Here is a 72,089-nt window from a genome sequence, read left to right as displayed (position 1 = left end):
TTGCTGGGCTCAGGACTCTTAGGGACATTTTTGGGCAACACAACAACATCAGACTCCAACACTGGAAACTCGCCTAATCCTGGGACAGGCGTCTCAGTTGGTGGGGTTTTTGGACCAGCAATAAAGATTATCCGGTGGTGCAGAGCGCTCACACGGAAGGGGCCGCCTCCGAAACTCGCTGGATGATCACTACCGCAATTGGCGCAAGCCAAATCTGCCTTGCAGGTTTTAAAGTCGTGGTCGTTTCCGCACCGCTTACAGCGTCAATCCTTTGTGCAAACTTTGGCCACGTGTCCAAACCGCTGGCATCTAAAACACCGTGCAGGAGCTTCAGTGAAATCTGCAACTGCGTTTTTTGTGAATCTCAGATCAATTTTTTCGGGGCGCTCTGAGTTGGGAGCGAATGTCAACATGATAGAGTTGGTAGGTTTCGCAGCCCTTTCTTTTCCTGGAGACTCCACACGACGCACAAGTCGTTTCACGTGCAGTACACCTTGTGGTTTCAGATAATCAAGTAGGTCGCGTTCTGAATACCGTTTTGGTACACCCTTAATAACACAGGTGTTCTTCATGTAGGAATGGGGCAACCGCACGTCAACTTTGATGCCAAAAATCTGAGATCTCTGCAGGAGCTTGTCAACCTGCTCTTCTGTCGAGACATCCAGCTGAAGAGCCCCGTGCATGGTGAACCGACTTCGAATCGGAGCTGATCCTAGCAGCGAAAAATAAGATGGGATTCTTCTCTCTTATGTCAACCCCCTTTTCTGTGGGATCAACCACTACCGGGATCCCTACCGTTCATTGCTTGCGATGACTCACCAACTTTAAGCCCTCGTTGTCCACGTCAGCCATATCAGCAACTGACTCGTCACCGTCCATGATCGTTGACTCATCTCCACTAAGCGATGAGGTCTCGCTGGACGGGTGGTCGTGTCCATGTTCTGGTAGCTCTACAGCCTGGGAACCCATGGCCGCCTCTTCCGATCCGGCCTCCTTTGAGTGGCGTGGTCTCTTTAGGCTTGCCGGCGCCGGAGCAGCCGTACTCTTCCCATAGGGACAGTACCGCCTTGAAGATGCTGCCGTCCTAGAATATTCAAATAAAACTAGGTAAATTAGAGAAAATTAGGTAAATAAACAGATCTGAGGCGACAGGAGATCGAACAACGTCTTCGTCTTCTTCTTCGACTCAAATAGGCGTGCGTCACTCTGTCACATAATAGGGCGTTTGAAACAGAAGTCAGAATGAAAGGTTTGAGAAGACCGCGGGGATGGCGATAAGGTTGACGCGTATTAACCGAAGAATAAAGAAGATGAAGAAGTATTCGGGGAGGTGGGAAGGGATAATTGGTGGAGAAGAGAAGGAAAAGAGAAATATGGCAAGGATGACGTCGACCAACGCCAAGGTTATAAATGTGGGAGGGAGAGCGAGGAACGGGAGAAAAAACAGAGAAGTGGCGGTTCCGGCAGGTCAGGAACACCTCGGCTGGAAGAGAGCAACGCCTGCTACTGCTCCGGCGATCTCGAGTTCTACGGCGTCACACCGGGGATTTCCAGCCTTTCCTGAGCCAGTTCCGGAGAGTCAACGAATGACGCAACCTCTTGCTATGGCCAGGGGTGCCTCCAGCGCTGTTCCCACCCACACGGGTGGTGGGCAGAACGCCAACATCGCCAGCCTTACCTTCACGGGCAGTCGGGCCGGGAGCTCGTGCGACGCCGCCAACGATGCTGCCAGCGACGCCAGCCTGAGCGCTTTGAACGCCACCTCGACGACGGCTACTGGACCCATGCAACGCTGCATCAGCACCGAACTGTGAGCACTAATGCCGGAGGCTAGTAGTAAAACGCCAGTAGTAGACGCAGGTAGTATTGTTCCCGGGTCCTGTGTATTGGTAGTCTGAGTTTTGTGTTAGTTTTGCTACTTTTTTGTACTAGTGTTTTTGTCATGTAGGGTGTATTAAATGTGCGTCTGTATGGTTACATGTGTCGTCTACTCCATCCTTTCGGCAGGACCGTTCCCCGGTAGGATCCGTGGCAGGCTCGCCACTTTTCTCACGGATCTCACCGGACAACGCTCAGGCCGAAAGAGTGGACTAGGTGACATATGTAACCATACAGATGCACATTTAATACCCCCTGCATGACACAAACCCTAGCACACAAAACTAACTACAAAGCTAACACAAAACAGAAAGACTACCATTACACACGACCCGGGAACACTACTACCAGCGTCTACTACAAGCGTTCTACTACTATTGGTTTAGGGTAAGTGCTCGCGGTTCGGTGCTGATGCAGCGTTGCATGGGTCCAGTAGCTGGCATCGAGGTGGCGTTCGAAGTGCTCAGGCCTGCGTCGTACGAGCTCCCGGTCCAAGTGGTAGTGGAAATGACGCTGGGGATGTTCGCGTTGTGGGAACCACCCGGATGGGTGGCAACCGCGCTGGAGGCACCCCTGGCCGTGGCAGGTGGTTGCGTCATTCGTTGACTCCCCGCAACGGGCTCAGGAACGGCAGAAAATCCACGGTGCGACGCCTTATATCTCGAGGTCACCGGAGCAGTAGACGGAGTTGCTCTCTTCCAGCCGAGGTGTTCCTGACCCGCCCGAACCTCCGCTCCTCTGTTCTTCCCCACAGTTCCTCGCTCTCGCTCGCGATTTATAACATTGGGTTTGGCCCATGTCATCCTTGTCGTCTTTCTATTCTTATTCTTTTCTCCATTAATTATCTCTTCCCACCACAACGAATACTCCTTCATCCTCTTTATTATTCGGTTCATACAAGTCATCCTTATCGCCATCCTCGTTGTCTTCTTCAAACCTCTTTCGTCCATACTTCTATTTCAAACTGCCTATTATATGTGACAAGGACCCCCTCTCTCATGAGTTTTTTCATGAAAAACTGCTCACATCATCTTCACCTTCGAGCCTTCCAGCCAACCGACTATCTTCTGAGCGATTCTGGACCCCGCAAACAACACACCGCAGATGTCAAGCACACACCAAAAGCACATCATTGACACAGCATCCCAAATTGCACTTACGAAACATTAACGCATCACTGCCGTTGTCCGTACTGTGCCCATAATGCAAACGTTAATGCCCAAAACACATTTTCTTGTATAAGTACACAGGAACAAAAAAAAATGATACAACCCACAGATAGCTAAAGCTGTTCATTTGGCTCTACTCATGAAGTCCGCTCCCACGTTATCTCTGACTTTAATATATTCCGCCTGAAATGAGTATTCTTGCAAGGCCAAACTCCATCTCCTGACTTTACTCATTTTAACCTGGGTTAAGTATTAAAGCGGATGATGACGCGTTTGAATTCTGAAATGTCTCCCATAAAGATAAATGTAAAATTCCTTTACCGCCCACACCACCGCCAACAATTCCTTTTCAAAACAGGGGTGTAGTTGCGTTCACTAGCCGATAATCTATAGCTTGCAAAAAATACCGGATGTAGCATGCGATTCCCTTCTTGCAAAAGTACGGCTCCTTATGCTCTCTCTGTGATCTCCTGTCTTCATTAAAATTGGGAGTTATAGTACCTTACCTCATTCCTACTCTTTCGAAGCAGGCTTTCAGGCTCGGGGCTTCTGTTTGCCTAATTGCAATTTCGCCCAGTGTTACGCTCCGACACATTGTAACGGGAGTACACAGTGGACGCTGCGTCGCTCTAGCTGTCACTTGAGCTCTTGTCTCCACTGCCGACGAGAAATTGATTGCCCCGTCACACGCCTGAGCTGTCATTGGCCTTTCCTCTTTTGGGTGTTCTTCAACATGAAGCATCCACCACTCGGGATCGGGGTCCTCGACACTTCTTCCACCCGTAATGTTTCCCAAGAGAAGATCATAGATGAGTTGCTCTACGCTTTTTGCCACTACCTGTCCAGTATAATATGGCTTGGACACTAGAATCCTGGCTTCAGGAAGGTACCTTACTGTGCTTTCTACAAGAGTGACGGCCAACGCTTCGCCTGTACGAGCCTAGTCCTTCACCAGGCTTCTCCGAAACAAAACTCTGTTGGCCCCGCTGTCTCTAAGCACTAATAGAGGACGGTGCCCTATTTGCCCAACCACCACTGGCATTGCTGCTTTCGACTTGGGTGTTCCATTCACTGCCTCATTTTCCAGCGGCGTTTGCTCTCCTTTCAGCTGTGGAACTTCGGATGGCGTGACAAGTTCTACCCTAGAGTCGACAACCTGCGCATGACACCTTCTTCCTTAAAATTACTAGCTTATAAAACATTTGTGCGACCTAAACTTGAATACGCTAGCGCAATATTTGACCCCCATCAGTATAACCTTATCTCAGCCCTTGAATCTGTTCAGAATTTGGCCACTCGCTTTATCCTTTCAAACTACTCGCGATACTCTAGCATATCAGCCTTGATGTTCCAACTAAAACTTCCTTCTCTCGCTTCCTGTCGCGGAATTTCACGTATCTGCCTTTATCACAGGTTTTCTATTGTTCACCCCGTGACAGCAAGCTCATTCTACCAGTACGTGGAACACCCCGCACAGGCCATACAAACAGCGTCATCCCGCATCGTGCCCGCACTACTACTTCTCAGAAATCATTTTTTGTTCACACAGTTCGCGACTGGAATGACCTTCCCTCCGACTTAGCACTAATCCCTGATCCAGCCCATTTCAAGACTGCCATCGAGGAAGCCATGTCATCGTCTTGATTCCCATGTAACATTCATTGTTAACCGCTGTTCTTGCGCCCACTCCTCATGTAATGTCCCCTCAGGGACCCTTGAGTTTAAAAAAATAAATAAATAAATAAACGCATGCAGCTCGGTCCTGCATTCTATATCGGCACTCACCTAGAGTATGACCCCTCTCTTACGACCTTGACACACAACCTGCGTCTTTTGGACAACGCTAATAGTTCGATAGTCAACTGCACGGTGTCCCACCTTGCCACATAGGAAACACCTTACTGGCGCCTTAGACGCACCGCCATAGGCTCTTGGTTTTTTCGCATCTCTCTCTAGGACCTTTAGACTGCTCCTTTGCCTTACTCATATTTCTCAGCTCTTTAGGTTGGAGGAATTGGTCTGCAGTGTCGGCAAACTCTTCCAATCAACACAACTTTCTTTCAGGAATAGCGCCACCTTTGAGCTGCAACATGCTAAAAACTGCTTTGTCACCAATTAGTCACGCACCTCTTCAAAACTCTTTTCTTTGTTTGACATATCAAGCGCTCTATCGAAATAATTGGTCAGCCTGCAGGAAAACTGCTTACCGGTTTCAGAATCCGTTGCTTTCGCGGTGCGAAATTTCTCGCGATAACCTTCAGCCACAAGCTTGAATCTCTAGAGGAGTGCCTTCATGACTTTTTCGTAGTCCATAGAATCAGCAGCAGCCAACCTCCGAAACACATTCAGCGCCTCCCCGACTAAACACATGCTCAATACCGTGGCGTATTCACCACGCTCCCAGTCTTGCGTCAAAGCTATCCGCTCTAATCGTTGCAGATATGCGTCCAATTCATCTTTTTTGTCACCAAAAGGAGCCATCAGCTTTCTTGGGCAAACTCTGGCCGGTCTGTGAGATTTCGTAGCCGCTAAGGAACGCTGACCATCGTCCGTGATTTCCTCATATCCTCCCGCGACATGCGCCTGTTTCCACACAGCAAACTTCTCCTGTTCTATCGTTTTCTCCCGTTGTTCTGCCTCGCGAGCTCTTTTAGTCACCCGCTCTTCTGCCTCGCGACCATGCGCGTGCTTGCGCCCTTTTTTTTCTCTGCCTCTTTGCCTCATCTTCATGGAGACGCATCGCCTCTTCATTGCTTAACACTAGCTTGAGCGCCAGTTCTAATGTTTTTGCCAAATTCATACTTTCTGCCATCGAGAGATCGGAAAGATCCGAGACAAAGGAAAAGGAAACAAGGAAATGAATCCTGGCACAGGCTCGTCACTTAACCTTGTTACGTATCCCCGCGGAGAACGCCAGGGCCAAAAGAATGGACTAGGCGACAGATGTACCCATACAGACGCACATTTAATACATCTTACGTGACACAAACACTAGCACACAAAACTAACAAAACTAACACAAAGCACATACTACAAATACAAAGGACCCGGGAACACTACTACCTGCGTCTACTAATAGCGTTCGGCTTTAGTGCTCACGGATCTGTGCTGATGCAACGTTGCATGAGTCCAGTAGCCGGCGTCGAGGTGTCATTCTAAATGCTCATGCTGGCGTCGCTGGCAGTGTCGTTGGCGGCATTGTACGAGCTCCCGGTCCAAGCGCCCGTGGATGTGATGCCGGCGTTGTTGGCGTTGGGGGCACCACCCGAATGGGTGGCAACAGCGCTGGAGACACCCCTGGCCGTAGCAAGTGGTTGCGTGATTCGTTGACTCCCCGAAACGGGCTTAGGAACGGCAGGAAATCCGCAGTGCGACGCCGTAGAACTCGAGATAACCGGAGCATCTCTCTTGCTCTCTTCCAGCTGATTTGTTTCTGACCTGCCGGAACCTGCATTTCTCTGTTCTCTCCCACGTGCCTCGCACTCCCTCGCGCTTTTGTAACCTTGGCGTTGATCCACGTCATCCTTGTCGTCTTTCGCTTCGTGTTCGCTTTTCCACGAACTATTTCTTCACACCTTACCGTATACTTCTTCATCTTCTTTATTCTTCGGTTAATATACGTCATTCTTATCGACATCTTGTTCGTGTTCTCCAAACCTCTTTCGTTCATATTTCTATTTCAAAATTCATATATAAGTGACACACGTTAATGCTGCCAATTTCAGGACCGCCATTCAACACGTAACCATTCACTGAAGATGCCCATCCCTCATGTAGAACACCTACTTAGGGGCATTTGAGGAGTAATAAATAAAAATATAAATAGCGCCTCTCCCGGGATCTGTCTTCTACTCAACAAGAGCGTCATCTTGGTCACTGCCACCGTAGAGAAAATATTTACTTTTCTGTAGTCCGGAGGCAGACCCGCAGCAAGTAAGTAATGAAAACAATCTGCTTGTCGCTTACGCAGGGCTGGCAACATTTGGAGCGGGCGGCGGGCAGACGCATTTGGGAGAGATGCGTGACACCATGACGCTGGGCTCCAGCTATATGCACGCGCAGAATCACTCGAGGCGCATATTCCCTCTTGCATATTATGGTTCGCTTATTGACAAGTAGGTTGCGGTCACAGTTTACGTTAGTGTTTTTACTAAGCTGGAGTTCGCAGGCACCGAATGAAAGCACGCAACCTCCGTGAATCCGTCATGTCTACGTCACCGCAAGCACACCGGCTTGGTCGTCGCCGCTGCATCAACACCACCGCCGTAGAGAAAATCTTTCTTTTGTTCCTTGCTATTAGGCAAACCCGCAAAATTTTAAGAGGGCGAACAAGTTACAGTTGCATTTACTATGCCGAAGCGCGCAAACACATTACGGCTGTGCACGCCGCTTGCGCCTTCGCTTGCTTGAGGACTGCTCACTAAGCAACGGAGCGAACGACGGTGGTCGTCGCTGCGCGGTGTCGTCTCGTCCTTCTTTTTTTTTTTGCGGACATGGAGCTCACCCTTTAACGTTCAGGTTTCCCAGACCAATTTTCCAGCTTTGATAGAAAAGGAGAGTTGTGTATTAATTTCCGAACAACAGGAGGACAGAGTAAAGGTATACGCTAGAAATCGCTTCCAAACTACTGCACAACTGGCTTAGGACGATTTAACTGACCATCCAAGCATAAGTTACCGTGTGATATGACGCTTAGAATTTTGACCGGAAAAAATTTTTTTTATTAGTACTTCTGAGTACGAGGGTAAGGAGAAATTCGGGATGCCGGTTTTTGATAGGGATAAAACTGGTGCAGACTTAAAGGTATTTTTATTAGTAACACGGTTCTGCTCCGTATATACAATTTACGGAGTGTTTTGTCAATTCAGCTTGAGCTCCGCGATTGTTGCCGCAGCGTGTATTATGGACACGTCACCTTCGGAAATATTATATTTAGGGCCCTCATCTTGGCTAATTTTTATATTTTTATGTAGGAGCATATGCCATGTTTAGCGCCAACAACCTCGTTAGTGTAGAGATTAAACAATAGGATCCAAGTATGCTTCCCTGTATCACACGTGAATGAATAGATTTTAAATTAAGCAAGAAATTACTTCCTAATTCCTCCGGACAGTAATTTGAGTATCTTTTTGATGAATATTAGAAACAAACAGAAGCTACTCGTTTGATTACAAGAGTCAAACAATTTCGAAAAAGTCAGCAAATATATGTAGTCTAAAGCATTTATTTTCTAATAGGGTAGAAGGTTGGACCATTTGGAGTAGCGACATACTCAAAAACTTTGAGCAGAATAACACAGGACAGAAGGTAGCAACACACACACACACGAGCGCTTCCTAAGGCGGTGTATCGTTTCTTAAACACGGTTGCAAGTTTGCGCTCGTGTGTGTGAGCGTGTTTCTCCCTCCCGTCCTGTGTTATTCTGCGCAAGGTTTTTGAATATGTCGGTACACCAACTGGCCCAACGTTTTACCCTATTATGCTTCATTTGTTCTCCATTGGGCAATTTTCATTGTAATTCTCCGCTGTTGCAGTCTTATAATTGTTGCTACTTGCAGAGCAAGGTTCTATGCCTTTTCCCTGTGGAAGGGCTTGTGCCCTCCAGAGATTGCAATAATCTTTGCTGAGATTTGACCGTCCGTCGGACACTGGAAAAGAATTACTAAGATTATCAAATCAGAATGCTGGCGCCAAGTTCGGGAACTCAAAGACTGGCTTCGACTGAGATGCTGCAACGTTGGAGGGTTCGGCTCTTCTGGATTGAAGCTCTTGCAGGGCTGTCAAAGATCTGTGCAGGCTGGCACGGAGTTTTTGTGATGCCATTTTCTTCAAAACCTGCCCAAGACTGCAAAGAACAAGAAAGGTGTGGCTCCTCTTGTGCTTCTCGGAGGTGCCTCTCTTCCACCAAAAATAGCCAAGGTCTTTGAGTGCGGGCCGAAGTTTGCGGTTGAGATCCGACTTGAGAAACAAGACGTACTTGCTTCGGTGCGCAGAATGGCAGAGAAGGCTCCAGATGAAAAAGCACGGGTGCGTTGCCAAGCTGATGGTGTTCATGTTGTGTGCAGCAGCTATTCCGCAAAGCAAACCGGGAAAGCGATTCTGAGTGCCGTTGCTGAATTGTTCAGTGGGTCAGACTTGGCCTTGTTGCAAGCTGATTAAGAGGGTGGCTTTGCCGTTATGCCATGTCAGATGTTCGGTGAAATGGCCATGACGGCTGCGCTTCAGAGCTTCAGAGTGCGTAAGCAGAAACCGCAGACCGGGGCTGTGGCGTTGCTTCGTGAACTGAACATGGAGAATCTAATGAAAGCCTTAAAGGAATGCAAGCCAAGTACGTTGAATGTGTTTTTCGCAGTGAAAACACACAAACCCCAGAACCCTTTCAGGGCCATTATCAAGTAGAGAGACTGCTGACAGGCACTGGTCAGCAAATATCTTCAGAGTCACCTGAGCACGCTTGCGATTGATGATGCTTTCAAGCTTGACTGTTCCGATACCCTGGTAAAACAACTTCGAGAGGACGCTGGAATATATAACTGTGGGTTTTCGGTGGACATTGAGGATTTTTATTGTTCGGTGCCGCACGAGGAACTTTTCTTGGTCGTTCGTGATTGCAGAGAAGAAGCTGGAGCAGTGGATTTTCAAATCTCATGTGGTGTTTCATTGGCTGTCTTTTTATAGTTATTGTTCCTGTACTCGAATTCAATGGCAGTCAGGTTTGAGAATGGGTGCTATGTTTAAAAACGCGGGATATGTATTGGCTCTTGTGTCGCGCCAGTTTTATGCGAGATATTTTTAGCTAAATTTGACCGAGACTTGAAGGCTAACCTTGAAAACCAAAGCATTGTTGGTATTTTTAGATATTGGCGATTTTCTAGTCCTTCTACAATTAGATTTGAAAAATGACATTTGTACGGTTACTGACTCCGTCTTGGGGAGTTTTTTGCTTGCTCCAAGACTCTGAATTTTACCCTTGAACTACCACAGGCCAACTGTCTGCAATGTTTAGACCTAAAATTATTTTTCACTAATGACGAACACCTTTGTTGGGCTTATATTCCGCGTTCAAAGAAAGCATTGTTACTATATGACTCATCTCATTCTAAGCTCGTAAAACATGGCATTGTGTCTTCTTGCCTTAGATCAGCCCTTTCAAAGTCGGGCACGCACAGGGTCAAATCCAGTTTTGACCACCAGGTTGAACGTTTGGAGCGAGTCGGATTCCCGAGTTCGGTAATAGGTTCTGTGGCGGACTTGCTGCTTAAACAATTTAGTAGGCTTGAGAGGGCCGTCGATCTTCCTCACCTCACGCTGGCAAGAGAAAAAAGACCTTTTCAAGTCATTCCATATGTGCACAAGCTATCGCACAATGTCAAGAGGGTGGCTAATAAGTTCATAGTTGATGTCGTTTTTACAGCCCTCTTGAAATTGTCCCGCCTGTGCGCCATGACCAGCAGGTGCCAAGGCAAAAGGGCAAAGAAGAACAAATGTGTTACCAAACACCAAACTCAGTTTGTGCCTGGCATTGCTCGTGTGGTGTATAAGATCCTGCTCAGCTGTGGGTCTGTGTACATAGGCCGGACAGGGCGCTGTCTAAATAACAGGCTCAGAGAGCATGCCAATTCCATGGGCGCAAGTGCGGTTCGTACCTGTCTTTGCATTGCCTCAAATGCAGACACTATACTTACCGGAATAAGGAGAAGAAACAGCAGTGCCGTCCTCTCCTCGGTTCTACAGTTGTTATCGGGCGAGCTTCCGATAGGCTGGCCCGGGAAATTGTAGAGGCCCTTAAATTTAGTACTACGGAAGGCTGCGTGAGTAAGGCATCGGTGGCCCTTCTCAAAAAGAAACTTGTTTTTCAACGCAATAAATAGCCCGCTTTTGTTGTTCTATTCCGCTAAGTTCTGTTATGATTTTGCTTGTGCCTATCCTTGATGCAGTTTTTACTGTACCTATGTGCGTGCTCTTTTTTTTCCACACGTGATGCTCTGGAATTTGTACGCTTGCGTCCTTCCTGCTTTTTAAGGCGGTGTATCGTTTCTTAAAATACAGTTGCAAGTTTGCGCTCGTGTGTGTGTGCGTGTTTCTCCCTCCTGTCCTGTGTTATTCTGCGCAAAGTTTTTAAATATTTAGTTTCTAACAATTCCAAAGTGGTTTATTTGTCAGTTTAAATTGCGACGTGAGTTATAGTGGCCACATGTTATTATGGTATGTTTTTGAGAAAATGTACCGTACGTTCATCAAATAGATATGGTTCGCACTTGGACAAGATGGGAAGTATTGACGTAGCTCGATAATTCAATAAGGTGGTCTTATCTTCATCATTAATAAAAGATTCAGCTGACAAGGGAATGGAAAGAGGTACTCGTTAGAACAGAAATGACGGAAGCCAACGGTCACCGAAACCAAGGAGCATAGGGGAAGTATTTTCAAGATCGTTAGCTTTTACTCATCCCATTTTGATATTTCGTGGGGTCTGCTACGACCCTTGATCACCGCGCCATCTGTGGCAGCAAATACTCATCACGTTTAGAGATTTTCTGAGGTCTCCTGCCACCCTGAGATCAAAGCGCCATCTGCGACTGGGACTAGAAAACAGCGCATCTCGCATTCAGTCTCGCAGCGCCCTCTATAATTGCATTGCAGAAACAAATGGTGCGTGCGAATGATGACCTCAGGGTCCAATATGGTGGATAGAGATGGAACTATGTGGGTATGACGTTAGGGGACAAAATGGTGGCATTGTTTCCGTTTCTCGAATCCAGGATGGTGGTCATTTAAATTGGTTGAGGGCAAAACCATCCCCTTCGCCTCCCCCTCACAAAAAAAAAATATCCTAAAACGGGTAGCAAAACAGTCCCCTTAAGGGACCGCTATACATGTATGCATTCATTCCGCTCTATATACTCCGGCAACAACGGATACCCATCCGGGGACAGTTGTATACCAAATTTGATAGGCAAATAAAGCACTTTAGGTTGTGGAATAGAAAAAAACACAATTAAATAATAAGTAAACATTGTATACATGCAATTAATAATTGAAGCGTTACCATATCGTACCGCAAGCCGAATTCTAGGCCCACGTTCACCCCCTCCCCCCACTCCAACGAAGCCAATTCCGTTTGGGACGTATCTTGAGTGGGTGCAACTCGACATTGGGTAGAAGTGCATCGTAATTTCCCTGATAGATGGCGCTAGGCCTTCTGCTCGTTCTGATCGTTCTGCTAGGCCGCGTGCGTGCACGCGTTGCCGAGCATGGTGGCAATCCACCGCGTTTCAATGGGTATTTATTACATTCTGTTTCTCGAGACAAGCGGCGCGTTCTTCGCTTTGTTCATCTAGTAAACCAAACAGCTAACGCTCGTTACTTTACCGTCTTCCAGACGGCGGTGGCCTTTCAACCGCTAATCTTGACACATGAAGTTGCTGAGAAGAACATCATGAGATTTCTTCACCGTTGTATTAATTTTAATTGCTGGGTTTCGTAAATGTGAAATTAATTAAAGCAGAGAAAAAATAACCACATCCCGCAGGCGGTGATCCAAACCTACGGCCTCCGAATTTTGCGTCCGATGCTCTACCAACTGAGCTACTGCGATTGCTGCCAAATCTTCTACTTTGGGGGGTATTTATGTGTAGTGTAACCGAACCTTTGAGCCATGCCCGTCCAAAGAGGTGGACGTAGTACGTGCTGTATTAACGCGTGTGCCACGTGGGAACGTGATCGCACGATGAGGGCGGAAGCTGTGGAGACCCCTCTTATGCTGCTAGTGGCATCGAGACTGTCGCCGGTGGGTTCGAATTCCACCACCGTTATATGAATGGTTTCCTTCTGCGTTTATAAATTCCCATTGATTAAAAATAAAAATTAAAAGAAAAGCCATTCCCTATGCTCCCCTCTTTCGGTGGCTGCTGGTTTCCGTCATTTAAATAATATATTTACGTTGCCTATTTCTATTCTGCTTGGAAAGGTTCGACATGAAACCGTATGCTGGATTATACGTTCTAGAAGTTAGTCTATTAAATTTTAAACGTACTTTACTGGCTGGCATAGCAGCCCGTCGGCATCACAAATTTAGTATTTTTTAGTGAACGGTCAGTCCCATGAACGTCTTGAGCTGTAGTGGCCAGTACAAATGCACTTCCCGAAACTTTACGACCTACGTTCCATCAAGAAGCTTCGAATGCAATCGGGGGAAGAAATCTCAGCAACAGAGAAAGAGATGTCATTTAACTTGTTCTTGTAACTGAGCCGGTCAGTCGCCCTCCGTTTAACTCAGTTTATTCTCTCGAGCTTATGTTATTACACAAAGCTAAACTTTCTATGAGTTTTCAGAGTGTACTAGATTATTATTTGCTTTGTTCAACAATTAATTAGTGTATTGCCCTTTTGCTTTCTATTGAATGCTCCTAGTGTCATTTGTGCATTCTTTATATTTCTGAGGTCTCCCTTACTTTTAGTCTTGATGAAACACTTGTACAGCTGTTTTTTAGGCCAAGCAGCCTCTCGTAATTCATTTTTTCATGCTCTGCGAGTCTGCGTATTGGTTATGACCGGAAAACAGTTATTGCATATGAAAATAAAAAATGACAAAACATGCACCGCACTGATGACATTTTCTTCTTACGCTTAAAGATTTGGCCCTCTTTTGTGACCGCGACATGCCATCCATCTTTTTTCTTCTTGATGGTCATACCTCGAATCTTCTTTAACGTGGTACAAAGCTGCTTACTAAATTCAAGCACTGCTAAGTTTCTTTATGGCCTACAAAAGACCTGGACGTGCGCTGAGGAAAGCGGTGAACAGCGTGGAAATAATAATTGGTTTTTTGGGGAAAGGAAATGGCGCAGTATCTGTCTCATATATCGTTGGACACCTGAACCGCGCCGTAAGGGAAGGAATAAAGGAGGGACTGAAAGAAGAAAGGAATAGGTGCCGTAGTGGAAGGCTCCGGAATAATTTCGACCACCTGGGGATCTTTAACGTGCACTGACATCGCACAGCACAAGGGCGCGTTAGCGTTTTTCCTCCATAAAAACGCAGCCGCCGCGGTCGGGTTCGAACCCGGGAACTCCGGATCAGTAGTCGAGCGCTCTAACCACTGAGCCACCGCGGTGGGTCAGCGTGGAAATACTAGTACGAACATTGGACCCGTACAAAAACTCTGACCTTTTAGTGATGTCGCATGCAAGAAATACGCGTTGATAGGAAAAATTTCACAACGCTGTTCGGCAGAGAAACGCAATACCGCTGCTGCGAAGCTCTGGTGGTAAGACAGAAATGGTCAAAAATAATTGGGAATATGTCTTAAAAAGGCAGCGGGAGCGAAAAGAAAAAAATATTGTATTTTTCTCTTCAGGTCCGGGTGAATTCTAAGACTGTCAGAGCTATACTACGAGGATTCCAATAGACCTGAGACAACCGAGATCCGTTGCAGTGGCAGCATTGCGACCGCGCGCCATAGGCTTGTCGCTTCGCAAAACACCGTCCAAGCCTTCGCCGACGTCGCATTGCGAAGATAGTCGCCTACCTCTTAAATACCGCTTCCTTCCTCATGTTTCTGCCGCCCTCCCGACCCCCGCGCACAGCGACTGTGCTACAGTCTGAGTAAGCGAAGCACTGACCGCCTACGCAAACAGCAAATCTCGCTGGTGTTTTAACCCATGCACAGAGGGGAAAATTGCATCGCCGGTACTGAGTTTCCGAAACTCTTTCCTATTGTCCAAAGCCTGCGTCGGCAAGTTCTATTGTTCAACAGCGAAGAGGGGTCAGATATTTTTTTTCCAGGTTTACATGCAGTTTCTTCAGACACCACTGAACACTGAAACACAAATAGAAGCGGTGATCAATAAAGAAATGTGTCTGCGCTCAATGCGGTGCCTCTGCAGCTGTTCAACTTCGACGCCTACGCGGCAGCTGGGCCTAGAGTGTCGCGTTTCGCGCCGGGCAGGAGAGAGTACATTTTCAATGGCGTATTTTTGAGCACAGCAGGTCGTTACTTTTTTTTTTGTTCAATAGACATCACCGGGGGAAGAGATTTTAATGCAAAAAGTATCAGTAACATGAACGTGCTTGCAGTTCTTTCCCTGCTCACCCATTTCATCACGTTAGGTAAGTCTTCCGCCATAAGCTTTCGTATACATTTCATATATTTTTATTGGAAATTCAAATCCGGTCACGCAAATTTCATAGCCTTTGTGCGCAGTATGACGCAGAGGTTTCGAAAGCGCACAGGAAGACGTTATTTTTAGCATATTTTTCAACGATAGGAACGTCCGATATGTAATGTCAACAACAGCTCAGTTTGGTTTCCGCGAAGACAAAAATCTCTCTTTGATGTATCTGCACTGTTTTTGTCGCTAGTAATATTTGTCCAAGTAAAGAATGAGCACAAACGAAGGCGATTTGCTCTGAAATACTCTCGTGCATTGACGTGCTACGTGACGTGGTGCACTTCTTCAGCTTTCGCGCTCCGATTACCTCTAGAAATATTTGAGAAAAATAGAGAAGCGTGTTTCTCTTTTAGTTGCAACAGCCGATATTTTCGAAATCATATTGAACTGCTCCTTCGAGTTGTAGTTCTAAGCGGTCCTGTCAAGCGCATCCGGCCTCTCCAGGAACATTGAAGAACTTCTTCAGAAGGAAACTTCGCAAAGAGCGCGCGTTACATTTTCATGAACATAGGTTTTGACAGGTTATCTCTGCACACGAAGTGTAATCAAAGTGCACGCGAGGCTCTTGAGCTCCACAAGGTGGAATTGAGTGTAATTTTTGGATAACAAGCTGCAGGCACTTTGTTGGCACGCACTAAATAATTCAGCCTGCATAAGAAGCGAACCAGAAAAATCACTTTAGTGTATTAATGGAGCGTTAACAATATAAAATGATTTGCTTCTTGCTTTTCACTTGGTATCAGGAAGCCTGTATTTTGCTTCGAAAAAGCAGTCATAGCAAGTTAGCAGGCACCCGCTCGAGGATGCTCAGCTCAGGTCAGCGCGACGGACACATAAGCCACCACGTCGCACCCACAACAAAACCGCGTGATGTCGAATGTACTGCAGTCGGCAGCCATAAAACAGTGCTCATATTGCAATTCTAATCTGTTTCGCTGTTAGTCTCCAACTGAGGCATAACTACGCCCCCTAATCACCTTGATATGAAATTCAGCACGGAAGATGACTGAAGCAAACACTGGTTAGGTCTATTTCCTAGACAATACAGAATTCTGACAAGAAACAGGGCCGTGTGGAGAGGAACACTACCCCAACTCGTTTCTGGATGGTGTTGCTGCACTCGCGGCTAAGACAAAAACCAATTAAAGAAAAACTTGTTAGCGGACGGAAAATAAACATTGAAGTGCATTATATATATCGTTTGGTGCCTTCGAAATATCGGCCGGCGAGGCTAGGCAATCTGAAATAAGCTCCACCAGAATGCTTTCCATTGCTAGTGACAGCACACATACGTCGCTCAGGTTTGCCGGAGTACGCTTATAGCGAGTGATATTCCGCCTAGGCGTACCTAGTTTGTGCGCCTACTACGAGCAAAAGTTAACTAAGCTACACATCAGTGTACGAATTTAAAAGGCATTTTCTGAGGGATCGTACTCGACAATAGACAATAACCTTATCATCTGGAATAGAAACAAAAAGATAACTAAAATAAATAACACTTTCTAAAGGTTTTGTGATTTAAAGAAAACATTTGTTCTAATCTAAATGTCGACAGTAATTCAGGTACTCCTTAACACAGGCAGAGAGAAATACTTTTGTAAATAAGCAAGAAAACATTAACAGTTCGTGAGTAGCGAGCATAATTCTTCCAGAAGGACGGGGACGTCAGAGACAAGAAACGGTGATACCTCGTCTCACTTTTTCTCCGCTGTTATTCACTGCATTAAGAGGTCCAGATTGCTAAGTTAGGTGTCACCGAGTAATAGCGTCCTGAAAATATTCAATTTGATTAAGAAAGTGCTAGACAATAGAATAAATTAATGAACATACTTGTGAATGCCAACATTCCAGGGTGGTTGACAATCATATACATCTTTAGGAACGCAAAACGTTTGCACTGAATAAATAGAACAGCGGTGCACAATGTGCACTGAAACATTGCAAAGTTGTCTCTAGTTAAATCTATCAAGAGAAACCAGTGACGGCTGAGGCGAACCTCAGTGACTACTGAGGAATGCCTTGGGGCGCATTTCTCATGAAATTAAATATATAAATATCTACTATAGGTAATAGCGTTTCAAGAAAACACTTATAATAGATGGATCGTAACGACGTACGGACCTGAAGCATGGAAAGAAGAAATGCGTTCAGTAGAAAAAGCCAGCGCAGCCATCTACAGGAAAGGAAGTGGGTAAGATAATAATAACAGGCCTAAAGACTGGAGATTAATTTATAGAGAATTATTAAGTAATTATCTTATAAAACTGCCAACCTTCATTTTTGAGCGACAGAAGGGAGAGAAAAATAAAAAAAACACAAGAAGAAACATGGCACACTTGCAACACTTAATACAAGATAACAAATAAAATCTTACGGCAATTCACACCTCTGTTCAAATACCTATATTAAAAACGACATTTGTTAGATCCAAATGCATGCACATCCACAGGAATCCCATTTTGGTCTACAGTCATTAATTCCTTTCGCAACTGATGTTACACCTGAAGACTCAGTGCATGTGCGGGCAATTAGCTCGAGAGCTCTATAGAGTTAAAAATGAGCCGCAAAATACGTTACTTCCGGTCGGGTATCGTCGCGGTGCTTTAGGAGGATTCTAACGGGAGCTGAACCTGGAGGTTACAATCATCCATAATATTAAAGCAGCGCTAAGCAACAAGGACGAAGAAAGAAGGGAACACACACACAGGCGCTGATCTTACAATTAAATTTTATTTGAAGTAAGCAGGTCAATGTATACGTACACAAGAACTACGCACATGCGCATGGTCAAACACAGACCTACTCATTTAAAAATGCAAATAAAAACACACTGCATCAAAGGCTCGTGCAGTTATCGCCGATATGCTATACCCTGTGCAACAGGCTCATTTCCTTGGAGGTTAGGGTTACTGAAGGTGTGCTGACGCAACAGCTTGTCTTTCTTATGATATGGAAGGCCTCTGCTATCTCTCTTGTACGCCAATAATTAAGCACAAACAACACTTCCGTGTCGACAAAATACGGTGTGCATTTACACGTGAAGCAATGCTTGGCTAGGTTAGTCTCTTTTTTTCCCAAGGAATTGGCGTGTTCCATGAGGCGTACATTAATACATCGGCCGGACTGGCCTATGTACGTAGAACCACATGACAATGGGATCTGGTAGACAGTGCCAGTTCTGCACTGGACATATTGATTGACATGATTGATGTTACACACTTTCCTTTTTCTATGTCCTTCGATTTTTCTTTGTACTGCGGCCCCTACTTTACTTAGTTTATTAGGGGCTGAAAAAAGAGCATTAACTCCGTACTTAGCCCGCACTTTTTTAAACCGGTGCGACAGTTTGTGAACATATGGCATGACGGTCACCCTCTTTCTTTCATTTTGACAAGAGTGCACATCAGAGGTACAATCTGAGGACTTCACCGCTTTTAATAATTTATCAGCACTTGACACAGCAACCGAGTCCGGGTATCCTGCTTCCCTGCACTTGCGCACTTGGGCTAGGAGACTGCTGCTCATTTGATGAGGACCAGATTCGTTTACTGCCATGCTTAAACAACTAGTAACAATTCCAGCTTTTACCAGTTTTGAATGGAACGAATTATAGATCAGTAAGGGCTTCTCGGTTCGGGGGGAATATTGCCAACACACATGGTCTGGTTCAAAAGTCAGTTTTAAATCAAGAAATTGCAAGCCATTTTGCTGGGGGACTTCATGCGTAAACGTCAGTCCCGAGCCATTTTGTGTAAAAACATCAAGAACTCGTGACACATATTCAAGATCCAGGGGCCTTCCAAACCCCAGGAAATCATCCACGTAACGGAAAATAATAAACTAAGTAAAATTTTCTTTTTTCAGCCCCTAATAAACTAAGTAAAGTAGGGGCCGCAGTACAAAGAAAAATCGAAGGACATAGAAAAAGGAAAGTGTGTAACATCAATCATGTCAATCAATATGTCCAGTGCAGAACTGGCACTGTCTACCAGATCCCATTGTCATGTGGTTCTACGTACATAGGCCAGTCCGGCCGATGTATTAATGTACGCCTCATGGAACACGCCAATTCCTTGGGAAAAAAAGAGACTAACCTAGCCAAGCATTGCTTCACGTGTAAATGCACACCGTACTTTGTCGACACGGAAGTGTTGTTTGTGAATAATTATCGGCGTACAAGAGAGATAGCAGAGGCCTTCCATATCATAAGAAAGACAAGCTGTTGCGTCAGCACACCTTCAGTAACCCTAACCTCCAAGGAAATGAGCCTGTTGCACAGGGTATAGCATATCGGCGATAACTGCACGAGCCTTTGATGCAGTGTGTTTTTATTTGCATTTTTAAATGAGTAGATCTGTGTTTGACCATGCGCATGTGCTTAGTTTTTGTGTACGTATAAATTGACCTGCTTACTTCAAATAAAATTTAATTGTAAGATCAGCGCCTGTGTGTGTGTTTCCTTCTTTCTTCGTCCTTGTTGCTTAGCGCTGCTTTAATATTATGGAGCATTTCCAACTCGCCCAATCTGCCGTTCTTCTGCAGGTTACAATCATACCCAGGAAATTTGGACAAAAACATTTTTCAGCGGGAACCCGTTTATGAACGCCATTTTTTCTATAATATAAGATTTCACTGTACCAATCAATATATCCGCCGATCATCCGACGGCAGTCTAGCATTTTTTCTATGTGCGTTTTTGCTGTTGTCAGAAGCGTCCTTCATTGTTTTTCTAAGGCATGTCTTAAGAGTTCGATGCGATCGCTGAAACACATTAAAATAAAGATTTTCCTATATATCAGAATAATGCACCATTATCTTCAATATTTCCCTAAGAGTGTCATACAATTTTCTATTTTTTAAATTTTTAGCCCGAGAAAGCTGGGCTAGAATATATTCTAAATATTAGTCTCGAAATGTTATCATGTCACGGATTGTGCTTTCCGATGAAGAGCGGGTATACAAGGAAAAAAATAGCCGGTAGATAGTGCTTTGAAATTTTAGATTGCCTTTGATAAAAGGGAAACATTGAGTACTCAAACTGAGAGACCTTTGCTCTGTAGGGAGCTTTCTTTGGTTTATGCGGTTTATTTTCCCAAAGCGACTCAGTCTATGAGGGACGCCGTAGTGAACGCCTCCGGAATTTTCTACAAACTAGGATTCTTTAACGTGCACTGACATTGCACAGTATTCGGGCCTCTAGGCATTTGTCTCCATCGAAATTCGACCGCCGCGGCCGGGATCGAACACACGTATTTCGGGTCAGCAGCTGAGCGCCATAACTACTGAGCCACCGCGGCGACCCAGTAGGCAGTGTAACAGAAATGAGGATGATGACATTTTATGAAAGTTCATAGAAAAACCGCAGTAACCTTTATGTGCTCAAGTATGCATCCTAAATAACTTTATGCATGAGTTGATACGCAGAATTTCAGGCCAAACAAGCAGCTTACAAGAATAGGTATAAAAATGTAATGACAAATAACGTGTAACAGCGGCAAAATGAGTAGAGTTTGTGGCAAACATTGAATAATTAGAATTAGCGTAGAGGTATATATATGCAAGCCAAGGAATGGCATCACATTGGGAAGATAACCTGATATTAGCAGAATAATAAAAATGGGCACCATTCCATCTTGCAGGAAGTCTCAAGTTAAGAAAAGGGCTTACCGATTTGTCTAATAAAGTGTATAGGCTTTGTGTTCTATTTGTACTCACCTAGGAGGCAACAACCAAAGCAGCATTGATTTGTAGGCAAAAAATAATTAGTGTAAGTGTTAGGTAACAAAGAAGCCAACTAAAACGTTGAGCTTTTGTTAGGAATAAAATGCAAGCTCATGACGCCACAGGTTAAATGAAGAGGAAGAAAGGGACTTGGGCAAGAAATATACTGCGAACAAAGGGTAACCGACTGTCTCTGAAAAGAAAGGAGCACTGTATGTAGGCAAAGGTCAAGAGAGAGAACGAAAAGGAAAGGTAGGGAGGTTAACCAGATGTGAGTCTCCGGTTTGCTACCCTACACTGGGGATGGGGGATAGGGGTTAGAAAGATGACAGAGAAAAAGAAAAAAGGAACGTGCACACATGGAGACACACACACACAAGGCGTTCCAGTTAAAGTCTTTCACACAGGCCGGTAGATTGCAAGAAGCGCAAAAGCGCTTGCACGGCCTTCTTCTGCGACGGTAGGTCCTTTCGATGTTGTAGAATTCTTTTTTTCGGATAGCGGTTGGTCGCCCAGTTGGTCAAGTTCGTGGCTAAGGCATGCCGTCTGTGGACTGTACTGCGGGCAGGAGCACAATATATGGCCAATTGATTCTTCATGGCCGCAGTGGTCGCAGGTTGGGGTGTCGGTCATCCCTATGCGGAAGGCATAGGCTTTAGTAAAGGCAACACCCAACCAAAGTCGATATAAAAGCGTGGCGTCTCTACGGCGAAGCTGTGATGGCGCTCGAAGACTTAAAGTTGGATCAAGTGAGTACAGTCGCGTATTTCTTAAATGTGGCTCATTCCATTGCGACGCCGTGCACTGCCGAGCAACTAGGCGGAGCTTCCGTGCCGCGTCAGTTCTAGAAAAAGGAATTGGGACGTGGCGCTCCTCAGTATGGGATGAGCGGGCAGCGTGATCTGCCCGTTCATTGCCGATAATCCCGCAGTGACTTGGAAGCCACTGGAAAGTTATTTCATGGCCGGTATCACTTATAGGGTGTAACGTCTCTGTAATATGAAAGATTAGTTGTTCTTGCGGTCCGCGTCGTAGAGGTGACAGTAGAGACTGCAGTGCTGCCTTCGAATCGCAGAATATTGTCCATTTGTGTGGCGGTTCATCACCCATGTGATGAAGGGCACTTAAGAGCGCTGCGAGCTCTGCTGCCGTCGATGTTGTCGCGTGGGTCGTCTTAAATTTGATTGTTGTAGCTTTCGCTGGATTGACGATTGCAGCCGCGGAGCTCCTTGGAAGAACAGATCCATCAGTGTAAATATGCGTTGAGTCACGGTAGTTCTCGTACAAATATAGTAGCGTGAGCTGTCTAAGGGCTGGTGATGACAGATCAGGTTTTTTCGTGATACCAGGTATTGCGAGGTTGATTTTTGGCTGAGCGAGGCACCGTGGAGGGATCGAAGGTCTCGCAGCCGGACTGAAACAAGCTGGCAATGATTCATAATATGCAGTTATCGTTTGGCTGTAAGATGTGTGTGGCCTGTCCGCTGGTAGAGAGGCTAAATGGTGACGAGGATTCCTGGCTAGATGCCTTATATGGGTCCTGAGTACTTCAATTTCAATGTGGATCTTGACAAGGTGGTCTCTAGCGATTGCTATCGTAGTCACTGTTGAAGCACTCTGAGGCAGGCCTAGACAGATCCGGAGCACTTGACCCTGAAGACTGTATTGTGCGTAGATTCGTTTTGCCTGTGTTGTTTATTGCTGGCAAGCTGTATCGCAGAAATCCTAGAAAAAGCACCCTGTACAGTTGTAACATGGCACTAGGCGACATTCCCCAGGTCTTGCCAGCAAAAAACTTGAACAGGTGGCAGATGCCTGTCAACTGTTTTTTCACGTATGATATGTGTGGGCTCCATGACAAGTCCCTGTCGATTATGACACCTAGAAACTTGTACGATTGGACCCGTCGTACTATTTGGCCATTTATCATTACACTGTAGTTTGCCATGGGTTTGCGCGTAAATGGCACTAGTGCGCATTTCTCGGAGGAAATTTCCAGGCCTCGATTACGGAGGTAGATAACGGTTTGTGTGGCGGCTTTCTGAATTCTCGCTCGCAACTGTAGGCGTGTTACTGCAGATGTCCATATGCAGATGTCATCCGCGTACATTGATAGCCTGACTGTGGTTGGCACGTGCTCAAAGAGAGCAATTAGTGTTAGATTAAATAACACGGGGCTAAGTACACCGCCCTGGGGGACGCCGCGGTAGCTATAGTGAAGAGAAGTATGGCCTTCCTCGGTGCTTACAAAGAAGGATCGCATTGATAGATAGCTCCGTATCCATTGAAACATCCGACCACCCACTCCTACCTCTGCGAGAGCAGATAGGGCGGCTTCATGCGTAACGTTGTCATACGCCCCTTTAACGTCGAGGAATAAAGATGCGCAGAGACGCTTACGGCATTTCTCATGTTGAATGTAGGTCTCCAGGTCGACGACGTTATCGATCGATGATCGACCGCGTCGGAAGCCCGTCATGGCATCTGGGTAGGTGTTGGGGTACTCCAAGTACCACTCCAGGCGTCCTAGGACCATCCTCTTCATTACTTTGCCCACACAGCTCGCCAAAGCGATCGGGCGATATGATGAGGGCTCCAACAGCGACTTGCCAGGCTTCAGCAGTGGAACAAGGCGACTTGTCTTCCAGGTTGTGGGTAGCGTGCCATTTCTCCAAGATTCATTGTACACCTCAAGAAGAACTCCTCTCGCCCGCTCCCCCAGGTGACACAGAGCTCGGTAGGAAATTCCGTCAGGTCCTGGCGCTGATGTGCGGCTACACAAAGCTAATGCTGCCTTAAGTTCGTGGATCGAGAATGGTAGATACAACCGGAAATCACGTGGTGGCGGGTAGCTGCTCGAAGGCAAAGGTCAAAATGCACAAAGAAGTGGTAGGGGTTTGGCGCAGTTAAAGCGAGTAGACGTGCGAAAGCAGGCGTTCATTCTTCAATTGGAGGGATAAACCCTTCTTGAGGGTATGACACAATAACATTAGTTATTGTTCATATATAAAGAATTCATCAGTCTCTACTTAACATTCATAGGTCGCGGCAAGTCCTCACACCACTACCCCTGCAGTGGGGCAGCGGTTAAGCGATGCGCCGCTGCACTGGCAGGTAGCTGCTCCTATCAGAACCACCGGTAGGGATCCTGCGACCCGTGTTGCTCCTCCCAAGGAACCTCTCGCGACCAATCGTTAATTTACCTGCCACCGGCCTCTCATCGGCTACAGCACTCGCGACGGTGCTATCTTGCCCGAGCTTCCTGTCCCTATTGGTTGAAGCCGACGTGACGCTCTTCCAGACTTACACTAGCTAACTCAGGTATGCTCGGGTAATTAGTTCGGAGCACAAGACAATAAAAGATGACAAGATTATTGCTCGGTGTTGGTACATCTGGAGTGACTGCTTTCGCGGTGAACTAAAGAAGGGACCGCTCTCGTGGCAAGCAACTTCTATGGATGATTACATTAATGAATAGGATTAAACACCTTGGCGACGGCACGTGGAGAAGAGGGCACACCGGATGTCATTTCAAACGGGCTTTGGTCCCACAGTAGAATTTACGTGTCTAAAATTTACGAAGTTCACAATAATAATTGAATGGTGAGAATTTCCTTCGTTTATGCTTAATTTTGAAATGTGGGCATGCTAACTGCAGTCTTCATTTTCCTCAGGACACGCCGGACCATTCAGCCGACTGTTTTGTCCACCACGTTGCAACCCGCATCGGGTGAGCCATTCCGGACCCAAAATTTGCTGTCACTAGTTCCGTGCCGATTTTTGTGTCAGTGATATCGCTGGATATGCTAGTGTAGCAGCTTTTAATAAGCCACAAAGAGAATTATCCCCTTCAGGTGCCAATTGAATCTGCTGAAAAGAAAATGTTTGTTTCCACAAATGACGATCTGTAGACTAAGCAGAAGTGGTGTGCAAAAATTGTGCAAGAATATTCATATTTAACCATATTTTATTAGCGTCCACATTTGTGGACATAGCGCCTTAAAGCGGATACACTAACGTAAAAACTGCTCTATTTGCTTGCCTTTCCAAACTTATCGTTAGACATGAATAAACGTTTAGCTGTGAGAATATACGCTTCAGAGAATTATTCTGCAGTCCATGACTAATAAAACACATAAAAGCAGTCATTTTGTGATGACAGGCAAGTGAAAACTCTGTATTTTGAGCACCGAACGTGGCTTTAGATGTGCAGCCTTCACGTCGGAACCGTAGCGTAATTAACGTATTCAGAAGTTGGGGACATTGGTTCCTTCCATCAGAACTAATGCTTAAAGTCCCACTGCATTGAAGGGGTCTCAAGTGATCTGAGCACAGGTGGAAAGGGAGAGAGAGAGAGATAGCATCTTGCGGCCTGTTTTACACATGGTTTTTGCGAAAATTAAGACAATGCTTTTTATAGGTGACTGTTTGCTCAATTTATGTCAGTGACCTGAAACACTGTCCCCTCGCTGTACCAATGTGCTGACTGTTGTTTTATAGCCTTCGATCTTGCCGGCCAGCTCTGAACTTACCCTGGTGTGAGGGCACGGGTTCCCCTTTTTCATCCCCACTTATGTTGTGGTGCCACTTTGTATTTTTCTCCGTCTCGGGTTTCATACAAAATATATTGATTCTTGCTAAAAACTCCAGCGAAATTTTCAGAACGATAGAGAAAAAATGTTCTGATCGTCGCTGGAAATGCTTGCTTCCTTCGGATTCATGCGTTCTAAATTCTTGAACTGGGGGCCCGGACCCTCTTTGAATATTGGCAGGGGACCTAAGAACCTCGTGTACCTCCCTGAGTTTAAGCACTGGTAATAGCGCACTGTGTTTGTCGGCAGAGACTCAGCTAAGCGGCGGTTCTTTGCGATCATTGCTCGGTCGGCCGAACTTCTGTGGAAGTGCTTCTGCATCGGTTTTTTTCATCAAAAACGCTGCAGCGTTGGAGTCGTACAACGTTCTTTTTGTACAAGCATAGTTTTCAACGCCCGTAAGCAGTAAGTCCATTTCCTATCATACGTGCAAAAAAAAAAAAACGCTGCGTTGCGGTGAGTAAACGCCACTTTGATATTTTCGGCATTCAGGTGCCACGTCCACATTTGTGGACGCGTCACTCTGACCGTCCACCGCAGCACAGTTTCTTCGTCTATGACGATGCAAATTGGTGCACCGTTTCTACATTAACCTATCCACGCATTCCGAGCCCTAAATTGCATCATTCGCGATTATTTCTAAAGGTAGAACGCAAAAAAAATATATTTACTCGTGCCTTCAAAAAACGACGTGATGCACACATTTTCTTTTTTTTTACGAACGCATTCCACTGTAGCTGCGTGAGATGGCCCCACAAACTTGACAGTGAGGGTCAATATGTTAACAGCGCTGTATTCAAAGGTGGAAAATCGCTTTGCGTGCGATAATATGAGGAGGCTTAAGTCGCGTCCACATGTGGTCAAAGCGCCTGAAGGGGTTATGAGCGCCTCAATGCCGCCAAATAAAGACATCGCTTTTTCTGCGCTCCCTAATTTAATGACTCTCCATCTTAGAATGGTCTAGCATGAAGACTTCGGGCGCAATGTGTCGGATTCCACAAGTGAATGCTGGGTTCTGTAGCGCGTTAAAACAGTATACTTGCCAAAGAGGAGTTCTCAAGCTAATTGCCTTCATTGCGTTGCCAGAATTTTATGAAGCAGTGTGTAGTGAAATGAAGATTGCGCACAGTGATTGCATAAATATGCTATAAGATTTCTTCTGTAAAGAAATCTGGCAACTACACTTGCTCTCTAACGTGCTTCTGTAGTATTAGAGAAACGTCATAGCGCTGAGGCTGAACCTCTCAGGGTTACAAAACAAACGTGCACCCGCCCATGACACGTACAAGAAAATTAGAAAGGGCGAGAGTGACTTTAAACTGTCGTTTATAGAGAACCAAGTTTTCTTCTTGCCAGTAACGCCAGACATTCGCCAGTACACAATGAGCAATGAAAATGTGCGAACAAATAAGTAGTCATGCCAAACCAAGCAATTATTTTTAGAGGGAGAGCGTGGCTTCAAACGAAAGATTTAAAGTTAGATTCCAAATATCAAAACGAACTTCAGAACTTCTTCAATGACTGCTAAACAAGAAGCACGCAGCAAACAGCCCACCTCGCTTCTTTCCTAAGACAACGTGGCGGAAGCCATTCACATAGCCGGAGGCCAGAGGCCCCGGGGACCTATTCAGCTTCATTTTTGTGGGCTTGATGGGCACCCTTGAAGACGGCGCCTCTTGAACGGACTATGCTCTACGTCCAGCACTCTTTCTCACTCGGAGTACATTCTTTTGTCAAAATGTTCGCATTGTAAGCTGACAGCCCTCCGCTAGGTGCCCACATACAAAACTGAAATTCTAATCAGAGACCCGGATTGAGGCCTTGCTAACGCCCGTGTCAAAGCCGTATTATGCTAGTTGCTGTGCTTCAAGAATTCGTTCGCGGTTCTTCTTCACCGCCCGATTGCCTTCGTAATTGCGAGAAGCGCATCGAGCTGAGAAAAATCGAACAAGCAGGACTGCCTATCTTTTTCTTGCAAAATTTCTCTCACAGCTCGTTCTTTTCCGGTGCACCAGTGCGTCGGATACGATACTGCTGTAATGTACACCTACCCTCGTTGAGGCTGTCACTGAGTCACTGCGCAAATATTTCTGTATGAAATTAAGCGCCTTGGTAGGGATTAACATAACAATAAAAAAATTACGCCGGCTAGTGTGTTTGTTAAAGCGCACAATTCAGAGTGTGACGGAATGCCGTCCGCTCAGGTGGTGGCCTAGTAAAATGAATCTTGAATTCCAGATTCCTGTAGTCATGCCCAGCATCCAACTGGTGGCGAAAAAAAAAAGAAAGCGGAGGAACGACGCATCCCAGGAAAGAAAATTAGACTCCTTAATCACGGTGAAAGAACAGAAGCAACCGGCATGCCACTTCGAGATTCCGAACTTATCTTCACATGACATGTCCGCAGCGGAGACCGGGGTGTTAATTTGTGGCATGAACTTTAACCGAGGGAATTCCCCGGATCCAGGAAACGTGATTTGCTATGTCGAGGGAGCAAACCGCCTTCTCTATTCAGACGTCCAAGACAAACTCCGAACTACCGAAGCAGGCATTCTATCCGTAATAAGGAACAGGAAATGCCAGGCTGCACTGTTGAAAGCCGAACGCTTGGCCCTGTATTCTTTCAGAAGTAACACTGACATTATCATTCTGTTCACGGATAAGGGCAACGTGACAGTGGCACTTGACCGTACAGCCCGCTTCGAAAAAATGCAGAACACGCTGGATGACACAAAAATTTGCAGAAAGCTTGGCAAGGATCTAACCTCAGAAATACAGACCGGGTTGCAGAAACTACTCTCAGATATATTTCAGAGCCTTCCGCCGTCGAAAAAGAGCTTTTGTCCTCACCTGCTTTGCAAGATAAAGTCCGCGCCAGCAATATATCATCTCCCAAAGATTGACAAGAAAGGAGCCCTACAACGACCCATAGTCGATTCTACAAGATCACCTCTCCAAAAGGCCTCAGGGACCTACACAAGGTCATTGCGCCGTTGGTCGGCAAGACCAACATTCACGTCTGCAACACAGCTTATTTTATTAACAAGGTTGCCAGCGTCGCTTTGGAATGCAATGATGTACTGGTGTCGTGCGACGTGTGCTCGCCACTCACAAGCATTTCAGTCGACCACGCTGTTCACACATGCAGAGAACTTCTGACCAAAGAATTATCTCTTCAAAACCACACTCTATTTGAAGCCACTGAGCGGTGTTACCTTCTGAGCTTCTGGTTCAGCAACGCGTACTTCACCTGCAATGAATCGTTATATAAGCAAACATTCAGAACCGCTATGGGTGCATCGATCTCCTTTACAACAGTGAACTTGGCGTTTGAAGAAATAGAAGAAAAAGCTATGCACACATTCCAACCGTGACCGAAAGTGTTTTTGGGGTAAATCAACGATTGCTTTTGTATCCTCGACAAGAGGAAAGTAGTGCGCTTCCGGGATCACCCGAAAAGTGGACAGGCCTCCATTAGATTCACTGTCGAATAAGAAGGCAACAAAAACATCCCATTTCTCGATGTCCCAGGGCATCCAGAAATAGTAAAGACCATCGAGACTTCATCTTTCTTTACGGTACCCCAAAAAAGTTGTTGTCATGTGCAATAACGCACCGGGTAGACAACAGATGGAATGTAGCGTCAAGCACGTTAACAGGTTCGTCCCGTGCATAAGTGGGGTCGCCTACTGAATGCCCCTGTCCTGTGGCAAATGCTACATAGGGCAATGCTTACGTTGCAAAAACGTTAGACTTCAAGATATCCTAGCAGGAGTAGGAGCATTGGCGCATGGGGGCCACTGACGTAATTTCACGCCTCTGTTTTTTGAAACGAGAATCTTGAAAAAGTTCCCGTCCCAGATAAGCAGAGAAATCTGCGATTCTGACTGTATAAGAAAGTATCTGGCTCGTGCGTCAGCAGCACATCGGTCTCACTAACCAAAAAAGAGTTTGCATATCTTGATGGAAATCTCTGCCACACATGCTAGCATGACAATGTTTTGTGATGGTGTTTCTTTCTTCAGGAGTGATTAAGACGGATGTATGTGATGTGTCTTTAAAGAAAAATTCAATGCAGGTGCCATGCTTCGTCCTATCTATTTCATTCTTCGTCCCTTATCGTTCGCGCAGTTACAAGATGCATTCAGGAATGAACACCCCGGGCGCCTTTCCTTGTTATTTATTTATTTATTTATTTATTTATTTATTTATTTATTTATTTATTTATTTGTTTATTTGTTTGTTTATTTATTTATTTATTTATTTAACAACACTGTTAACCCTCAAGCGAGGGTCCTTACAGAGTGGGTATGAAAACTTCGTAGAAAACAGAATTATTCACAATCACTAAATACATCAGCAGAAGACAGTACATTCGTTCAAGAATCAAATAGCACTTTCAAGCAGATGGTCATCCAGAGATCGCTCAAATTCATGCAGATCATTCTGTTCTACAACACTCATTGGCAAGTCATTCCACCTTTCAATTACATGGGGGAAGAAGGAATTTCTGAAAGCTTCACTATGGGCGTAGTACGGCTGAATTATCCGACTATGATTTGTTCTAGAACTCCGTTTGCCTGGCGCTTGTATGTATGTTTCCTTTTGAATGTTTACCTGTCCTTGGAGCATCTGGAATAGTAGCTTTAGGCGATTTTTTTCTCTACGTATTTCTAATGAATCCAGGTTACAGGAAGAAAGCATATCTGTAACTGAGTCTGTCCTTCGATATCGGCAACAAATAAAGCGTACTGAGTACCTCTGAATTCTTTCTAATTGTTTCTTTAAATAATTCTGTTTAGGACTCCATACTACTGACGCATACTCAAGGGTTGGGCTCACAAAAGCTTTATATGCGATTAGTCTTACATCTCGTGTAGCATTCTCTAATTTTTTTCTAAAAAAACATAACCTCTGGTGTGCTTTTATATTTGCTAAAGCGGTGGGTTTTAATAAGGTAGAAAGAGATAATCATGCTGGTATTTCAGCTTGTTCACCCCACATAAGCGCGTTTTTTTTCCGCACTAGTAGGAGCTAATTTTGCGTAGACCGTTATGTTAGAAAATGGTTTACCTGTTACCGAGAGACTGCTGCTCCACTTAACGCAATTTTCTCTCTATATTCCTTGCTTTTTCAGGATCGCCCACTCAATCAATGCGCCTTCAGCTGCGGTTTCCTCAAATACGGAAAATATTATGATGGCAGCGTTTGCTGGGTGAGGTCTGCTTCATTGTTTTTCATTTTGCATTTATTTCAAACCTAGCACTTGAAAACAGCCACTTTTTCTAGCGACAAACATGACACTTACAAAAAACACTAGTGAGCCGGTAACTGGTATAATAGTGCCTAAACGCTTGTTTATTAGCTCTTCTGACGAAGTGTTTCTTGATTTGCGTGTTCGTAGCAGCGATGAGTTCGGATTCCTCCGCTGGCATATGCCTGAGCACCTCTTTCCATTCCGTTGTATGCTTAATAGTTCCCAGGTCCCTGCACACTCCTGACGTTCTTGCTGCACTGCTTCGACCGGTAGGTGCCATGTGACTTTAAGAAAAATGCCGAGAAAATCCGCATTCAACGAATTCGGAGTGATCACACTGACATCGCGAATCAACTAGAGGACAAACCATTGCAATCTCTCTGCAACCATAACGACTCCCTCTACGGACACAGCCGAACGTAAATCATATTTTCACGAACCAGAAGTAGGACAGGCGCAGGCGCGGAGGCATACCTCCGAGTAGCCCAGTTTCATCCCAAAAACTTAGCCCAGCCCGAGCGCTCCTCACGCGACTGTGTGCCCTTTGTCGTCCTCACGACTCAGCGACAAAGCTCCCGTGAGCTTTCGTCTCCCGTGAAAGAAAAGCTTCGTCTCGATGCACAAAAGGTGTATAAAAGAATGGAAAAAAAAAGAAAAGAAGACAGTAATAATACAAGGAAAAACTAAGTCATGCAGATCATTAGGACAGGAAACCGAGAGCAAAATAGCGCAGTTAAGGCGCTTGGCAATATACCAATTGTTTCAAGGCAGGTGATCACTAATAATTAAAACAAGGGTTTTTATCACGTTGTGACTGGTGTTAGGAGACGTCAGAAAGCTGATGAATTGAGCTAACTAGCAATGTGATCTATTAAATTGTAACAGTAATCTTTTTAGCTATTACCAATAGACACCATATTTCAGTTAGATATTAGTAGCCGGCCGTTACAGAGAGCCGCATCAGTTTTTAAAATATAGAAAAACGCGATTACCCTCGGCACTGCGGCTCAACAAAAATTCACTAATACGACTAGTTATGGGCAATAGAGGGATTGTTTTGGCTGCATGTTTTTAGAAAGCGTATGTATTTTGTCACAATGTAGCCAATCTTTGTGACCCACGGCGCCGAGGGTAATCGCATTTCCAAATTCTAAACACTCATTCATCCCCATCAGCTTGATTATGTCCACTGCAGGGAAGAAGCCTCCTCCAATGTTTCTCCAGTTAACCTTGTACTTTGCCAGCGGCGGCCACCCTATCCCCGCAAACTTCTTGATCTCATCAACTCATATAACTTTCTGCCGCCCCCTGCTACGCTTCCGTTCTCTTGGAACCTACTCCGTTACCCTTAAGGACCAGCGGTTGTCGTGCCTTCGCATCACATGCCCTGCCCAAGCACATTTCTTCCTTTTCATATCGACTAGGATGTCACTGACGAGCGTTTGTTCCCTCAACCACTCTGCCCGCTTCCGGTCTCTTAAGGTTGCACATATTTTTCTTTATGTATCTAGCTGCGTTTTCCTTAAATTCTGATGAACCCTTTTCGTCAGCCTGCACGTTTCGGCCCCATAGGTGAGGAAGATACAGCCGCTGTATATTTTCATATTGAAGGATATTATGTGCAGTCAGCCATGATCTCAGCAAGCCTGTTATATTCGCTTACCCCATTCTTATCCTTCTAGTTATTTCACTCTCATAATACGTATCAGCGATCACTACGTGTCCTAAGTGCACGAATTCCCTTATTACTGACAGCACCTGACTACCAACTGTGAACTGCTGTTCCCTTGCGAGACTGTTGAACATTACTTTGGTTTTCTTCATGTTATTTTAGACCCACCATTCCGCTCTTGTTGTCTAACTCATTCATCATGCTTTGCAGTTACCCTCATGTATGACTTAGCAAGGCAATGTCATCAGTGAATCGCAAACTACTTAAGCATTCTTCATTAACTCTTATCCCCAATTGTTCTCAATCCAGGTCTCGGAACACTTCCTGAAAGAGGCAGTGAACAACAATGGCGAGATCGGGTCTCCCTGCAAGACACCCTTCCTTATTAGTATTTTATTGGTGAATTTGTGGTATACAATGGCAGCTGGGCGTTATATATATATCTTCCAGTATTTTCTCAGAGTATTCTACACCCTGATTCTCGTAATCAATTACGGCTACGTAGAGGGGTTCGTTTATATTCTGCGCATTTCTTCATCAGCTTTCTGGTAGCGTGAATAGCCGCGGTAGCCACAATTTTCGATTTTTATTCTTTCTCAATTGAGGTGGCTGGGTTGAGGGAACAGGGTAAAAATAGGACGCTGTATTATAAGCTCTATTTAGGGCAAAAGTGGGATTATCCAACATGTTATATAATTCGAGTTTGCGTGTTTTATTTTTCCTGCATCAAAAATTAGCCATGACCGCTCGGTTCAGCCCGGAGTATTGAAACGCTACTGGAAGCACTTATTGCTTCGAGGAACTTAATTTTAAACAAAAAAAAATACTTTTTTTCGTTGCAAATGTCTTTTCGCGGCGTAACTCAGTCTTCCTATTTGCAGCAACTTCCCGTCTCTGCTAGACTTGCCTGCTTTTGTTTTGTACACTTCTAAAACTCTAATTGAAGATCAAAGCAACAAACTTAAATTCATGAGTCTTGAAGAACCCCGTCGCCCTCCATAAACTCTGTCTCGCTCGTTTCTCGCTTCCGTATAGAGTGACAATGTTAGCGGCTCTAGGACTCCTTGAAAGTTTCCCAGGATGGTACCGGACGGTACCCCTATTTGGTTTTCTTGTTTCAATACGTAGATTTCGAAATTCGTCTTTATTGTAGGTTAAGCCATGAATAACAAGGGGTATTAGGTTACAAAACAACAAAGAACTATTTGAGAACACCTTTCTAGAGTCGTTCAAGGCATCCATTAGTTCCTGCGCGGTTTCTCTAGAATAGTGATTTGCACGATTAGGTTTTCCTCAATAACCCTTTTCAGTTAAAATTTGGGGATAGCCTAATTTTGGTTTGGTTTATGTAGTGTTAAGGTCACCGAAGCGACTCAGGCTATCAGAGACGCTGAAGAGAAGGGCTGGCAAATTTAGACCCCTGAGGTTCTTTAACTTGCATTGACATCGCACAGTACACGGCCTCTAGTATTTCGCATCCATCGAAAAAAATCCTCGTCTTTCGAGCCAGCAACCGAGCGCCATAAATACTGAGCCATCGCGGCGGCTTGATAACCTGATTTTCGAAAAATTTGAGAATGGAAACTTTGATTTAACCGTTTTATACTAAAGTGAACGGTCGCCCACAGGAAGTGGATTCCGCCTTTTTTATTTTATTAAAATTTCAAGGCACTAGTTCTCTTACGTCGAGAAAGCTTGCATATTAATGCGCTTCTTTCTTGCTTTTGTTAGTACTTCTCCATAATCGGACAAGCGTTTGCTACGACGGGGTTCTGCAGCCAAGGAATATGCCTGAAGATCTTTACTGGTGGCTACAATGGCTCCGAAGCACAAAGAAACTGCGGTGATATTCCGCGAGATGCGCCGTGGCTTCGCAACATGACACAGTCTACTCAAAGTAGGTTTCCAATGCAACAACTTTTTTTCATTTCTGGCATGTGCTCAGCGGTAGTCCAGTTAGCTTCGCCTTTCGTCTTCACCGTTGACATTTCATTCCAGAGTTACTGCCATCTTGTGGCAAAAAAATTTGATTACTTAAGTGCAGTGCGTCACTTGGGTTTTTTTTTTCCAAACTCACAGTTACTTCAGAGAAGCTTCCTACAGTTGCCCACAGCTTTGTTTGCTGTTGACAGTAATTCATTGCGTGCATTGAGATTATTGAGAATTGCCTGCCTGTCCAAAATTAGAAAAAGCTTTCTTGAACTCCAGTACATATAGCTTCTCGTTTCGACTAAATCGAGTCGATGCATGGCTTACAATTCAAATCGCAAAAAAAAAAAATTGTATGCTATCCAAAGAAAAGGAATGTCTTTGTTTTTTAGTTGAGATGATTATTTTGCTTTAGAAAAATGCGGTGACCACGTATCTATATAAGTTAGGAACATTAGAACATCCGGCAGGTATCGTTTTCTTCTCTTCAAAAAAAGTGAACCATGGAGAGCTGGCTGCTCGAAAATGGCCAGCTGAATAATTTTACCGTTCGCAAGTACATAAAAAAGACGCTTCTATTATCCTGTTTTTTAATAACAGTTGAAACTAGCCATGAGTGTAATGCAGGATATTGGCAGACAAAGCTATCGAGTTATCCAGAACACGCCAGTATGCAGAGTGCCTAATAAAAAAAAATGTAAATACCGTGATTCTAAAGATGCTTGTGATTAAAATTAGTTTAAAGGAAGAAAAGTAGAGAACTACTACGCTGCACAGCACGAGTGACGTCAACTCTCAAAACCTACTCTACTACATCGAATTCGCACGGCCTCTGCTCGCACCCCTGCTCTGATGCATAAGACGGACATGGCATCGTCTCCGCTATGTTCTTTATGTGGTGTGTGTGGGGATATTGAACATTATATTATGTACTGCCCAGAGTACAACCCGGAAATGTATGTGATGTTCGCTTCCTTCAAGAAGACAGGAACCCTTCGCAGCACAGTTCAGGACATTGTCTACCCGAGTGGAAACCAGACATGCAGAAGGGAGGCTGCACGCCTTCTTTTAACAATTCTGCAGGATAATGATATTGTTCCTGAATGGTGACAGCAGGAACGGACTATGGTCTACTGTGATTGAATGTGTGCTTAGATGGTTTCTTCTGAAGTGAACTATGTTATACTGTGAGTGAATGTGTGTATGGATTGTGGCACTGCAATGGATTATGTTCTACTGTGACTGAACATGTGCATAGATGGTGACGTCTGGAGTGGACTGTGGTGTGAACTGTGTGGAGTGAATGTGTGCATAGATGGTGAGTGCGGAGTAGAATATGTGCTATTCGAAGCGACTGTGCGCATAGCGGGGTAGATCTGACAGGTTTTAGGACATTATTAACATAGAAGTGACGCTACGGTGAAGCAACTGCCGGCAGAATAAGTAAGGCTAATCCCACCTGTAGTATTCAACACCTCAACTCAACTCAACTCAACTGACGGCAACTTTTTTCCTCTGCACATCAGGTATTGAGAATGCGTTACCACATTTCTTCGAATGAATACTGCAAGCAACTTGGATTTCAAATTTTTATCGTTCTCTGTTTTATTTATTTGTGGCCCCATCAGTAGATTTTTACCTTATATCGTGGGAATAATGACCTGCATCCTTTTGGTACAACGTACAGATTATTTCAAGTTTTTATCGCCTGTAACCATGAGATGTGGACAGGCACACTGTAATATAGTGATATATGTGCATACAATGTGCGTAAAAATTGCCAGCTAAACAAAAAGTTAGAATTAACTCTAGTATAAAAAATTTTCTCGTGTTTATTGATGAGCAGTGAGACAAAAACTGTGCGCCAGAAGGACTCATGTTTTATACTGTGATTATTTTTTCATCTCAAAGATTACTACAAAAACGATTGCTTTGATGTGTATATAATCAAAAGGACGAGCACAAACAGATAGCGAAGAATAGAAAGCAGATATTCTCTTTACATGTTGGTCCTTAATAAGATTTTTTACAAATCAACGATGAAAAGACGCTATCTGTGATAAGTAGCTTGCAAAGATATGTAATTGAGGACGGCGGCTTTGATCAAAACGGTCGTTGTCAAATTCGATATTAGCGGCGGCTTTTTGAACAAAATTCTTTTAATTGAACTGCGCAGAGGATCCGAACACTATCGTCAGAGTTACGTGCCGGTATTTTTCTTGGTTCTTCTACTTTGAGATCCGTTGTTTTCATTTATAAGTTTAATAGATTTCGCACAGAGTGTGTTAACTACAGCAGCAGCAAAAGCTTAAGGCCTCTGATAAAAGTTGTTCTCTATTTTGAAAGAAGAGCACAGCATTTCGCTATCGTCTCTTCAAATCATAGACTATACAGTACTTGTATTTTAAGAATAGTACGTGAGGTGAAAAGCGGCCTATTCTTAAGAATGATATTTTAAGAATGGTATTTAAGAATGATACAAAACCGATGACATCTTCATGGGGATAACATAAATTGGGTCAGCATGTCGGAAAAGTAACAGGTCGCATCACGTTCAAGTATTACATGCCTATCACTATTTATGTAAGTCAGCAACTTTGATTCTTATACTTTCCTGCAAAAAGCAAACGAAAATGCGCACCTTAAAGCCGAAAATCATTTCGCTAAGAAAGATGACTATGATATATGGCGCAATGTCAACTAAACTCTGTATTGTCATCTGCAATGTCATCTGCAGCCGCCATGGCGCAAGGTATTTTCGTTTACTCTAGGGGGGTCAAAGACCCATTCCCAAAGCATTTCACTCTGAATAAGCCGAGCATCAGACCAAAGAAAGCTTGTACCCATTGTATCAATTTATGTTCCATCTTCGAAATGGTTGAGTACACCAATTTGTAGCAAAAACAATTTTGCCCACTTTTTCGGACTGTATTAGTTCAGAGAAGGCAAGGTCAACTTTCCTAGCACTGTAATGCTCAAAAGAAGTTTCTTAACAATAAAGCTTTATGCTTACGCGCGCAGGAAAGCAAACCGAGTTAGGTTTTGTAAACACATATCGTTGTTGCCGTTCTTGACAAATGACACTTTTTCTTGGAACATTATCGACCGTATTTATATTTACAATACTGTTTGCAAATTGTTTCAGGGCCTGGCTTCAATCTTAGTGACATGGACCAGCAAATGCAGATACCAAGCTTCAACGCCTCTACCTCAGCTTCACCGCCCACTTATTTCCACTCTAGTGGTATCACTACTCCGCTACCGACAACCACAGCATCCGGTAGCATGGAATACACAACACTGCCACCCAAAGGTACTCCGGCCACGCTAATCGAGACTGGCGAGCTCTTTACACCCCATACACCAACGGAAACGGTTTGGAGTACTAAGCCTGTGACGGGGCAAGGAACGGAAGCAGCAAACAGGGAAACAGCAACTCCAAGCACAAATATAAATGAGTCTGAATGGGAAGCAAATACAACAGAAATTCCAATCACAGTTTTAACGACTACAAGCACCGATGTCACGGACACCGCGAATGTTACAATGCTCGTTCCAGTAGAAAACAGCGGATATTCCGAAGAGGTTACGACAGCTTCCTATCCAGAAGTTGGCTTGGATGTCCAAGCTCTCAGACCATCTGTTTTTGCAGGTCTGGAGTCGACTGCGCTTTCAAGCACATCACGAAATTTGACCAAAGCAAACAACAGTGAATTCATTCACTCTTCTAGACCCACTACGGCAGCAACGAGTGTAGGCTACGCTGCAGACCTTAACGTAGGCGCTGGTCAGTTTAATAGTATAAAAGAACACGAATATACTGAAACGCCTATACACCCCACAACACTTCCCACGTGGGACGCTTCATATTTACGTGAATCCGACGTCACCGAAGTAATTGAAACATCGGAGACCAAAAACACTGTGGGCACTAGAGCCCCACTTGCGCTCGCAGAAAGTACTTCGCCCACTAAGAACGAAAATAGCTCGGCACCTTTCAGTCCAGCCTCCAGCGCAGAAAAGATAACATTCTCACCCACTACAACAACTGAACTTGCTTCACCGCCAACGGAGCTCCCTGTTTCGAACGCGCACATTATTAGTAACAATGTTTCAGCCTCTGAATCGTCCGCTATCGGCGGTCCAGGTAAAATTACGGGAGTGAATTCACCTGCCCTGGTAGCGACTACGACAGCAGCATCCGAAACAAACATGACCAGAAATGCAAAGTCTACGACGGCGTCTCTGCAGGAAATTCTCTTTTCCACCCCGGCCCCTGCTGTTTCGGGTGTTGCAAAAAACACTACTGAAGCTACGCCCTTTCCCCCGACCGTCAAAGTGGGACCTGTCCCTGAAAGCACTTCAGAACAATCACAAATTAATTCAACCTCAGTTTTGATAACTGTTACTGAAATTCCGATTGAAGAACCCCCGGTTGTCAAAGCTCCAACTTCTGTCTCAGAAATTTTCACAACTGGGGAGCCTGGGAATGCTGCGATGGAAACGTCTACTAAAGTGACTCCAACTGTAACTAGCTCTCCAATGTATTCGCTTCCGGATGAGGTGTTTGAAATCGTGACTCCTTTAACAAATACAAGTGAGCTTTTGCGGGGCACCGATGCAACACCAGCGAATTTAACCCGGTCAGTTGCAGTGGTAGAGATCACCACCCAAGTACCTTTTTCACACCCAACCACCAGTGTAACAACGCAACAGAGCTCTCCGCACCAGACTGCAGCATCGCTGGGTCTAATGAAGATGACCACACGTCTGTATTCTAATTTCAGCGTGAGTGAGCTACCTCTAAGTGGTATCATATCAGAACCATTATTTGTCACAGAAACCAGCTTGAACACAACACCTGGTGCTGAAACTATGACAGATAAACATGTTCGTTTTGAAATGTTAGTCACCCCAATGCTGCTGAACATCACTGAGCCGACGTATGTTGTTAAAGAAAGTCCGATTCGCCAAACAACACCTAGCACCCCATTATTATCGCATAATAATGAAACGTTTATGACCACAACCCCTCTACAAACTAGCACGTCTGCTGCTGAAAATGAGGGTGAGAACCTAACTGAATTAGAGACGGCATTTTTTCCTTCTGAATCGCTAAACATGACAGCGCCAACTGAAGTCTCTGATGAAAATTTCACTACTGTGTCTTCGGCAACACCGCCCAGTAACCAGACAGCATCGCACCTACACGAACCAATCATGACCACCACTCGTCAACCAACTGGCACATTTCTTTCTGAAGCTGCGACCAATAAGTCCGCCGAAGTAGAGACGGCTATGCCTATTTCAGAATCGCCGAACGTGTCCGCGGCAAGTTATATTTTTGAGGCAAATTGGACTACTGCATCCTTGGCGACACCACCAAGCACCCTATCAACGTCGCACCAATATGCTACCGTCATGGTCACGACTGGCACGTCTATTGCTGAATCTATGGCGATTATACCCACAGAAGCAGAGACGACAATTCCTAGTTCAGAACCGCCGAACATAATCGAGTCACCTTATGTTTTCACGGCAACTTTGACTCCTTTAGATTTAACAGCTCCAGTCAGCATACCGACAGCATCATACAAAAATGAAGCTTTGTCTACTATAACCATGCCTCCGTTCGTAGCGACTGTAAGCCAAACGAAAAAAGAGCAGGATTACACAGCCACAACTAGGGAATATCGAGGACGTTATTACGGCACAGCTGAAATCTCCATTCCTGGAGCGGGAACTCCAAATCCGGAGGAAAACGTTGACGCAAATCAAAGTCGGACATATGGAGCTGAACACAGCCCTACAACTCTCATATTTACCGAAGAAAATGCTGCAGTTATTGAGCAACCGTTCCCGCTTCGCAACATCAGCGGCAATGAGAGCGCAGTGACAATGCAGATGGGCCGATCGAAAGCAAACGGGGCTGCTGCAGGCGTTTCGTTTTATTTGACTGCATTTTTAATAGCGATTATGTTAACATTATAGACGCATGGCGGGAGTATGCGAGCCTTATATTCCGCAGAAACTGAATGCAGATGAAGATTTGTCGCGGAGTAACTGAGCGCCAGCTTTATAAGACCTCGGGAAGAAGAGGGATTACACGTTGCGCTTACGGGAAATAATTTTTTGATTTTTCCACTCCTCGAATGCATTTGAATAAGACTGTTGCCAAGCGATTCGCGTTTGTTAGAGCACTAGGCAGGTTTTACTTTCAGCTTCGGCGCTGATGACGTTCAGCAAGTTTCAGTACGTACGATAAAACTCAGCCTCCTCACCTTAAGTGCACTGCAAAACAACGCATTGTGTGTTATGGCTATGCGCTTATTACACCACTCCGCTACCCCGCTCCCTTTTGACTCGCCCTGTTAAGGCATTTTTGCGCTTGTTATTCCTCAGCATACTTTCTGAAGGTTTAACGAAGCTATTGCAGCTTTTCTTAGGTTTGAGATCACAGATGAGAATTTTCAAGTGCTCGTAGTGTAAAAGCAAGGCGCACTACTTTTGGACCTACAGAACGCCTGGCAATGCTCATGTCATGCTTGAAGCATCATTTATAGAAGACGCATCCAAGACGCGTGACAAACTCGTTAAGCGTTTAACGCGCATATGCACTTGCACAGAATACTGTAATGTCTCTGTGCATAAGTTGTTACTTAAATTGAAATAAACGGATCTTTGAGGCAATAAATTGTCAGCATGGAATGAACGTTAAGCTTTGTACCTTATTCGCCCTTGGGTTTCCGTGGCTTGCGGCATGAATCACTGTATACCAGGTACCTCAGTGCACAGTTCAACGAGAGGTGTAGCACAAAATGTACCGCATTTGCCAAAAGTAACCGAACTGCCATCCCCCATGACAGCTGCCGATGCAGGCTCGCGGCTGAGCAGCGGCGCTGTGGCGCGGTGGTGCCGTCTGGCACTGAGCGCACCCTGACTGAAGTAAGCTTGCTGCCTTGCTGTTCTTCTCTGGATGATAAAAATTCACAGGTTAGTATGTGCCGTGTGCGATATGACTCCTTCTGGATACTTGCTCCTGAGCGAGTGTTCAGAGCACGGCAACACTCGTTCTTGGATGGTTTAAACGAGGATTGACAAGCTTATATGCGTAGGGTTCCCAACTAGAAAACATTGCACGTCGATTTCAGTACAGCACCCGCTTCAATTTAAAGAGCCACAAAAATTTTCGTTTTTGCAAGGCTGAGCTATCCGTGAAATAAAACCACTAAGAGCATCAAGACTGAATTCAGCTCTCACCGCGACGCCTTTTCTTCCGTCGTGCAGATACATAAGCGACCTTATTAATCCTCTAAAGCATGATTGTAACTTTGTTTTCCCCTTGCCACCGCATTTTTATTAAAACAATGGGTGTAATGCGAAACAAGAATCCCATCGGTGTCCTTACATCCTTAAATGCCTTAAATCCTTAAATGTTTCACTACCTTAAATTCTTAGGTTGAGTGATGACGTCCACGCGTTTCCAAGTCGATGGTAGCTGGCCCTCATCCCACAGTTCTTCGTTGATCTACATGTTTTGGTCCGTCAGGTGGTCAGTGCTCAGATATTTGATTATGCCGTTTGTAACCCTCTCACCTACGGGGCAGTGTTTATTTGGACATACGGACTGCTGCGAACACATATGCATGTTTTAAGGGGGAGCCAAGGGATGGGTTTGGCTGGCCTTCCTATGGAGTTTGGGAAGCCGGGGAGGGCCTTCCGTGTATTTTTTCCGCATGGCTGTTATTAAATTCGCGTCCGCGCCTGGTATAAATGGAGTGTTCTGCTTGAGACCTATTTAACTTTGGATGGGTCTATCAGGCATTGTAAGATCGACCATGTTTTGGCCGTACTCAGGGTAGCTTTCAGCGAGTCACAAAACCCTAACCAGTTCAGCTTGCTAAGATTTATAGCATACTGCTGGGCTTCTGCCGTATGCTTCACTATTTTTAATTTATAGTGTTCAATTCAATTTTTGCTTTTTCATCATTTTACTAGAACTTTTAGGCCTTCCTATAAGTGCAGGTGATGTCTGTCTACCTCAGGTGTTTCTGTTGTCGTTTGGATGGCCTGCGTTCTTTTTGAGTTAGCATCTTTTATGTCTTTAACCCAATCCTAAATTTTTCTGATGCCGCCTTCTGGCAGTTTAATATTGCTGAATTTATCCCAGTTTGTTATTTTTGTCGAGCCCATAGTCTGCCTCATGCGGGCTGTCGTTCAGGATAAGCTAAGCATTTTTTGATCGCTGATCACCATTTCTTTCAAATTGGTGCATGCGCAGTGTCTTATGTTTTTCATTAAAGGTAGGTCTGGGCAGGTGTTTCTAACAACACTGTTCCCTATTCTAGTGGTGGACATGGTGTCCGTCATTGGGCAGAGGTACAGGCGCTCAGTGCTTCCAACAAGTTTGTTCCCTTCGGGGTGTACTTGCGGTAGTGCCATGCCGGCCGTGTGTACGGTGTTTAAGTTCTCCATAATAATTAAAAAGTTATTTCGTGCTATACGTGTGCAATGTCAACAACGGCGTATTGTCTTCTCCGTGGCGAAGGCAAGATGCGCGAAGCCACGATGCTTCGCGCGGCATTGAAATATATTTTAGCGAAAATGTTGCGACTTTTGCTAAATTTACCTTGGGAAATTATATTGCAGTTTTGTATGCTGCCTAGCACGCTCGTATATAAATTGCAGGTTTTGTATTTGAAGGTTTATTTCATTGTTTCCGACACTGTGTGTGTAATTTAGTTAGGACAAGACGAATGCTAACTCAGAAGTCTAAACGAACAGTATGGTGGATTTTGCAAACCACGAGTATACCAGTACAACAACACGCAGTTGTGGTTCAAATTCAGAAAACAAAGCAACCTGCTTAACAGGTGGGTATCCTGCTGTCACAGGCCTGTTCAAAGATCAACGTGGACAAACAGTCAATTCTGAGCGGCTTCGTCACCAGAATTACATGCGAAGTTATGATGGGGCCCATGCAATTCAGGGCAGTGCATTATCAATTTCCTTGGGGTTTACCGGGTTAGTAGTTAGTCGAACGAAAAAAAACGTTTATTTCGACTGTATATCCAACATCATTCAAACATGATGAAAATACATAATGCAGTGTAACCGGTGATTATTGTTATTAGACAAGAGTGCGTTTTGTTGCGAATGCCTTCAAAAAATCAACGCAGCTGCTTGAACCAGATCTCATGAGGCTTCATTTGAAACAGACCGTAACCCACTTTGGCCAGTTTTCACCAAAATGAAAAATAAAATCTCTCTTTAAGGTGGAAACGAAATCAGGGGACGTTTCACATACGCTTCCTCAAATATCAATGGGTATAAAATCACGAGATTCACCGCACTTATTTCCCAGCCAAAAAAAATGGCTACAGCATGGGGATTCAAAGGGTATGTGTCTCTTTGAAACCACCTTTTGTGTATTTTTTTTGCTCTGCATATTGTGGGGGCGGAGGAATTTCATTAAATGTTGCAATATGAGGATCGATCTGCAGTGATGTGAAAACGGTCCAATCCGTCACATTTAATTATCGTCTCAAGGGGGTGCAGAACGCTCAGCGACAAAGCTATTCCGTCTTTTTCCACTTTTTGGGAGCCAGCAAGTAATGTGTTTGAAGCCAACAAACCATGCGATTTCCTCTCCTGCATAAACGCTTTCACCGAAGTATGAAGCTCATAAAGCTGTAACCTTTCTCTAATGAAAGCTGTGGCCTGGCTAGCAGTAATTAAAACAATATACACCTTCTTTATACAAGTTAACATCGACAGCTAAGACACCAATTAATTCTCTATGCGCGTAGCATTACGCTGTGCAAGAACATGTTTTGTGTTTATACTGCAGAGCACGTGACCGACTACGGCAGTGCCACCGAAGTTTGAAATTGCGCAGCGCATGCTACAGAAAAAAAAGGAAAGCAACTAACTCAAGTCGCGCGCCGCGACAACATTGGCAATTCCAGAAAAGAACACGGTGTTAGCCTACCCAGCTGCACAGCAAAACGCTCATCTAGCCAGTCTAGTCTGCGCTGCTCATCTCCGCGATCGGTGCGTTCCGGACCACTCTTTGTTTATTCTGCTGTTCAACAAGCTAGCATCAAGCTGCACGATGGTGAGTGAGAGAACAAAAAAAAAATGGTAGGCGGTAGGAGTTATCTTAAACAGGAAGTGTACACAACGCAACCACAGTGTGGAAGGAGTGAAGCGGAGAGTGGGTGCGATTTTGCCACCAATCAGCCTGGAATGAGCGACTCATGCCGCGGAGTGATGACTGTAGTCCAGAGAGAAGAAAGGCTGTAAAAATGGTGTCTACACAAAACTCTTTATTTGGGCTGACTTGCGCCCACAATGCACTGAATCACAGGGCGCGGAGTAGCAACAAGCGTGCTCGGAGGTCGTTTAACAGAATGCCCGCCGCTATCGGCCGTGCTCAATTTAAAGCTGATAGTGAACATTCGAGATAAAGCGTGCAAAGTTACTATAGAACATTCTGTAACAAAGTAGAATCAACTTCGCCTAGATAAGATCAATCGAGATAAACCTGGTCGCGTCTTTCATCGCAAACAAAGCGATAAAGTGGCGTGCCGGCAGCTTTGAAGAATGAACAAACACTGCAAAGAATCGCGGCATTACTCTCCTCTCAAACAAGCTTCGACCATAATAGAGCTTTAGACGGATGACATGGACAACTTCTGGTCGCACGCGGCGTCGCAGGGATGGAGTAATTTTGTCGGGGACGACTTCATAGTCCTGTTCACCTATCCGATGAAGAGTCTTGTATGGGCCGAAATAGAGGCGCAAATGTTGTTCACTCAATTCCCGGCGGCGAATGGGCGTCCAAACCCAGACTCGGTATCCTGGCTTGTATTCTGCGTCGCGTCTTAGGTTGGATCGTCTGGCGTTGGTCCGTTGCTGGTCCTTGAGTCGTAATTGGGCAAGTCTTCGGGCTTTTTCTGCGCGTTGTAGGTAGGCGGCTACGTGGACGTTACCTTCGGTTATGTTGGGCAGCATGGCATCTAGAGTGACCGTGGCCTCCTTGCCATGAACAAGCCTAAAAGGCATCATCTGGGTGGTCTCCTGCAATGCGCTGTTGTAGGCGAAGACGACGTAAAGCAGGATGACTTCCCAGGTCCTGGTTTCGGCATCGATATATATGGAAAGCATATCGGTGATGGCTTTGTTCAGGCGCTCGGTCAGTACATTGGTCAGCGGATGGTATGCGGTGGTCCTCCGGTGGCTGGTTTGGCTGTAACGAAAGATGGTTTGCGCTAGTTCCACCGTGAATGCTGTTCCTCTGTCGGTGATGAGCACATGGGGGGCGCCGTGTCGCAGAAGAATGCACTCCACGAAAAATTTGGCGACTTCTGCTGCTGTTCCGTTCGGTAGGGCTATTGCCTCAGCGTAGCGGGTCATGTAGTCGGTCACTATGATGATCCATTTATTTCCAGACGTTGACTTTGGGAAAGGGCCAAGCAAGTCCATGCCGATACGCTGAAAGGGTCTTGAGGGGGGTTCAATGGGGTTCAGAAATCCTTCTGGTTGGGTGCGAGGGGTCTTTCGTCGCTGACAATCTCGGCAGGTTTTCACATAATGTGCGACATTGGCAGACAGTCGGGGCCAGCAATATATGCCTTGAATGCGGCGGACGGTGCGAGTAAACCCGAGATGTCCAGCAGTCGGCTCGTCGTGTGAAGCCTGTAGAATTTCTTAGTGGAGACAAGTAGGTACAACAAGAGGTAGGCTATTTTGTTCGCTGCGAAGTTCTTCATGAGGACATCATTCTGTACACTGAAGGAAGACAGTCCTCACTTGAATGAGGCGGGGGGTGACACAACTTAGCCTTCGATGTAATCATTGAAGAGCTTTAGGTCAGGGTCTGAGCGTTGCTGCTGTGCAAAAGACCTGAGGCTGATCGGTCCCTGGAAGGCATCCTCATCGTCGTCCGGCGGCGGTGCATCTACTGGGGCCCATGAGAGGGTATCGGCGTCAGAGTGCTTGCGTCCGGACTTGTAAACGGCGGAAACGTGAAACTCCTGAAGGCGCAGACGCCATCGAGCGAGACGCCCAGAGGGGTCCTTAGAATTGCACGCCAGCACACCGCTTGGTGACCGCTGACCACGTTGACCGGTCAATCGTACACGAAGGGGCGGAATTTCGACGTAGCCCAGATGATGGCAAAGTGCTCCTTTTCAGTCGTCAAATAGTTAGACTCAGCCTTGGAAAGAGAATTGTTAGCGTATTTAATTACTTTCTCAAGCCTGTCGTGCTTTTCAACGAGGACGGCACCTAGGCCCACACTGCTTGCTTCGGTGTTAACTTCAGTATCGGCGTTTTCAACAAAATGCGCGAAAATCGCTGGGGAGTGTAAACGACGCTGAAATTCTTTGAAGGGTTCTGCTTGCGGCGCTTCTCATTTAAATAGCACGTCTGCCTTCGTCAGTTGGGACAGGGGCTCAGCGATGCGCAAAAAGTTTTTCACAAATTGTCAGTAATATGTGGACAGTCCGAGGAATCTGCGCACTGCTTTCTTATCGACCGGTGGTGGAAACTGTTTAATAGCAGCTATTTTCTGCGGTTGGGCGTACTACCTCCTTGCTAACGGTGTGGCCAAGAAACAGCAGCTCTTCGTAGGCAAATTGGCACTTCTCTGCTTTCAAAGTTAGGCCAGACGACTTGGTGGCGCGTAGTACAGTTCGAAGTGCTTTGAGGTGCTCTTCAAAGTCCGAGGCGAAGAAAACGACGTCATCTAAATATACCAGACAAATTTGCCACTTCAGGCCTGCCAGCACTGTATCCATTACTCGCTGAAACGTCGCTGGTGCGGAACAGAGACCAAATGGCATCACCTTGAACTCAAACAGCCCATCCGGAGTTATGAATGCTGTCTTCTCGCGATCTCTTTCGTCGACCTCAATTTGCCAGTAGCCGCTCTTGAGGTCCATCGATGAGAAATATTTGGCGTTGCAGAGGCGGTCCAGTGTGTCGTCGATCCGGGGGAGGGGGTAGACGTCCTTCTTTGTTATGTTGTTCAAGCGGCGGTAATCCACGCAGAATCGAAGTGCGCCGTCTTTCTTTCTCACTAGAACAACCGGTGCCGCCCATGGGCTGTTTGAAGGCTGGATGACGTCGTCGCGAAGCATTTCTTCGACTTGGTCCCGGATGACTTGTCATTCTCGCGGTGACACACTGTACGGACTTTTGACGGAGAGGTCAGGCGTGCTGGTCGGTTATAATGCGATTCTTGGCAACTGGCGTTTGTTGGACCTTCTGCGATGACAATAAACACTCGCTGTAGCTTTGAAGCAGATTGCGGATCTGGCCTTGTCTGTTTCGGAGCACGGTTGGGTTGATGTCAAAAGTGGGTGATTTCTCTTGTTCAGGCGAATCGTTTTCGGGTGGCTCGGAGAGGGCGAAGGAGTCTCGTACGCCGGACATTTCGTCACAGAAAGCAATCGTCGTTCCTCTGTTAATGTGCCGGTATTCTTCGCTGAAGTTAGTCAACAGTACTTTGGCCTGGTCATTGCAGAAATGTGCGATGTCTTTTGTGTTACTGATTCCTCGGTCTAGAAGCCACTGCATGTTCCCCTCGATGATGGCTTCAGCGTTAACGGCGTTCGTGGCGCCTACGCTCCCGATAACGCTTGATCGGGGTGGGACGCCCACTTCTCCCTGCAGGACACTCAGGGAAACGTGATTTTTCAGAGTTCTCATCGAAGGGATTACCTCGTTTGTCGAAAGCGCGACCAGCTTGGATCGCAGGTCGATGATCGCCTGATGCTCACTGAGGAAATCCATGCCCAAGTTCACTTCGCGCGAACATTGCCGCAGAACAACGAAGTTCGCGGGATAGGTATGTTCTTTGACAGTCACTCGCTCTGTGCATCATCCTGATGGCGTAATGAGGTGGCCCCCTGCGGTGCGAATTTGTGAGCCGTCCCAAGCGGTCATGACTTTCCTGAGCTGCGCGGCGAATCTTCCATTCATCACTGAATAATCGGCTCCTGTGTCGGCATGAACGGTAGGAGTCGGATGTCCTGGCTCTTGCAGTGCACGTCGCCCTCGGCGTCGGGTCACGACTTCGACGCGTATGCGAATCGTGGGTGGGGCATGTCGTCGAAGTTTTTCTGCGTGGCGCGTCGTTTTTAAGGCAGTTCGCGTAGTGGGCGGTGTTGTCGTTTTGTGTGGCGCTCGTGCAGCGAGTGTAGCCTCTTCATGCGGCGTAGCGGGTGCAGCGTCTTCATGGGGCGTGATCGGGGGAGAATCTTTGGGGTTTCGTCTGTGAGCAATCTCACCTCGAGAGGTTCCTATGTTTAGTTTCTCTTACGGGGGCTGGGCGACCTGCGTCGTACTGCGGCTGCGTAGCTGCGGCATGGTGACCCAAAGCGCGAGGTTGACGGCGATGGTAAGTCTGAAAGGCGGTTCGGCATATGCTACTCTCGACTCAGGTACTCGTCGATTTCCTGCGGACATTGGCCGAAGCCTGGTCGCGAGGCGTCAACGGAAAATCCGCGAAGACCGATACGTCGGTGCGGGCAGTGACGAAGAATATGGCCGGCCTCACCGCAATGGAAGCACAACGGCCGTCTCTCGGAAGTCCTCCGGGCGTCGCATTTCCTGGGGCTTGTGCGTCGCTGATAGGCTGCGCGGGCGGGCGCAGCGAGGTGGCGTTCGGAAAGTTCTTCATGTGGGAGAGGACGTAGGGGTTGTCGTTGGGGCTGAGGAGTGCGTACTGCAGCGGCGTAGTTCATGGCCTGGGGTTCTGTAGCCACCGGGATGCCAAGTGCCTGTTGCACTTCTTCCTGTACGTACCACGTCCATGACAGTCGCTGCATGTGGCTGTGGGGAGGATGGCAGTAATCGGCGTAGCTCCTCTCGGACGATTTCGCGGATAACTTCCCGCAAGTTGTCGCTGGTGGCGGTCGTCGTGTCCGAACGGGTTGCACATAGAGAGGAAGGGCGGCTGTACTGCCGACCCAGGACGTCGGGGGTCTTCTCGATCGTGCAGGCTTCATGCATGAATTTGTCGACTGTTTTTGGTGGCCGGCGGACGGGGCTGCAAAAGAATTGTTCGTTTAGGCCGCGCTTAAAAACTGAACTTTATTTTCCTTGGTCAACTCGCGGTCAGCGCAACGATAGAGGCGCTTCATCTCTTCGACGTAACCGCGGATGGGCGCTTTCGGAAGCTGGATCATGGACTCGAGGATTCCTTCGGCTCTTTCCTCACGACACTGGTGAATACCTTCAAAACTTGCTTCTTGAATAGCTCCCATGTCATTAGGGATGACTGGTAGCTTTCGTACGTGCTGAGCCCTCCAGTGAAAAAAATGCGTGTCCATGTTATGCAGCATCATGCCACTTATTGAATGATGCCACGCGCTCAAATTGGTCCAACAATTATTCAGGGTCATCGGCAAGGACTCCATTAAAATTTGGCGGCGGCCGCGCCTGTTGCAGTATGATCAATGTCGACATCTTTGGCGAAATTGCGGCGCTCCTAGCAGCGTCTTTTCGCTGTCTGGTGTGGTCCGGCAGGGTCCAGAACTCAGGCTCCTTTCTCTGGAGAAGTCTGCTGGCTCGGTGAGCTGCTGGCTCGTTCTACGATGCGGAGCGCAGAGGGCTGGTGTCACGACTAAAAGGGGGCGTCCGGAACATGGAAGGCCACCCAGCACCTCCACCAGATGCCACGGAGGGGTGACTGTAGTCTGGAGAGCAGATAGGCTGCAAAAATGGTGTCTAAACCAAACTCTTTATTTGGGCTCACTTTTGCCCACAACGCACTCAATCACTCGGCGGTGGCGTAGCAACAAGCGTGCTCTGTGGTCGTCGAACGGAATGCCCGCCTCTGACGGGCGTGCTCAATTTAAAGGTGATAGCGAACTTTTGAGATAACACGTGCAAAGTTAATAGAACATTGTGGAACGATGTAGAATTAGCTTTGCCTGGATACCAATCGAGATAAATCAGGTCGCGTCTTTCCTCGCAAACAAAGCGATAAAGCGGCGTGCCAGCAGCTTTGAAGAAAGAAGAAGCAAACACTGGAAAAATTCGCGGCACTGCGCTGCTCATCTCCGCGATCGGTGCGTTGCGTTTCACTCTTTGTTTATTCAGCTGTTCAACAAGCTAACATCATGCTGCATGATGGTGAGTGAGAGAACAAAAAATGATGGTCGGCGGTAGGAGTTATCTTAAAGACGAAGTCTATACAACACAACCACACCATGGAAAGAGTGAAGCATAGAGTGGGTGCAATTGTGCCACCAATCAGCCTAGAATGAGCGACTCATGATGTTCGCGGCATTAAGTAGACAGTGCATTAACCACCTTTCTGTAAGCGTTGTTGTAGAGTCGTGCCTCTCCGTTTAGACAGCCGAATACCTGCGTGACAAAATTGCATTCCAAAATTTATTTCTTTGCTGTGTATCTCGAAGAATAGAATGCAGTTAATTTTCAGTTATGTGTTGTTTTCAAGACAAGCTACAGCTTAGCGCTATATGAAGGTTACGCGGTAGCCTCAACCGGCCTGCTTTCCGAGGCGCTTAGCGGCCGATTTCAGAGCAGTGAAAATCGAGACTGCGCATTCTTGCGCCTGTCAGCTGTTCACTGCTACAACGATCACCCCGGTGAGCAACTCGCCACTCACTCCCTGCGTTTTGCGCTTTGCGTTCGTTGCCACGCTGCGTTTACTTGCTTGTCTCCAATCTTCGCGATCGTGGAAGCAGCTTGTGCAAAATATGCTGTCTTAATAGCGGCATTTTTAGGCACTGCTTCTTTTACATCGCTGCTGAGCTGTATAAAAATAACATCAGAACCTCGCCTCGTCATGCTGTGTTTGGCCAGCACTAAAATGTTGCAGACGATTTTTCAGAGAGGCATACCTTCTGCAGCGTTCGATGTGATTGGAGACCACTTAATTGCCGCGAGTAGAATGCCTCGATGTTTCACTATAGAGCAGCGCCATGAAATAACTAAATTTAGAAAATTTCTCCCAGCGTGAGATTTCGTAGGTGGACCGCCCTCTTAAGATCGTGAACCACATTCTTCGAGCCATTTACCGGGAAAGCAGATTGGAAGATATACCGCACCGAAGGAGGGCCAGAAAAACGACTGAAGAGGAACACGCCATAATTATTTCTGCTGCGGTCCGCGATCAGTTAACGAAAGCAAAGCAGATTAAAGGGGAACTTAGCCTTCGATTATTTTTACCAACAATAACAACAACAATAAATAAATCAATAAATATTTTCGGTGCCCGGGAGCACCTCTAGGGTCCAGGCGCTGGTGCACCATGCAAACACACAAAAATGTACATTCATTTCCCAGAAAGGAAAATAATCAAGTGAAGTAATGCAGCAGTCAAGACGTTAAAAAAAGACGTATCGCCTGGGCTTCATCTTGATGAAAGTCATGACAGCGAAGAGAAAGCACTGCAAACGAGCGAAAACATGAAAACAGTAAGAACAGCGTGAAAGGAAACAGTCAGAACACGCGTCAGACATAAATAACTAACAAAAACAGACACAGGCGAATAAAAAATAAAGGACGACTTTTCACAGCAAAACGCAGCACACTGCAAACTGCAATCAAGAATCAACCAATCCAAATATGAACGAATATGAAATCTCTAAAATACAAGCTAGAAATTCAATCAAAAAACCAAGGAGTGTACAGAGTGAACGCGCTACAGACAACTAGATGCGAATACATGGTTTTAAAGCAAAAAAATGAACGAAAACAAGCATAAGTGGAAAAACAATAAAGCTGAGAAAAAGTTACAAGTAGAAATGGGCAGATGAACCAAAAACATCCCAAGTAGCACAAAGTGGGCTATGAGGTGAGGCCCCCTGTAGGTCCAATGTGAGCAGCCCTTCTGAGCCCCAGTGGGAACAATGTAGGGTTTGCAACGCATGCCCCCGTCCTCCCCCAGCGGGCTGCCTACATACGCCTCTAGTAGGTCCCACTTGGGACCAATTGCAGGTAGCCCTTGTGGGGCTGTCCACGTTCAGCCTGCATTCTTGGTATCAGTAGCCCGCCGAGCTCCCCCATCGGTCCGATTTTGGTGAGATGTGGGTAGCCCTTGAGCGCAAACGGTAGGTTTTCATCGCAGTTAGCCCCTCCGAAATCGGTTTGCGGCTGATGCGGGTTCTAAATGGGCGACCTCAATTGAGGCCATCCCGCATGCTCACCATTAGGGGCTGGTGTACATTCTTTAAGGGCAGGCCCACCAGAAACGCCCTCATTGTACCCTCAAGGCTGCACTCATTTTTTTCATTGTCAGTCCAACCTAAGCAATCCACCTAAATTTTCTTTGTAAATACTGGGGCTGATGGGCTATATGGGCTGCCCACAATGAGACCGTGTTGCACTTTGCGCAGGCAGCGACAGTTATTGTTGGGCTTTGCGCCGACAACTCATATGTGTGTAGCGAACTACAATGACGTTTGGAGAATCTCAGGTAATGCAGCGCATCCTGGTAAGTGGGAACCGTCATTCTTGTGCATGGCCTGATTATTTTGCACAATTTCTTTGTGTTAGAGAGCCAAAACAAACAGTTTGAAGTAACAGAGTAAAGATGCTGAGAACTAGATTACGAATTATCTATAAGAGTAGGCATAATAAAATTTTAAGAATGGGAAAAAAATACAAGCATAACACGATTGAGCAACGTCGATGGGTTAAGACCCGCTGTAGCCGATGGAGGACCGATAGCGGCAATGAATCGCATGAAGCATTCGGGCTTTCCACTTTTTTTCTCGCATAGCGCCCGCATTTGTGTCGTCGGCTCGCCCACTTTCCAGCGGCGAGACGGGTGATGTGCGATCCTAGCAATATTGTGATTGCATTACCGATTAGGCTTAAAATGGTTTTTCCCGTCCAGAGCCTATAATAAATTCCGCTTACCTGCATGTACCCTACAGGGAATCCATGTGGGGAGCATGTGGCCGCGCTAATTTTCCTGCCCCACCACGAGCTAAGGGGATCGACAGCGGCCCCATTGGGACTAGCAGAGATTTTTTTTTCAGCATAGATCCCCATTGACATTACCGCTGCCCTCATGTACCCTACAAGGAACTGATTTGGGCAGCATTTGGGTGAGCCCGTTTTCCACCAAAGGGTAGAGCATTGGACGCTATTCGTGGAATGTTTGTACCTGAGAAGTGTCACAGCAATTGTGAGAAGTGAATGCAAATTTTCTTTTGTGAATTATAGGGTAAGACGGTCGTCGAAATTACAGAACCAAGACAGTATTCTATACATGCTCAGGGACCATACAATTTATGCGCGTCTAAGATTCTTCAGAGCATGGCAGTACAAAAAACAAAGCTTGGTTTTTTCTACCATGAAGACTGAACTCAGACTGTTCATTTGAATTTCTTATGAAGCCATAGTAACCGCAAAGAAATTACTGGCGTCAACAACGGCATGATTTGTATTGAGGAAAAGGGAGTGAATCTCAATCGCAAAAACACATCTCCTTGCCACGCGCTTTCTAGAGGTGTAGGGAACAGAAACATGCAACTTATGATGGCTTAATAATGTCAGTGTGCATGCCTGTACAGCAGCCACAGCTCTCGGAAAAGTTCGCTTCAGTGCCTAGGCACACTGGAGTGAAAGTCCAGCCACGCGCCGACCCCTCCATACCAGAATCGTCGGTAACTGGCAATAAACTGCATTATTCTTAGCTGACGGAATCAGCAATTACACTTTCGATGCAAAGCCTCTTAAAGGGCCACAGAAAGAGGTGTTTGAGCTTGGCTTTAAAATGCTTGCACTATCTAGAGTACAGGCCACCGAGCGTCCATGCCGCGTACGAGACCTCAAATGCGAGCGGGAAATTTGCAATACAATTTTAAAAACTCCAGCTTTCGCACCTCGCGGCGACGCGCTGTGGCGGGCTTTTGGCACGAAAACCTGGCAGACGACGTCACGACTTGCAGATGACGTCCGCAGCCGGGGGTTATGTTTGGTTCACAGCGCCAAATTATTTCAGACGTCACGCGCTACCGCAGCCGCGTCCACTCCGCGCGCGCCGCAGCCGGCGGGTGTAGAGAAGAGGCCGAGTGAGTGGGGCCGGTGGGGGAGCGCCGCCTTTTTGGCGTGAGAGTGGAGAGGGAAAGGCACGAAGGCGCGGAAGTCCAAATTTCGTCTGCATATAACTAAGCTTCCACAAAACGCTTAAAAATAATGTTTGCTTGTGGATAATTATGACCCGTCGTCTTTTACCATCCCAGATATATCGCAACTTTATTGAGATTCCCTTTCGGGTCCCTTTAAATGCTCGCCATATTGTCGTGCAGAATCTGATGTACAATACCTTACACAAAGCAGGCCCTAATGGGCGGGTCCTAGATGCAAGAGGATTGACAGCATTAGATTTCCGCGCCCAGTACACAAAATAACAACCCGGTGCCTAAATAAAATAAATGATGACAACAACAAAAGACCTAGAGCGATGGCTGGAGCCAATAGAATTGTACTGCCGAATTATAAAGTGACACCCAGGCAGCAATAATTAACAAAGGGCTGACGCACCGCGGTGGCTCAGACGTCTAGCTTTCGCCTGCTGATCCCCAAGTTACGGGCTCGATACTGGCTGGGTGGTCTTTATTTCGGTGACGGCTAAATAAAAACACAGCAGAGTGCTTTCGGATGTCAGCTTACTGGAGGGCGCTGGAATATTTAACACCATCTTGAATTCTCCAGCGTTTGTTTGCACATTCTTCTGCAAATGGTAGGTGGTTGTTTTCTTTTGGGTAGTGCTACTCATTTGCATCGTGGTTTACACGGGCTTCGCATTGAAAGGTTTTCGTATGTCCATGATAAGTGCCATGCCGCCATTCTTCAATACTGTACTTAAGACTAAAACACTGGCTGCCTCGACAGCAATACCGCGCTGAAGTGTTTGTCTTAGTTTCAGCGTAAGGCTTCAGAGAACGAATAGCAACGAATCTTGAAACCTGCGCGTCGAAACCTTTGGAGGCTAGTCCAGAACATTCACCCCAACCTGCTTAAAAGGTCCTTCTAACCCGTGGGCAGATTGTAATAATTTGGGTGGCTTAACAGGAGGCTATTTTCGTCCCTGTCAATCATGAGTTGTGCGCATATCGCGTCATACTGTCGCCGCATAGGAAAAGCCGCAGCGATTTTTATGAAGGAGACGGACTTAGCGCAGTGGCAAGAGCAAGTACAGGGTCAATCCGCTTGGTTCTGGCGGCTGAACTTGATTTATTCTATGAATATTACGGCTTTAGTGACTGCACAGCTTGCAAGTAATGCGTCAGCTGCACCAAGACCTATACGAACAAAATACTCGCCATGTCATAAATGGGCGACGCCTCCTGTTGTAAACGCCACAAATCACAAACGTTTTATTTTTTACAATGGGCAAACACTTGTGACTAAATTGCGTGTAACTGATAAAAAATCGTTTTCAGTGAGCATGTCCACTCAAATTAAAAAAAATTTTTCAAAGCACGGGAAGAGTAGGTGTACAAATGGACTGTCAGCAACGTTCTAGTGCTAAACGATGCAAATGAGCTGACTCCTCCGCAATACATGGATGCTTTTCAACTATGTCATTGCGTTGTTGCGAAGAGAGTCGCTAGCGGCGCAGGGAAAACAAGCGAGCAAATTTAGGTACTTATACTGTAACTCTAAGGCGACCGGCGCTCGGCTCGTCATGGTACACCTACTCTACTTCGTGTCGGAGTCGCTGCAAAAGGGTGGAGGTTTGTCGAAAATTTAGACTCTGGGCAGAGCTCTGCTGCGAAACCAGGACGATTACTGCTCTCGTTAGCGTATGCGCATCTCTTCGAGACGGCTTCTAGGAAATAAGGGACATGTCTCGCCAGCCAAAATTACCGGGGACAGTTGAGGTACTTACGTGCGAGTTTAGTGCGAAAGCATTGCAAGCCAGTTTAAATTATTTTATGATTAACTTATAACTATATTGCAAAAGTATTTTATTCACTTGCAGTTAACATTTCGTATTTTCGCCCCTTCGATGACGTCACAATATTTCGACCGACTCGGATTTTTGTGACGCTGCATTTTAGGACCAGGTCTTGACCGCACTCTTTGACGTGCCGGTTTCCTGTAGAATTGAGGCGTTGAATGTTTTCGTAATGATAAGACAAAGAGATAGTGAAGAGGTAACCGCGCTGCCATAAGCCTTAAACCTTATGCATGCTCTCCCTTTGCGTTTGCAGTGCTATGCTAGCGGCTGGCCGAGCACTATGCTTAAGAGACGTCTACGCTAATCTAGGCCCCTTGCAAAATGCGCGGTTCAATCTGTAATACTTTTCAGTGCGAAAGATGCGACACACCCCTGGAGTTTTCCAGAAAGGCTACTGATATTCCTGGTGACATTGAAAATCGGACCATGGTCGCGAAGAGATGCAGTAAATGGTCGAGAGGCAGAATGGAAGATCAGGCTGAAAGAAGCAACAGGGAGCCGTCCTTTGCCATTGAAGATTTTCTGCGCCAAATCGAAGATGAAATTCGCTGGAGCAAGCCTGTGGCGGGAAGAAAATTGCTTAATCTCGTTCCCAAAGTTAGAATAACGTGATCCACGAGGCAGCTAGCTACGGCACTGTATTCAATATTGACCAACACCGTGCTTACAAAGAAACGGGGAGTTCGCTTGAGCCGGGCTCACGTGGGGGTGAAACGTCGGCTTCGCGCCCATAGGAGAACAAGGAAAAAAGCGTTTTCAAAGCAGTTTTCGGCGCCCAAAATTATGACGACGTTACTTGGCGAAGACCAACGAAGGTCATCCTAGAACAGTTTTTGAAAGCATGCAGCGTCATTTCGAAGGCGATATATTTTTATAACAGCTCCAAACGTGCGCATGGGAGTTAACCACCGCTGGGCGTACGAGGCGGTTGCGCGACCCATACAAAAGCACGTAAGCAAACCTTAACAAAATATAGTTACCATTTGACAGAGCTCCTATGGGGGCGGCCGTTTGTTAACAGTTGGCGAGTGGTTTGAAGGAGAGTGTGAGGAAGTACGCTTCTCTGTGGGGCATCGGTGCCTCTCGTTGTGGCCGGTCACTGTAGTTTGACTGTGACTGTGCGGTTGTTTGTTCTGTGTCGTCACCTTTGCACAGAGAGGAGGGCTGTGTACACCTTTTTAGGGCTTCGGTGCCTTCCGTTGTGGTCTGCCCACTGTGTCTTGCCTGATTGTGACAGTGACTGCAGTTTTTTCCTGTTCGTTTTTTTTTATTCACTGCCCTGCTTTTCGTCGTGCCATACTCACTGCGCTTTGACTGCCTGGCTCTTACGGTGTCCTTCACTGTGCTGTGCCTATATCCCTGTCTGTGACTCTGACTGTTCTGTGACTTTGGCTTTTCACGTTTTTGTTTGTTATTTTTGCTTCTCTGCTTTTCTCTTGAAACTAACTTTTTTTAGCGTTTAGCTTTCTTTCTTTTTTTGTATTAAGCCCGGTAAAGCGTTGCTGATCCTGGCTCCCTCTTTCTTCCATTTATTTTGTTGCATGTTTTCTGAGAGGACAAATAAAGCGAATAAAAGAGAGGAAATCCATGCCTAGAATGAGGTCGTGGGCGCCGGTGGACAAAACGGTGAACTGAACCAAGGTACTGTGGCCGGAAACAGTGATGCGAGCAGCACATAGTCTTTCAACAGCAAGTATGCCTGCATCCGCCACGCGCACGTGGGACGTTGCAGGCGTGAGCACTTAGAGGAGGCGGTGGCGAAGGCAGAACTCATCATAGATAAATGGGCACCGGTGTCAATGAGGGCGTCCACAGGAAAACCGTCGACTGTGACCTCCAGTAAGTTCGCTCGGGTGGTCAGTAGAGGTTTTTTGGTCGGGGTCAATAATGGAGCGTCCCCTCCAAGATCTGCATTAGCTACTTTTGCAAAATGGGGTGGACGTAGGGAGGGGTGGCTGAAAGACGGGCGACTGCGGTGAGCATGACGGCCTTGGGGCGGCGGAGAGCGTGAATCGCGGAACGAGGGTTCAGACTGGTCGGGCTGGGAGCGGGGCGAGAAGCGGCGCTGAGGGTGAGGTTGGTAGTTTGAGAAGTCACCGCGGGGAGGCGACGACAATGTTGAGAAATGTGTCGAACGCGGGAGCAGTGAAAGGAGATGGGTCTGTCGGCAGCCGTGCGCCATTCTCCCGGATTGCGGTAACGGGGCGTGTAGTAGTAGTAGGAGGAAAAGCAGGTTAAGGAAGCTGGCGGACGGCTGCGCGGCCGATAGAACACACCTGCGGAGAAAGATGCATGCTTGACAGTTCTTGCTTCACGACGCCCTGAATAATCGACACGACGGGCAGCGTCGTATCAGGGACGTATGGTGGGGATATCACAGGTGCGAAGGCCTCCACTTCACGTCGGACTATCCGCGTGACCGAATTGGTGACGGCAGAAGCGTCCGAGGGTGCGTCAGGATGGAATCGCCTCACAGGTCCTCACAGCATGATGTCGTGGCTGTGCTATGAAGGCGGGAAAACGCCTGCGGAATGCAGCGGCCTTTAACTTGTTCAAATTTACGGCACTCTGTAATGATGGAGTATACAGTGGAACAGTCTTTGCAAACAAGCAAATGGAAAGCATCGTCAGCAATGCCTTTGAGCACGTGGCCCACTTCGTCTGTCTCACTCGTGGCAATACCGATCTTGTGGCAAAGAGCCAACATGTCCTGGATGTAGGCTACGTAGCTCTCTGTCGAAGATTGGGCTCGAGACGCAATTGTTTTTTGGCGGTGAGCTGCCGGTCATCAGGCCTACCAAACAGCGTCCTCAGCTTTTCCCTAAAGGTGTCCCACCTTGTTAGGTCTTCGTCGTGGGTTTCGTACCACCGTGCTGCCGTGCCATATTGAGGTGAAATACGACATTGGCGAGCAATAACGTAGGGTCCCATCTGTTATAAGTGCTGACGCTTTCGTAGATGCTAAGCAATTCTTCCAAATCCGTGTCATCAGGGCCGGAAGAGGTGTCTAGGTCACAAGGAAGAGCCATGATCACGAATGGAGCATCAGTGAGGCTCCTTGACTCATCATGTGGAGCCATGGTGGTGGACCTGGCCTGACCACCACCCGAAGAGCGTAAAATCTGCACCACCACCGAAATTGTTAAGTGGTTCAAACCGAGTGCGATGCAAGAACGACCCGAGCACAGCGCACAGGCCGAGAGCTCAGGGCCCGCACAGAGCACACAAGCCCAGAACACGCGCACCACCGGGACACTTCGTCCACTTCGTCTCCACTCACAATATTCGTTGCAATATATAATAGGAATAATAATGGGGCCACAACAGAGCCTTGAGCGACTCCGGACTTTACAGTGGAAGTAGGTAGGACAATATTATGAGGTAAAAGAATTTAGCAGTCTAAGATAAAACAGTCAATCGATTTCGTGATGCCGGGGTCAGCATTCAGAAAACTTAATTTTAGAAGGACCAGGTTATAGTGTGCTTTCTCGAAAGGCTTTACAGAGTCAAGGAAGATGCAATTATCTATCGATCATTGGTTAACGAAGGAGGTCATGCTGTTATTAAGACGAATAATGCTTGCTAAAACTGTGTTCGCGGGCGTAAAAAATGAGTTTGATTCCAGGAACGTTCTGAGGTTAGATTAAAATAAATGCTGTAAGATTTTAATTGAATGCTCGTTAATGTGATTGGTACATAATTAAAAGGACAATGACAGTTATCGGATTTCAAAAGCGGGACCACCTTACTCACCTTCCGGCCTTGAGGCAGTATGCTTTGCTGTAGCAGCTGTGTAGGAAGGTTGGCGCAAATGAATACAATTTTGCAAATATGCCTGAATACGTGTTTTTGAAAAATTATGAAATAATCCCTGCACCACAACAGGACAAAATCATCAAACCTCGGATCAACTGAATTACTCCCGCTGAATATCTGACGATAGGATCCAACGCTAAGAATGTTAGATTGCATAGTTTGGGTATTAGAGCTGTAGCGGCATCTGAAAAGGGCTTTGCAAAGTTATCATTGAGGTATCATTCAGGATTTTTAATGTTTAGGATGACTTGATCTTAACCGGCAGGAAGTGATATGGCATTTTTCTTGCGTTCCTTATTTTAACACCTCTTTTTGGGCTAGTTGGTGGATACTTCAATTAGAGAAAAAAAAAAACTAGCGCCAAACCATGTAACCACAAGAGAAGAACAAAGACGAGACATAACCATTAACACAAAGTGAATTTTATTGAAGCCAGAGTGCCGCTTATAATGGGTGAAGCTTGAAGTGGAGAGAAGGTTGACAAGGAGGAGAAGGTGAACAAAGGCAGCATCGTTTCGCAGAAACAGGCAGGCAGCCAAAAATCGCGCAGGAAAGAAGAATAGTTACATGATAACCTAATCTAAAAATTTAAACTAGGAGGCAAAAAGAGATAAAGAAGGAGTACTAACACAACTACAGCCAATCTTCTTTATGCAGAAAGCCTCCAGTCTAACACGTGCTGCCTTATCTGTTCCCTTGCCAAGAATCTTCGTATTCAGCCGCGCCTCGCGCCCGTCGCAGCTTATTACGTGCGCAACCAAATGTGCGTACTCTTATTTCAAGTGTGATGAATTTCGGGCATGGTCCTCTAAACGCTCGTTGATGCAGCGGCCAGTCTGGCCGACATAAAACTTCCCACAAGTTAAGAGGATAGCGCAGACTACTCCTACGGAACAGTTGCTAAACGGAGTTTCGTGCATTATCTGGCAGCCCCGCCTCCTTGAGTTGCAGATCCGGGGGCACAACTTTTCTAGCTTGTTAGGATCCGAAAAAACGACACTCACGCCATACCTGTTGGCCACTTTCCTCAAGTTGTGCGAGGTCTTGTGCAACTAAGGCACAACTAGCGGATTCTGTGTCCTGAACCGATCTTCTCCGGTATTTCTTCCGGTTCCGTGCTTAAGATTTTGAAGGAGGGTCTCGCAAACAGCAACCAACACAGAGCAGGGGAATCCAACCACTGAAAGTCGGTTCATCTGATATTTCTTTTGGTGGCTGGGTTTCCCTGCTCTGTGTTGGTTGCTGTTTGCGAGACCCTCCTTCAAAATCTTAAGCACGGAACCGGAAGAAATACCGGAGAATACCGGTTCAGGACATAGAAGCTGCCAGTTGTGCCTTAATTGCCGAATAGCTCGTACAACTTGAGCAAAGTGGCCAACAGGGATGGCATGAGTTTCGTTTTTTTCTGATCTTAACAAGCTAGAAAAGTTTTGCCCCCGGATCTGCAACTGAAGGATGCGGGGCTGCCAGATAAAGCAAAAAACTCCGTTTAACAAATGTTCCATAGGAGTGGTCTACGCTATCCCCTTAACATGTGGGAAGTTTTATGTCGGCCGAATGGCCGCTGCATCAGCGAGCGTTTGGGGGACCATGCCCGAAATTTATCAGGCTTGAAAGATGAGTACGCACATTTGGTTGCGCACGTAATAAGCTGCTACGGGTGCGAGGCGCGGCTGAATGAAAGATACTAGGCAAGGGCACAGATAAGGCTGCACATGCTAGACTGGAGGCTTTCTACATAAAGAAGTTTGGCTGTAGGTGTGTTAGTACTCCTTCTGTATCTCTTTTTGCCTCCGAGTTTAAATTTTTAGATTCAGTTATCAAGTAACTGTTCTTTTTCCTGTGCGATTTTTGGCTGCCTGCCCGTTTCTGCGAAACGATGCTGCCTTTGTTCACCTTCCCCTCTTTGCCACCTTCTCTCCCCTTCAAGCTTCACCCAATATAAGCGGCATCCTGGCTTCAATATATTTCACTTGTGAGTTAGTGCTTGTGTCTCGTCTTCGTTCTTCTCTTTTGGTTGCATGGTTTGGCGCTTGTTTTTTTCTCCAATTCAAGTATGCACCAACTAGCCCAAAAAGAGGTGTTAAATCAAGGAACGCAAGAAAAATGCCATATCACTTGCTGCCAGTAAAGATCAAGTCATCCTGAACATTAAAAATCCTTCAATATACTGAATGATACCTTTGCAATGCCCTTTTCAGTCTTTTTCTTTTTTACTTACCTCACGCACCTCAAACCTGTAGGACGTGTAAAGTCTGTCACAGAAGCCTTCGTGTGAAGCTGCTTGATGTCCTTCCTGGACAAGTTATGGACTTGGGAGAGGGTTCCGGATGAGATTTTTCAAGAAAAACAGAACCCGGAAAAAATGGTCTTCAAACATGTAGCCTCCTGCGCAATGTGGGAAAAATGCCTCAATAGTTCTGCCGCATTAGGGTCCATTGTTCCGATGCGTGAGTTCCCATCAGGATTCAAGCTACGGAAATTGCGGATGTGAATACTGGTCTTGGAAGTTAGCAGTCTGGTCGTGGCTGTTCTATAACTGACAATAAGGTCTTAATAGCAAGAGTAGTAGCCCTCTTTTAAGTGGGTTACGTAAGTAAACGGTGCTTAATAAATATAAATAAGAAGAGTGAGAACTGGCATCATCAAAACTAACGTGAACAGAATACATTGAAGCGTACAGCGAAAAAATAATTGTTAGCGTGGCTGAATGAAATCGCCAACTTATAGTAGAACAGTTATCGACGTCTAGTTGCGACGGGGTATTTCCACCTGCCCCTTGCGGGGCCGTGAGTATAGATGGCATTTATTCTATGGCAAGTGTCTATTTAATGGACTAGTGCCAGCAGCTGCACCAGATATATGATAGGCAATTTTGAGTCAAACTATGCTACCACAAACTGTATACGAAATCCTATGGTGTTAATACTCGGCGGTGAATACCTTCCACCTAGCCTCATCATCATCATTATCACAATCAGCCTGAATACGCCCACCGCACTGCAAAAAAATGTCCCACGTCCCTCCAATTAACGCTACTTTGGTTTATGGTTTAAGCGGGTTTAACGTCCTAAAGCGACTTTGACTATGAGAGACGCCGTAGTGAAGGGATCCGGAAATTTCGACCACCTGGGGTTCGTTAACGCGCGCTGACACCTATCAAAATTAGACCGCCGCGACGGGGATCAAACCAGCGTCTTTCGGGCCATCAGCCGAACGCCATAACCACTCAGACACCGTGGCGCCTCTAATTATGTGCTTTGTCAGCTGCGGCCACCGCATCCCCGCATACTTCTTAGTCTCATCCGCCCACCAAACTTTCTGCTGCTCCTTACTACGCTTGCCTTATCTTGCATTCCATTCTGTTACCCTTAAGGACCAGCGGTTATCTTACCTTCACATTACATGCCCCGCCCAACCCACTTTCTTCCTCTTGATTTCGACTAGGAACTCATTAACTCGCGTTCGTAACGTCATCCACTCTGCCCGCTTCCGGTCTCTTACCATTACACCTACCATTTTTCTTTCCACACCTCGAGGCGTTGTCCTTAACTTAAGCTGCACCCTTTTCAATTGCCGCCACGTTTCTGCCCCTTAGGTGAGTACCGGTACGACACAGCTTTTTTATACTTTTCTCTTGAGGGATATTGGTAAACTGCCATTCATGATCTGAGAGAACCTGCCGTATGCGCTCCTCCCCATTATTATTCTTCTAGTTATTTCCCCGTAATGATCTGGATCAGCTGTTCCTACTTGCCTTAAGTACACATAATCTTTTACCACTCCCAGCACCTCGCTGCTGTAAACTGCTGTTTCCTTGCCAGACTATTGGCATTTTAATTATTAGACCTACCGTTCTACTCTGCCTGTCAAACCCATTGATCATGCTTTGCAGCTCATCTCCTGAGTTACTTAGCAAGGCAGTGTCATCAGTGAATCGCAAATTACTGAAGTATTCTTCACTGACTCTGATCCCCAATTATTCACATCAGGCCTCAGAACACATCCTGGACACAGACAGCGAATAGCATTGACGAGATCGTTTCTCCATGCCTAACACCTTTCTTTATTGGAATTTTATTGCTGACTTTATGAAGCGCTATGGTAGCTGTGCTGTACTTATGGGTCCCCCTGAGACCTGGAATTTCCCCGAGACTGCTGCAGCTGTAGGTGGGATGTCTTGGTCAGTATAAATTCAAGGACAGGCGGCCGAAAAGCATAGTATGTCACTGTCGTCCAACAGCGTTGAAGACCACTGGCGCTTTGCGTTATGAAGAAGATACGTGACCGAGTAGTTGGCCTTTGACAAAGGCAGCGCCCTTTCGCTATGCAAAGCTGCCCCCGGGATTTAGCTATACAGTATTTTTATCGTTCGCCAAAATTCAAGAATTTCTGGGTGATGCTGGACATGCAATGTGCTTTTACTCTCTTGCTTCTTGGCAGTAAATGCTCACAAGGCAATTTCTTTCGGGGTGCTTTTTCTATCCGGGCTGTTATTTCAGGTTTTACCTTTTCTGGAAAGAGGTCAAAGGTTAGGAAGTTTAGAACGGTTCGTTCTCATGACACAAAGTAAAATGACAGCTCTTTACTGAGGACAAGACAGGCGTATTCACATCTGCCCACCTTTGCTGTAGTTGTAATTCCCTATGAAGTGAAGGAATGTATATAAAAAGATCACGTCACAGTGTTCACTTAATGCAAAGCAACTTTCCTTCTCACGGTGACACCTCCTTGAGAGGGTTAATGCCCACATCCTTCAGGATGTACGGGATATCAACTAAGTGACTCACACAAAGCATTTCTTTCAAACCTGTTCTTGCCTGGCCGCAAATCAAGGAAGGCTCTCGGATTACACCACAGCGGTGGCTTATCGGTGAGGGCTCTCGGCTACTGATCCAGAGTACCCGGGTCGAACCCTACCGCGGCGTCCGCGCTTCGATTGAGGCGAAACGCAAAGGCGCCCTTGTGCTGTGCGATTTCACTGCACATTAAATATCCCCCGGTGATCTAAATTATCCTGGAGACCTCCACTACGGCGCCTTTTTGTTCCTTCTTTCTTTTTTACCTTTATACCTCCCCTTACGGCGCGATTCCGGTGTCCGCCGAGATGTGCGAAAGACACTGCTCCATTTCCTTTCCCAAGAACCAATTTTCAATTTCGCATTACCACTAGCACTGCTTGGAATGAAAGGCAAAATTTGCTGAACAGGCTCCCGATCTCTACTGAGGATCTAAATACTCCTCCGTACTAATTTTTCGCCAGAGACATGCTTCTATTCATGGGTACGAAGGAGAGAGACAAGAGATGTACGCCAGGTGATCGCCGTGCCGCTGCCACGTGGCCTGCATGTATTTGGAATGCAGTGGACCCGTGTGGCGCACGCAGTCCAACAGCTGCTACTTGTGTTACTCGAAATGGTTAGACGTGGGAATGGAAAGAGGTTCGCGTTATGACATACAACCCTTGCCGTAAAGTTTCGAGGCAGATAGCACTACATGTAGAGAAATAGGTTTTCACTAGTCGTCTGCGCATTCTACTGTGAGTGAATGTGGAGAGATGGACGTCCACCTGAAACAGCGTGTAAACATAAAATTTTCTGTGAAGCTTGGCCAGACAGCCAAACAGACGTATGAGCTCCTTCGTGACGCTCACAGCAACGAGACATTATCGCGGGCGCGAGTTTGTGAGTGGCACAAGAGCTTCGTTTAGAGGAGAACGTTCGTGGAAGACGACACAAGGCAGGGGCTCCCTTCAACCTCACGGAAAGAAAACAAAGTGGCTCGGATCAAGAAAATCGTAAAACAAGACCGCATGATTACAGTCCGCATGCTATAAGATGCTTTCGACAATAGTAAGACAACGTTCCACCAAATTTCGCTTAAGAGCTTGAGGAAACTAAAGCTGAATGCCAGACTTGTGCCGCACTCCCTCACACAGAACCAGAAGGACACGCGGGCATCAGTGAGCGCTGATTTGCTCTCCGAGGCAAAGAAGGATGGTGCATGTGTCGAGAGCATCATTGCTGAAGACGAAACATGGTGTTTTCAATATGATCCTCAAACAGAGAGGCAGGGCTCCGAATGGCGGTCCACAAGCTCTCCGGCATCGAGAAAGGTGCGGCGGCAGATACCAAAACAATGACGACGCTGATGTATTTTTTTTTTGATGCCAGAGGTGTAATACACCACGAGTTCGTCCCATAAGGGCAGGCGGTGAATCAGGAGTTTTATATCCGCTCGTTCGAACACATTCGTGATGCACTGCGACGCCGTCGCCCTGACTTATGGGTATCTGGACAATGAATCCTTCTCCACGATAACGCAAGGCCGCACAATGCACTCAGCGTGACAAAATTTGTCGCCAAGCACATCATTACTGTACTGCAGTGTAACAGAACCCTGAGAGTTCTCACTTGCGCCACCCTCGGCCATGGCGGCGGACGTAGTACGTCCTGTATTACCGCGAGTGCCACTTAAGAACTTGATCGAACGGCGACGGCGGAGGCTGTGCGAGAACCCTCTTAAGCTACCAGCGATATCAAGACTGCCATATTCAAGGACCTCGTTAAATTATTAAGCAGAAAATGGAATGGAAAGTGGCACTCTTTATTACATATGTGAGGAAAACGAACAGTCATACATTTGCTTTTTTTATCAATGATCAGACGAGTCTTCCTTCCAAATAAAACAGCGTTCAAGTGGCCACATATAATCCACGGTGCAAACGTCGCCGTAACCGCAACCGTCGGCGTTATAACAAGCGTCCGCGATCATGTGGTTGCTCCGAGTTCTTCCCACGTGGTCCTTCTTGCTAAGTTCTCTTTTATCCAGCGTCCTGGATCCCTTTATCACCTTGAGCACACAGCCGCAGCTTGACGCTTACTTTGTGGTCATGAGGTTGGGTGCACGCTCTCAAGTTTACGGCACAAAATTTTTTGAAACGCCAGTAAAAAAAATTGCTTCATGACGTGGAATCACTAGCGGCTGCGCAGTAGCAGCCGCAACAGTTATAATAAGCGACCGGGGCTGTCTTCACAGCAGGTGGGTTAAAACTACACGCTAAACTCGAATGACACGAGATTTGAGGTTTAGTGGCGTTCGTCCGCTTTCAAACAAGGCATCCCCGGGCGCGAACTCCTGTAATACGGAGCATTTAACATAAAGACAACAAAGTCACTCCAGCTGCGAAATGACGGTGGGCTAAAGAAGTCTTTAACCGTTATCAAAAATTTCTAACGGAGCATTTATACACCGTTCAACCCATACAGACTATGAAAAAACTGACGTACGGCAACTAAGGCGGAGCGAGATCAAAGTGCTGCTGTGTCCAATGGGAACTGCGTGCTTCTGTTTTCTCTGTTTGGCTTAGACCCTGGGCGAAACGGCAAGTTTTGGTTTCGATGGCAATGAAATCAACTGCAGACGGTGTAATCAACTGCAACCGTGCAGACGCTGCGCAAGCCGCGCAGGGCTACCTGTGCAAGCGGTGCCATTTTTCAGGGGTAATATTTTCTGCTCGCACAAAATGCGGAAAGTGGACACCATAAAAAAAATTGATCACTTTATTTGTGCACGCCGAAAAGTATTCCCAGCACGCCGAAAACTTTTCCCGAAATATTTTCCCGGCAGTGCAGAGGAGGCGCCAGCCGGATGCAAGGAGAGACAGAAGATTCTCAGTAGAGCGCGGTGACAGAGTGGTAGATTGTGCCAAACGTATTGTCTACACGATACCCTTGTCTTGCAGTACCTACTACGTTGGACAGATGGGTTGTTATTTTGACATGCCCCTTATAGTACACCGCATATCTTTTGACAGCTGTGCAGGATCGAGAGTGCCTGTTCATTGTCGGCAGAGAGGAGGAGAGAATGAAGCCACACATGTAACACTTTGTTCCGTGAAACGCCAGTCAATGTACACATAGCGATCGAACGGTAAAAGAAATAGTCGAGGTTAACATATCGGTAAGGGTGGTTCTTCGTGTGTAAGCTAACCGTCATTATCACTTGACAACAGCGAAATCGAATTTCCGGAGTGTGCCTTTCCGTAGTTGTAGGTCTTGATAAGCGTTGTCAAGTTTGGTTCTTTTCTTAAGTTTTTCTTGGCAGAAAAGGTTTGGTTTGGTTTATGGAGGTTTAACGTCCCAAAGCGACTCAGGCTAAGAGAGACGCCGTAGTGAAGGGCTCCGGAAATTTTGACCACCTGGGGTTCTTTAACGTGCACTGACATCGCACAGCACACGGGCCTCTAGAATTTCGCCTCCATCGAAATTCGACCGCCGCGGCCGGCATCGAACCCGCGTCTTTCGGGCCAGCAGTCGAGAGCCATAACCACTCAGCCACCGCGGTGACTCAGAAAAGGTATAAATGTATGCAAGTTTTTAATAATGTCAAGTATAATGTCAGCGCTCATAATGCCGGGTTCTTCGTTGTTTCTCCTTGTTCAGCACTGTCATACAATGCAAACTAGATATCAATAGCGAAAAATCTGCTGCTTGGTGGGAGCTCCGAAGAATTTATTATTACATTAATAACACATTCAGCGTTCTGGAAAGAAGATAGTTCGTTTCCTGGAGGCGTGTAAATGTCAGGAACAAACATCTTTCACTTGCGGTCTCTTCATCCACTTGCTCCTACTTAGTAACCTCTATAAGCTGGACGAAAGATAAGCTCTCTGTGTATACGTGTATGACTGCACTAATAGGTGCTTGTAGTGCCACCTAAGGAAGAAAAAATGCGATCTTGTCGTGACTTATTTCCTGAATATGCTTCACCTTTCAGCATATATTTTTAAATCTGATTTGGGATTGTCTAAATGCAATGTCAAATACACCCAAATGCAATAGCATCATTGCAGGGACTAAATTATAGTAGAGGAAGAAAACCTGCTTCCTGTCGTAAGTTCACCATTATATCACCTGTGCAAATAAAAAGCCCTCTGAGCGCCGATGGTGTTGAACAGGTGCAAAAGTGTGCAGTCTCGATTTCCCATCTGGGAAAATAAAGGCGGGGGCTTACGCGGCTAGCATAACAGAACCACGCAAGAAAATGAAGCAATCCAGAGAAAAAAAAATTTTGCGCGGCTATTCTTTTTTGTTGCGCCTCAATTTTTCGCCACCTGCTTCGCAAAGGCGCTACTTGCAGTAAGTCGCATAGTAACAGCGCAACGTTTTTAGGTCGCTCTCTCAAATGACATAGCGTTTCTCAAGAAAGCATACCAACGCTACTTCCAGTTCGAATTCTTCATCAATTCGCGCTCGCCTTACCACATGCTATTCTTGATTAGCTCTTTTAGTAGACCAACTGGCCCCGTGAGCCCCGGACCATGACGAATTTTTCTTTCATGGCCAAGCTTCTGTAAAAACTGTATAGATTTCTTTGTTATTTGCCCTTGAATGGATGCTAATCAGTAATCACTTCGTTTCGGCATATTTTTAATACTCTCAGTTGGTCAAACTGTAAGCCGCCAATATTTATAACCACGATTATGCTGATGATGAAGCGGCTCTGCAACACGTTATGCACAGGAATGCGTCTTAGTAGTTAAACAGATGCTGATGTAATCATTTAGCTTTTGGCACATGAAAAAAATGTTTTGAGTACTCATGTTAACCCCACCCCTTACGTAAAACCCCCTGAGGCGGGTCTTTAAGGAAATGAAAATGAAATGAAATGAAAAATATATTTGGAGCAACGATTGAACAGTGTGTGCATGGAGATTTAACGAGACTGATGAAGGTCATTTTTTAGCTCTGCACTGCGCATTTCCTATCAAACCGATTCCTTTTTGCGTTACCTCCAATTGTTGGATATTTTCGTCTGTAGAAGTAAGTAAACAGTGAGCATTTGAAAATTTTTCTTAATTTCTCAGCAGTGGTCTGCCAAAAAAAAAAATAACGTTCAGGTTTGGCACACCAGCGCCAATAATTAAGTATGGAAGGTACAGAAATCACCTCTTAGTTTAAGCACTGTCATTTGATTACTGCAAATTGGAAAGCTGTGGCTTCGCGAAGGAACCTATAAGGTGTTTTGAAATGCAGAATAGAAATGGACAGTAACGCAATTTGAAATGTAGGTGTAATACATTGCTTAATATACCAAAGTAATACGAAAGAGAGAGAACACTAGTGAGAGGCGGCGCAGACGTCTGGGAATTTTCTTCCTGCAAGTTACTTCACAGCGTAATAATATTGCGGTTATTTCTTTTTTTAACATGGACAATAAAAATGATTTTAGCGTCTAGAAGAGGCGGGAACTACTCATTTTTATATATCGGAAGAAAGCACTTGTACTGATGATATAAATCTCAACAAAACACAGCATATATACGGCGTACAAAGTACAGAACGTTGCGAAAACATTTCACAAGTCAGAAAAAATAGCATTAATCTGCGAGCATAGTCACTATAAATGCGAAGTTATCAATAAGCACAGCTATGCACAAGAGTCATTATAGAGACGTAACATTCACCTAATAACGTTTCAAGAACCAAGACCAGAGGCGCATATAAGTGAGCAGTAAGTACGGATGCGTGATCCTTGTCGTGTGATGGGACACGTGTGTGGCAGTGTCATGTGTGAGCTCATTCACATATGAATGCGAAGTTCGAAAATGCCTTTCCGCCTACTACGGCAATCATGAATTAATAAACTAAAATGAACACGAAATATATTGGAGGCACTCATGATTCAATGGTGGCCAGAGGTAGTCGCTCTAATATCTAGAAAATCGAATTTAAGCACAGCACACAGGGAATACTAGGAGAGCTCCCGCCATCTATTTGGAAAACATCTAGAGCGTACAGATTTAAAATCAGATCACAATAGTGTATTAAAGCCCTCACTCCACATGACTTCCAAAAAAAGTCTACCGTGTAAAAATTTTGATTCCTTATATTTTGCTTCCAAATAATCTTTAACCTTTGCTCTGTGAGGGCTATTTAGAATGTCGATCCCTGTGATATAATGAAGCGACAGTAACTCGCAGGCGTTGTACAATTGTATTAAATATTACAGTGAGCATCACCTCGTCGCTTTTATTGCTCGGCACATAACGCCTACTTAGCCCTCACCAAAGCTCCATGCTCCAACCAAGTAGAATAGGGGAAACCACCTGAGGATGAGAATATTTCCTAATTTAGGAGACACTACTGCACATACAGGTGGGCGACCATAGTTCAGTGATATCTATTAATGTGGCTCTTATTATCGCGACACTTATTATTATGGCAGCTATTGTCGGAAAAGAAGCAGAGCTCAGTGGTGATATTACGCCAGATTATACCTCCCCGTTTTGCACGAAATTACCGCAATTTTGGCATCTATATCCGAAGTAAAATCTTTTTTTTTTTCGTAAACAAGCGCATATACGATAGAACTAAGAAAACTTCAGGATTGACCAAAAACAGTCGCAATCATTCACTAGTAATGCTTACAACCAGAACGCAACTCGGGGAAAGTACTGCAGTGTTAGGTCAAGCTCCCGCGTTCCAAACGCCAAGAGACGAGCAGGTGAAGAACCAAAACGCAAAGCAAGATAACCATGCTTTAGAAGGCAAAAAAGATGACACTAAGTCCGTGTCATAAACAAAAGAAGACAAAGTACAAAGGTAATAACACATCACGGAAACACACCAGCCTCGCAAGATGTACTCGACGTAGACAAGGACAGATAATTTAATAACTCCAAACAGGTTGTCAAATGTGTGATAGCGTGAGCACCTAGCGAGCCGCTGACGTGTCATTCTGTGCTGCTGATAAGCTGCGCACGGCACGCTATCGGCGCACTATAAGAACACCATGCTCTTGGCAATAAACGTTTTTTAGTTCTGGACCTTCGTCGATGCTGGTCGTAGTTATTTCACTGGCGACGAGGATGGGATCTGTCGGGACTGGCCTGCCAAGCGTGTCTGGGCAAGATCGGACGA

At 45.9% G+C, this 72,089-nt stretch overlaps 1 protein-coding gene and 1 long non-coding RNA gene across 3 annotated transcripts in view; both read left to right on the top strand.

Moving 5' to 3' along the window:
* The first annotated feature begins 15,005 nt into the window (after nucleotides 1-15,005).
* LOC144119290 (uncharacterized) lies at nucleotides 15,006-37,599 on the top strand. Of its 2 annotated transcripts, none has more exons than XR_013312321.1 (5): nucleotides 15,006-15,158; nucleotides 24,616-24,671; nucleotides 30,671-30,748; nucleotides 34,194-34,359; nucleotides 37,537-37,599. It is a non-coding gene; the product is annotated as an uncharacterized LOC144119290 (long non-coding RNA). The 2 variants fall into 2 exon arrangements; XR_013312320.1 differs by lacking the exon at nucleotides 15,006-15,158 and adding an exon at nucleotides 17,336-17,411.
* Nucleotides 37,600-71,873: 34,274 nt separating this feature from the next.
* LOC144120249 (uncharacterized) overlaps nucleotides 71,874-72,089 on the top strand; it is a 4,367-nt gene continuing 4,151 nt past the window's right edge. Inside the window, exon 1 of the mRNA XM_077652649.1 lies at nucleotides 71,874-72,089. This exon is cut by the window's right edge and continues 1,087 nt beyond it. The gene's annotated coding sequence lies outside the window, so the exon portion shown is untranslated.

Source organism: Amblyomma americanum, chromosome 2 (assembly GCF_052857255.1).
Source record: "Amblyomma americanum isolate KBUSLIRL-KWMA chromosome 2, ASM5285725v1, whole genome shotgun sequence".
Taxonomy (NCBI): domain Eukaryota; kingdom Metazoa; phylum Arthropoda; class Arachnida; order Ixodida; family Ixodidae; genus Amblyomma; species Amblyomma americanum.
This window is presented reverse-complemented; position numbering and strand designations above follow the sequence as displayed.